Raw genomic sequence first — 72,089 nt, 5'->3', positions numbered from 1 at the left:
ACTTCTAATCATTTTTTTACGCAAAGCAAGATGCTAAGTAAACATCAAAGACATGACACCCAATAAAGTTTTATGTTAACTATCAATACTGTCAGGATATGGTGAACAGTTTCTTTGGCTAAGGAAGCATACTACGTCAGTATATAATCGAATATACGTTCTAAATGACCGGTAAACCCGTAAACTCATCGGTAAAAGTGAAAGTATATTGGAGGCATTACAATATATTAATTTATTGTCTACTTTGAAACAACTCAGCAATTAATAAGAGTGAATAATTAGAGACGAAATTTTCCAAAAATGAAATTTCTTAACGACTTATAATCAATTATTTGACTTACATATCCATATTCAAGCTGCTAAAGGTCCACGGAATGATCAGACACATACCTGAAAGGAAAAGAAAGAATATTAAATTATTTTAAAACATAATATTCAAAGTAGATCATTTTAAATTCACACATTTTGAGAGGTTTAACAAAAAAGTGCTATAAGTTAAATTGTACTAACAAAAAACTAGCGTTATGCCTGAAGTCACAAGGTATCAACAGTAAAATCACGAAATCAACATTACGAAGAAATAACACTGAAGTAAAGCAGCACAGTAAGCCATCATCGTCATACCTGTTTTTTCGATGAAAGAAACATAAATGGACTTCAGTGATTAGAAAAACACCCTTTGAATCAACGTCGATTAATATCGATTCTCGCGCCCATTCTTTTCCACGCAATCCCTGTTTTTCATGATGCCCCTTGATCTTCCGTTCCTTGAGATCATGGCACGTGTTCTTTCAAATCAGCCGCGTCTCCCTTAGACAAGACCTCCCCACAGCAACCTATACAAATTAATTCCAACCCCACCCTTCCCTCTGTGATGGGCTTGATTACTTTTCACCCCGAATGTCCCTACCCTACAAAACTCCAATACCTCGCCCCCCTAAGGCGATAACAAAGCAGTATGAAAAACCCCGACCCCCATGTAACGTGAGGGAACCGGTACATGAGGGTTAACTCGCACATAGCACGCACACAACGTACGAAAATGGCGTAACTGTGAAATGTAATGCCTTGAAAATATCATTAATGGACGGCCATATTTCATCAAATGTGTACTTATGCGACAATGGATCATTCCACGAACAAGTCCTGGAAGACATAAAAGTTCTATAACGCACCTATAGAGGGATTGAAAAGAGGAATTTTTTTGCCTTGCGACTTTTCGTGCCTACCAGTACAATAATGAAAACTAATTATGACCCCTACGAACAGAATTACTTCTGTAAAGTTGTTGCTACCGTATCATTGAAAATCTACCAATTTGTAATCATTCAATGATTTATTACTCCACCAGGTCACTTTTTTCCGTTAGTAAGATAATAATTCACTTTAACACTTGATCTAAGTAAACATACAACAAATCGTCAAAATTCATTCAGAATCAAGTCCATGCTTTCAAATGTATACAGTTACTTTGGTTACTAAAGGCGGCGCGAATTGTTGAGCGATTAATGGCATACATTTGATATTAAACTGGCTGAAATAATACAAGCAATCACTGACTAAGCCAAAATAACCTGCTAATGGGACAGAAATCTACAATGAGCTGGGACTAAGCGATGGAACGGATGCGTCTATAATTAACCAAATGTGTTTCTTTAGAAGAACGGATTTATCTAAGAGCCCTCCGGGCGAGAAAACAATTCTGCTAAGTGGTTTCGCACTATTAAAATCGCGTCAGAGAAAGTATGAAGAATAAACATAGCAAGAACTCCCTCCACTTTAGCACCAATGTTGGAGGAAGATGCGGAACGATATCCACTGCCTAAACCTCTATCCGTCTCACTAAAATATTCGTTTTGGGACGGTTTTGCCTGCCGAAAATGTATTTTCTCAGGGCCGCAGTCAAATTTCCTATCCACCACCCCCATCCCCAACCCCATCTTCCTTTCGAAGGGCGGAATCCCTCCTTCCCCACCCCCGCCTCCAATTCCATTCCAAAAACAATTTGCGTAAATTGAAAGACGAAATGAAATGTGACGCGGGTACGCAAGGCACCCGGTGGTGCATTGGAGCGTTGGAAGAGGTTGCTGTGAGCACGGAGGCGAGGGTCCTTCGGTCCAGACAGGACCGCGAGGATAATTGCGCAAGACTCCGCGCTTAAGACAGGAGACTGCGTATAACAATCGGAATCCAATAAGATCAGAAAAAATTTATGGATCCCGTAAGGAATGACTTAATGCTTAAATAGTCTTCGGGAGAGCAAGATTTATGCCCAGGTCTCAAGAACTGCAAAAGAAAGTTGATTAACTTAAGTTCTTTTCGCTTGCCCTTATGGGTGAAAATGGAAGCCGCTAAAAGTTAGATAAAATTAATCTACCTCCTAGAGAGGATTGAAATTAATATTTTAGACAGTCAAAATCAAATTTAAGTACTAAACTTTTTAACGCCGAATTCAACTCCTTGGTTTCTTTCGTTATTTCCCATAGAGACCCTAAAGAAAGCCCCGTTGAACTACAGGTATTTTCTAATCTGAAGTAAAAATCCCAATATATGTACATTATGAAAGGATAGGGAATCTTAGATTCTACTAAACATTAAAAATTGTTAAAACTTCCTAAATTGATCGTCTTATAATTCAGATGATATAACAATGACATACATTATTTAATAATATATAACAATGACATACATAATATAATAAAATATAACAATGACATATAATAATGACAAAGGCCACAAGGCAGTGTGTCCGAAAAGAAATCGGTATTAATTTATACCTGAAAGGTTTCGGAGGTCCTATTGAGTTCGGTGAAAAAACGCAAATAAATTAATCATGTATTTAATCGATAATAACAGCAGCCAACCAAATTTCGGCACACTACCCCAACAATTGAAACTATTCAGTACAGAGAATAACCACAGACAGCAATAAACTAAGCTTTAATTTACCCATTTCACCTACAAAATGAAGTGAAATAAAGCATGCCAAATTTTCAGTCGAATATTTTTCACGACAGTTCATCAAGACTTTTAAAGGTTCCACCCCAGGAAGACTACATATAAATATTAACGCTGGCAGCAGGAGACATTAGGCAAATCCAATAAATCAAACCTCCCTTCTGCGAGTCTAAATTTGGGCCAATATAAATCTGAGGTACAGGTTTTTATAGACTCCCAATAAATCAAACACCGAATTTTAATAACTCTTGGGTTAGGGAGAAGGGGTGAGTTGGAGGGAATAATCACATAATCCCGCGGAACGAAACGATACCTCGTCTCCCCGTAAAACTAGGCTGGGGAAGCGAGGGAGCGAGGACAGGACTATCGGGCCAGCGGATGAGGGCGTAAAATCGAGAACATGCGAGGGTCTGCACTGGATATGAGCGAGTAAGCAGGAGTGGACCTTAAAAGAGGATATGGAACTAGATCGGGGGGAGGGGAGCGGTGGTGTGACTCTCTAAGGGGGTGGTGGTAGGGTTATTGCCGGAAGGACGCGGCGTCGGCATGGGGAGGGATGGGGACGGCCCATCGGATATAAAACGGGAGAGGAGGTAGGGGTGCACAGAGCTGAAGACCTAGGGGGAGGGCAGCACGCCCGGGTTAGTGAAGCAAGGGGTGGTTGGCATATGGGGTTTTCGGTGGAGTTACAATTTACGACACCCCCGGAGAGGAATAAATTTCTAGGGTATAGGAAAGGGTCCCCGCCGGTTTTTAGCTGGCACAACTTCCACCTAACACATGCGGATGGCGGCCGGGCACATGGATGAAAACTGTCCTCAACTACAATGTCCGCGGCGCCGGGCCCTCGTTCGAAACGATCACTTGGCGAAATAGGAAGGCCAGGAAAAATGGGTGGGTGTGGAAATGGCCCGAAGAGAGGGAGGGAGTTGGAGTAACACTTTCTTTGGAATGATTCCGAGATGATGACCCCCTCTGCTCGAAAAGGAACTTCTTATGAAGATGACATTGACGAGATAAAAAATAATCATATCCTGGCCTGTTAAAGCCTCATCCTAAAATGAGTTTGGTTTAAAGCTCGAATTTGAGGTATTCCTAACTTTAAAATTAAGAAAAAAGGCAAGTCTCCTAAATTGGAGGTGCATAAATTACCTACGCTCCAACTTACCGATAAGGTGAGTATAAATAAATTACTCTGACCAACAGTTTACGCCATCGCAATGAATGTCATAACCGTAAATTGATAAATATTTAAAAAAATGCATAACGTTAATTTAACGCAGTAGACCAGGAATAAAACGACAGAATATATTAAAATAAACAAGCTGTCCTTTAAGGCATAGAAAAAATCTCAACACAATTTTAACGAGGTCAAATTACATCTCATTAGAGTATCTAATATAATTGAAATGTGAGAAACTACTGTACAGCTATTTAAAGTTCGTAACATTTGTTATTTATTTAAAGTTCAAGCAAGAACTTAAGTAAATTTTGAAAATACTTACGGTCTCAAAGAAAACTATTATATCACTTCAGGTTGAAGGTCAATGTCAGACAACCTTGTCTTAAAAACAAAATTCCGCGCGGCTTGATCCACTACCATTCGTTTTTCAGATGTCACATATGGCACTCTCGTCTTACAGACAAATAAATCAGCGATGTTACACGAGATTTCAGAATATCGAAAACTGTTAGTACACACCTCTGCGGTCTACTTGTGTCCTGAAGACTGGACATAATTTTACCATTGTATTCATTTTCGTATTTTCACATGTCTATGGAGTACAAATACAATACGTGAGCTTTTATATGTCTATTAAGTACACAGATGTTGTCGTGGAGGAAATTAATTTTCCATAGTACAAGTTTAATTGTTGTTACTGGGAATTTTATACATTGATAGGTCATTACTAAACATAATATTAAATTAATGAAATTCAATGAGCCAATTTATGCACTTTAATTTTTATGAAACCTCTTAGTAAGAAGCTATGATGGAAGTCTTTAGGAATATATTGGAACTCAGAGTTTATAAGAGGGAAATATTTTTAAAATAATGCTGATACAGCAGCAGCTTTCACATTTGTGGAACACATGACCATATATTTGAGGCAGGATTTATTAATATTTATTATCATGATACATAGGCTAAGTATTTAAGATTACAAAGAGAAAACAATTACGCAATATAATCACAAAATATTCCCATCTCAAAAAACTACTCACAAGGTCCGTTATGAAATAAATTGTCCTGCTATTCCCATGCTACGGCGAACGGAGCTAACAAGGAAATCCCTTGAAGATTCAAGATTGTATTCCGCAGACGACGTAACTAGCTTTGCTCTTTCATTTCATCCACAGAGATGTTTTTAAAAATGGCAACCGACGTAAGGGACACGGAGAAAGAGAGAAATCGTGACGCAAGCCGGTAGTGCATTTAAAAAGGTTCCATTTATGGTAGGCCGACTCCTCTCTTGGGAACAGCTATCCTTGGCAAGGGAAAAGATTTTTACCTTGATTTGTTAGCCTTCGTGTCAAGGGGTCAAAACGGATGCATTGTCTCTCATACCCGACTCTCAGAAGCGGACTGTATACTCGCATTTGTATTTATTTTCCACCCTGTGTTTTGCATTACAAATGCATTGCAATCCAAAAAAAAATAAATAAAAGAAAGGAGAGGAGGATACATGGCGGTTAGGGAAAAAAGTACATGCGCATCGTGACAAGCACTTCCCCAAAGGCCTAGCAAAATGGACTTATCACGAGAACCCGTATTTCCGCGAATGGACAATCAGAGGATAAAAAAGAAGGTAATTCAGCAGGTGATTTTTGTCATTTCCCTATCGTCCTAGCGTATCGTGCAAGAGAGAGAATTAGCTCTCGAAGTCTTATGAGAGTTGATGTCTCTCGTTAAAATCGCGCCTTTTCGGCTAAGAGTTGGTGAGTGGTACTTCGACCAAATACATGCTCTAAAATTATTGCTTTCCTAATACTTACCTATTTATCTATCATTTTACTTTTTTGATATCCTCTGATTCTCAACATACATCTCATAAGAAAAACACAACTATTCCTATGGTTAAATCATTGAATTCAATAGCATAAACTCAGATAAAATAAAGGAAATAAGGTTTATATTCCCGTTACGGTAGACTGGAACACAAAATTTATTCATGGGCCTATAACGATACATATACTTATTTCATTGTAGATACATAAATACAAATTAAATATAGGTGCATAACATCAAAATATTCACATTAATTATACCGCTAACCTGCTATAAACCCTGTGAATAACCTGGAAGCAGTCCAGAAGTTACATTGATATGAGGATCAGTTAACACAGTACAATTGTCTAGTTAAATTCAGTGTTTACATTAGTTTACAAGCGAAATAAATTAGTTACCATTCCTAGTATTCCAAAATCACCTATACTCCTAGTAACACCTGTATATCACTCCATAGTAATTTAAACAACATAAATATATAGAATAAACAAATATTTAACAGTATTACAAGCTATGTAATATTTCCAAGCATTTTATGATCGGTACTCCGATTCCAAATAACTTATTTACTTGAAAACTTACCTAATACATAAAGAAACCTACCTATTGATCACTGATTTAAAAAATTCTGATCCTGGTTTCATTTTTCTGCGTCTGTTGACATTGATCGATTGAAGGAAAAAATATCACAGGCAAACTTAATCCAACAGTAGAATACTCGTAGATATTGTGGGAGAATTAAAACGGCCTTAAATCTTCACTAATTAAGGCATGCTCTAATTTGTGGAAATAAAATATATTCCGAAACAATAGAATTTTAATTGGCCATAGAAATGTATATACACAATGCTAATACATCACCAACAGGGATTTTATATTATACTACCATTATTAGGTATCATTTGGATGATGATGATGACACATTTACATCGAAATGAGTTGCATGCAATAAATCCTTACGGAAAATTACTATTTTTATTCTCTCAGAACTTAACTATCCAGTTTAAAGAAGACGATTAACTCATCATACACCATTCCAGAACCAAAATATACGTCTATGCGACTAATGATATACAGCGGATTCCCTGGGGCTTAACGATTCAAGATACTTATATTTCAATTATCGCCCCGAGTAAAAGCAATTCACATTTATCTAGGATTAGTAGCAAAGAAATTTTACTTATTTTTATCTTTTCATATACCCAACGAACAAGGATGACATACTTGAATATCTATGTTTTTCTGAATTTAGTACATATCAACAAATTTCAGGCACTATAAAACTTCAAGAGTTTCACTAACCTGACTTTTTCTTGCCGTTTCTTCGAGGAAGTCTACCCTCCCTCACTCACGTAGTAATAGGATCTCATGATCTCAGGAGAAAACGCAATTACTCGGCAATAATTGTACGTCATCTAATTTCATATCCTAAATTCACATTATATTGCGCAAAGCAAGGATTTTTTTTAACTCTAGAGATAATCATGATTTATAGGTACACAATCGAAATCACATGGCACAAATGAGATGCTAACAGCGACACACGTGAGCTCACCACGCGGTCCTTAGTGATCCGATGGGTGCGGCAGTCCTGTAGCAATGACTAACTAACTCCGTCTCTCGTTCAGGAAGTCCTGGAATATGCCGACTTGGCGAAAACATACATAGGTACGCAGGGTGTGGGATGCCTATGCTGAATGCACGAGGGGAAAGAGAAGAAAATAAAGAGAGAAAGAGACGACCCGAGATATTCTCTCCCTCTCTCTCTCGTTGCATTCTGGCCTTTCGTCCGTGCCACGGGAGTTTTCGGGAGCACTTCTGGGGTCGCGAGCGTGCCGCATGGGCGTGATTTCTGTTCCCCTTCGCCGGCGGATCCGAGTTGCGGAGGGTGCAGGGAGAAGTTTCAACGAGAACGGATCGGTGCAAACGAAAGGGAAACACGTCGTGAGTGACGGACGGGCAAATGGAAGGACATTGCATTGCATGCGGAAGGCGGGAGGGACTATGGCCAAAAATTACGAATGAAAAGCTAGCCTTTGCGAAATCGTGCATATCGCGCACCGTCCCACCCGACAGAGGCAAGGTGCAATTCCAAATGCAGAGTGCGGAAACCACTGTCGGAAAACAATGAGCAAGAGTGTTCCAAGAACAAAAGCTTGAGGCAAGAAAATAATCTCTTTATAAGCACAAGTGGGCAACCACTTTCAAGTTCTGGTAAAGGTTGAGGAAAATTCTCTCGTGAAAAGAAATAAGTATCCTCGACGGAAATTCGAGTCATTGGGCAACCAAACTCTCACAATGTGAATAAGTGTGACTCTCACACACAAAATCCTAATCAACAAAGAACATATTTCCTTAAGCGGAATTCGATTGGCATAATAGAAAGAGTATCACAACTTAAACAAGATTGACTTGTAAATTGGCTCAACATAATCAATAATGATATTAAAAAATATAGATTAGGAAATTTAATACGATTTGACTGGATTATTAAAATCTTGGTAAACATTAGCCCTGATCACATATATAATCTAAGATTTTGGAAGTCGAGGCATCTAAGATTTTGGAAGTCGAGACAGTATTCTGTTCACTTAGTGTACATTAAATTATTTGCATATTTATTTGAGATTCCAACTTCGGCTTAAACTGAGATATAATTATTTGCATTAGAAGGAAGATTAATAACGGTTGTCCAGGACGATTATTTTTCCGGCCCGGTTTAAACAGTTGAATAATATTATAATCGATGTAAATATTAATTGTTGGAATCAGTACCATATATAAACATATTTCAACGGATAAGGAGAGGAGTAAAGCATCAACTAACCGGGCAAAGGTATATTAACTCTATATAAACGTCTGCTAGGAAATATTATCAGCGACCAAATGAATTTTAATTTAAGTTTAAATAGGAAAAAAGATTTGGTTAAAAACATTTAAAATAATGTCCGTGGAATCTGACAGGTTTTTAAATTATTTACGAACAAGAGTTGTTTTTAGTCAAATTACGTCACGAACTAATTATTTGTTTTAATTATACTTCTCGCGTAAGTAGGTACTCTTTTTTCGGTGCTCTTTAGCATCAGGGTTTTTTTATGATTCTGAGCGTACTGATATGAGTACTCGAAAGAATTATCCTCCCCGGTTAAGGGTTAGTAATTTCAACCAGATGAATGAACTCGACTTCGCTGCTTCGATGAGTACGGGTAGGCATTATACGCGCAAGCGTTTGAATATTTTTTCATAGTTTTTCACTAGGTTCTCGCACAATGAGTTCGAGTCGTGCCGCTCAGGTTATGTAGATTCTCAGAACGTCAGGCGTGGGCCAATTTAAGAACGTTCAAGAACCCGTACGCACCCCATGTTGGTGAGTACTCCTAGCGGTAGAATGAGGTAGGTACTTCGCCAGGCTTCAGTGCGGGATGTCGAGCAATTCAAGTATATACGCGTCACACAATAGCTTTCACAAAATAACCTTAACTTTGAAGAACCTACCATAGACTACCAAAGATTCTACCATAGACTACAAGACAGCTTGATGTAATCTCGTTCAGATGGAACTCGGAGGAATTCCACTACAGTACCGCATATCCTACATATCCCACCGTACCATTAATATTCCCCAGGCAAATTGAAATAACATTGGTTTTTGAGAACCCTGTTTTTTTAAACGTACTTCACCCTTAATTATGGCATATATTTTTATTTATCATTTATCTCATCAATATTGAATATTATGATGTATGGAACGACAATACCACAGTTAAAAATGAATACAATGATGAATTACAGGGCTACGGTATATATGTATCATAAAATGAGTGTTTCCCAACCAAAAACACAATACTAATTAATCAACAGGATATCAAGTAAGCAGAACTTTTGCAGTTACGATTCATGACCAATTCAAAAGGTCGTTCAAAATTTCTGTACTAAACCCTCAAGACAGTGTAACCTGTGATGAATAAGAACAAACCATACTAAATTGAGCATTATGCTTCAGTAAAAAAATAAATGGCTGTATTGAATTTTTGGAGGGATTTCCAACATAAAACACACCAAAAATTAAAGGAGAGTTGGAAATATGATCCCCTATGTGGTCCTACCAATCTAACCGGGTCTGCCAACTTTGCATTATCCCATCGCGAAATAAGCTCCCATTTTAGGGTAACTGCACCCAGGAACGAACCACTTATGATCCTATGAGGCAACTTTCCCCAACCATCGCTCCTACCCCCTTCATGGTAACAAATAGCAATTGGGATGGGACTACCAGCCCGCTCTTTACTCCTGGAGCCCTTAGTCCTGGGCGTCCTTTCACTTCGATCCCGCCTTCATCTATCTCCATTACACTCTCCATAAGCAACAATGTGCATCGGTGGCTGATTAGAAAATACCGTGAAGTTGCTACAACGAGGTCTTTTCGCTACGGCAATTCTGCAACAAGATTGGAAAATTTCATGGTATTCCTTGAGTAAAGGGCATAGCGCATCGTCTCGTGAAGAACACTAAGTAGCGACCACCTAATGGTTTCATAAATCATTTTCTGCTGCACCTGTGTTTTACCGTATGCCGACGTAACCCTTGGCGTATGAGGTAAAATCTTGCGCAAGCCTAGTAAAATTCTTGATGCTCAGAGTCTTACTATACCAAGGATGAACAAGGAGTGATCAAAATCAGCATTTAAATTTCATCCCACATGTACCATGAAATATTTTTACCGTACCATCGGTGATGCTCAAATACTTGATCGGAAGGTAATATCATTTTTAAGTAATCTTCCGCTTAAGGTAGGTTTTGGAAGGACATAACTACCAAATAAATATTTTGCGACTCCTAACAATACACAATCTAGCAACCTACTCTACATCAAGTCCCTCTTCATCTCTGAGTACTTCCTACCTCCCTTCATCCCGTTCTACATCCCTATCCTGTTCCTGCCCTCTCCTCGGTTGGCTATCAATCTCCCCTCTATTACAGTTGTCAGCACCTCAATGCCAGTCAATACGCCCTTCATCCATTTTTCCTGCTTCCATAGGATTTCTCCCAACAAACCCCTCTCTTCACCCACCATTCCTAGAACTTCCTCATTTGCTTTCTTTTCGGTCCATTTCACCTTCTACATTCTTCTCCACACCCACATTTCAAAAGCCTCCAGTCTACGTCTATCCTACTGCTTCAATGACCACGTTACCGCGCCGTACATAGCTACGCTCCATATCAAAGTTTTTACGAGTCTTTTCTTAATATCCTTACTCAACGTCCCTCTCATCAACTCCCTCCTCCTTGTGAAAGCCTTTTTGCCTAGCGCAATTCTTCTTCTTAGGTCCCTACTACTTTGACTGTGTTGCTCCAAAACACTTCCGACATACGTAAACTGTTCTACCTGCTCTAGTTTTTGCCCTCCTATTTTAATGCTTAGCTTAGCCTTTTTCTTTCTAGAAAATCGCATAACCTTTATTTTATTCATATTGATTCTCATCCCATACCTGTCGCACTGAATTTCCAATTCACTCAGCAATGCTTGCAACCCCTTGACTGACTGACGAACTGAAGCCTGGTCATCAGCAAACCTAACTGATTTTATGAATTCCCCACCTACTTTCATTCCTACCTCCAGTTCTTCCGATGCCTCTTTAATCATTTCCTCCACATATACTTTGAAAACCAACGGTGATAATGGGCAACCCCGCCTTACACCTCTTCCTAACACTGCCCATCCGGCCTCCCCGTTCCCCACCCGCACCTGAGCAGTCTGAGATACGTACAGATTAGCCTCCTGTCTTTCCAATCTATTCCTATTGTCTTCAATATACCCATTAGTTTTTCCAAATTCACTCTGTCAAACGCTTTTTCGAAATCTACAAAACAGGCAAATGCATCCTCTTCCCTTCCAAAACCCAAACTAATCATCCCTTAAGTGACCATTTGCCTTGCTCTCCAGCCTTTTGTTGATGATCCTGAGAACCACTTCAGCTGCATGGGAAATCAAACTTACTGTTCTGTAGTCCTCACATGACGAAGCCTTTATCTTTTTCGGAATAGGAACTAACACTGATCTCAGTCTTCCGGCCGGAGGTGATTCAGCCAAAGAAAAATTTCCTCGGAAAATCCATTGTTCGAATTATCAATATTTGAAGAAAATTGATACGGATTATATTGAAACAATCATAACTCAAATGATAAAGTGTGCACTTAAAAATATAAGAATAGGAAACAAATACTTTGTACCTAAATCCTAGCGCACTTTTTAATTTATTCAGATTTAAGTTGAAGCAAAAGACATTTAACAAACGAAACAAGAACCACAAAAGAAGATAGAGGAAAACCTACATATGTAAATGAAGACTGGGAAGGAGACCATTGATTACTGGCTGGCTGACTCCAATTTACGTTAAAATTAATTTAATATATTTTACATTGAAAAGTTATGGAAGAGACATATATGATAAGTGAGGAATGAATTAAATCTGAAAGAGTCGCGTTATTTTCAGAGCTATCCACCTGAAAAATTACGCCTTGAAATTCTTAAGTTTAAACAGGCGTGGTTGAAGAAGTAATTTCCAAAAACTTAAGCATGAATTCCCAATACATACTCAGATAAAATGGTCAAGTATAATTTTAAACTCTTGAGGATTTGGTTAATAACAAGCACACGGACAAGTCAAGCTTCGTTTCAATAGTAATAACTAATACTCTCTTCCCCAAATATTAAACCTCTACTTTCCCAAATGCATTGTATTTTATGTTGCCTGAACTTTTTTTTCAATACCGTAAAACTAAGGCTCATTCAGATTGATCTACTATGACTCCAATTACATTTTTCCTTAGACCGCATCCCTCAAGAATCAAGAAGACTAGTAAGTTCTCTTGGCACTAGTTTTTTGTGCTCCTATTTTGCACCAAAGTTTGTCTCTCCTTCTTGTTCCTCTCTTTCTTCCTTTAATTCTATGCTCCTCTAGCTACCGTATCTCATTAAACGCTCGTCAAACCTACCGCATTTCAGTGGTGCCAAATACCTTCGGGTAGAACACCGACGCATATTATCGGATGAGTCATAAAACTGACTTCAATTTACGGTAACTGCTTCAATGGAACAAACGGAAACATACTCTAACCGACAGTGCTCAGACAAGGATCAAGAAGGAAAACAAGAATCGCCTCTTAAGACAAACCATCCTCACGAAGTGGCTCACGGTAGGGACTACGAGATTAAAGGGAGGTGAGGAGTAAAAAGGCATCGAAAAAATAACAAGGAAAAAGAGCGACGGGGAGAAGATCCCTCGCCCGGGAGATGCAAACATAAATTCAGAGCCATCCAAAAAACCATGAGCATTTAAAAGGGAGGACGATGTAGCACGTCATTCCGCAAGCCCTAGATGAAGGCTCTCAACACTTGAGGTAGTGAGGATTGCGCGAAGGGAACCCTTGCGGGGTTAGAGGATTGGGCTCCTCCTATACACAAACACAAGTGGAGTGCCCCGGGACAATCTGCACGCGGTACAAGGGCCGTATCTCTTCCAGTTCGAGAGAGCCGGTAACCTTAACTCCCAACCCGAAAACCCACCCTCGACAGTGAGGCTCACAACCGCACACACGCACGTTCAAACACACACATTCATCCACAGCTCCCATGCCACCCCGTCGTCGTTGCAAGGTTTGCCCCCACACTCCTCAAACCCATCCTCCGCCCACTACACCCGTCCAAGCGCACCCTCCGACCCTCTCCCATCCTCCCACTCTCCGACTCCCCCACCCTATGAAACCACCTCCTCCCCCAAGACTCGAAACAACCCCCTTTACAAATTCACGTCATTTCACCCCTCCACCACGACTAGACGGTTCCACCACCGCCGTCGCTGCCACTCTTCGCATTCGCCGACACCTTCCCCCTCAGCCTCCTCTTATCCCTCTCCTCCCCCACCCCCGTCCTTCCCCCGACCGCTCACACTCTCTCCCTTGGGACAGATTATAAATCGTGTTCGGGAGGAATAAGAGAAGGGGATGGTGGGCAATGCGTCCGGGGAAAGGGTGCGCGCACTGTTAGTTTAAGGTGGACGGGACATGTTCGGATATTACGTTCTGCAGCCGTAACAACCCTACTGGTTCCACTCCCCCGCCCCCTTTATCAAAGAGCTCACCCTTTAGGTCTGGGCCCTTAGCCCGTGGGGCAGCCCCACTGGCTCCAGGGTGGTCCGCGTCGGGACAAAGGGGAGGGATGGGTTCCAGCAGAACGGGAAAATGTGTTTGTCTTCTTGGAGGTACAAAAAAAAACGACGGCTTGGCGCCGTCATAAATTACGTCACGCGATTGAAAGTGGGGGGGGGGGGTCGCAGTGTCGTAACGACCAATGAGGGCATGGAGTATGGGAGCTGAGATAATTGCGGGGAGTGACGGACTACGCTCGCTAAAATGCCGTTCAAAATGTCGAAATTTACGATGCCGACGTATCTGGCACACGCCTTCAAGCATCCTTTATTGTTCTTCCACTGATTGCTTCCTATAATGTCTTGAAAAATTATTCTCTCGTTTGATATGAACTGAGTGGCAGCAAAGCAGCATTTACGTTCTTTATTAACATTAGTTTAATCCAGTACTTCACAAGAATAAATTGGTACATAGAACTCACTACAAAAACGAAATTGCAGTTGTTTTGGGAGGTGACTGAGAGCTGAGGTCATATGGGTCATTTGAGGTAGGTGCGTATTGTAACAGAAGTAGGATTTTCAGGGAATTGGTGAAGGATAGAGAAAACCCCGGCGTCGGCATAAACCTACCCTGAATGGAAGATACTTATGTGTCCACAATTTAGCGTACCTTACGACCTAACATTCCACCCGACGAACGGAGCACTGTGCTTTCCTCATTGCTTCCAAGTGCTCTCCTCTTAGCACTCAAGTAAGGATCGGATGATCTCTGAAAACATTGGCCAGGGTAGAAAATCGAACCTGGGCCTAGAGTGAGGAAATCAGTACACTATCCACCACACCGCATTAATTTCCTTGGAAAACATTTATTTTTAATTATGATTATTGCTGTGGTACGTAATACATTTTCCTCGTGGTATTATTAACAGCATTTTTGATGCCATGAGTAAAATATTAATCCGTACATGCAGCTTCAAATTGTATGGGCAGGAATTCATATTGAATAATTTAAATAATCTAAGCATATGAATATATCATTAGGGGGTTTCAAGATTTTTAATGCATGTAATAATAGGAATAATGAACATAACTAATTCTTAGCTATGTCATAAGCTAATTCTTTACCAAGTTCGCCTAAATCTTTACACTGCTGTATGAATTTGATGCGAATGATAGAAAGAGTACGTAAATGAGGTATTTCACACACAAATGAAAGCTGTCCCTTCCAAGAATAAATACCAAATAGTTGATCTTTCGCCGGAAGAAGTGTTACATTCATGATGTGACTAGAGTACCAGGTTTGGTTAAGTTGGGAAGACTTCTAAACGGAAGTATGGTTGTGAAGTGACAATGAAAGGTACATTTAAGTGGCCGCAGTGCGTATCATATGCCAACATTTTGCAAGAAGCACATATCGATAAAACATGAGGTGGAGTCTTAGGGTTAACCCTAAGGCTGAATATACACTTGCCTACTTGAAAGGAGATTCGTGGGAGGGTTGTGCGGACCATAACGAAGCAGCGACTAACTCGAGAGGACTCGAAGGGGAGTAGGGTCGCGTGGTTGTGGTCAGTAGTCAAGACTGAGTTGCGTGGACTTCCCCGTCCGGGCGGGAGATAAATCTCAGTTGACTCCATACCACGAACAGTCGCCTTCGATCCGCATTTGGAATCGTCTCTCTCACTTTACCGACTCTTATCCCCAACCCACTCCTTGTTACTATGGTTTTTTCGTAACCCCTATATTCATGATTTATTTTTTAATGCCCATAGCGAATGTGGAATTCTCACATAATTTACTACTGCCACATAATTTCAAGGTTACATGTAAATAAAACCACTGAATTAATGCAAAGGTTTTGTGCCAAAATTGAGTGTCAAAGTAACGAATATTGAGAACAACAGGGAAAGAACTTATTAATAGGTTGCCTATTCCAAATGGAGCATTTTTGCTATTGAGTAACTTCCAGCTACTTAAGTTAACTTGTTCAATGCTAATTTTTAATGAAATAGGGCAGAAGGAGGTAATAGAAGAAATCAGCGAATGGGACTATGAACCAATTAAAAGGATGGCAGGTAACAGGACATCTTGAAGAGAGAGTCCACAAAATAATTCTTAGCAAAATTATGAGGAATATTTCGACGTCTCGTGAAATTGAACCCAGTCCTAATTAAACTAGATATTATTCCTGAGCATCTAGTAAAACAGCTTTACATTGGTTGGGTTGAGGTGAATTTCCTTCAGAAACTTCAATCATATTTGTACCTCGAATGTCCCTAACGTTTCCATACGTTTATGTAAACCGTTTATTGAAAACTAGTTAAAGGCTACTCTTGCAAACAGAAAATTTATCCCTAATAAAATTAATTTTGAAGTATTTCGTAAAATATTTCCTTTTCAAATATAAAATATACCCAAACAATTAAACCGCTTTGAATTCGTATCAATCACTGCAAGCGTTTTTTCCTCGGCATAAACGAAAATTTGAATTCCTCATCTAGAAAAAAACAAACCAAGAAGTGATAGACGTGGCAGGGGAATAAAAATGGATGTTGGGACAAATCCGAAGAAGGCAAGCTCGTAAGTGATTACCAAATATAAGGAGAGGCAGCGGGGTGCTGAAGACTGTAACAGAAGGGAGAATGTTGGAAAAGCAAGGTAGCTGGATTAAAAGAATATATGTTTAGGGTGAAAAAAGGAGTGTGCATTGCTCATTAATCAGGTATTATAATATGTGACAAGGGACTTAAAGATGTCTATGACATTTCGGCCAGGGTCTTGGATTGTGTTATTCAAAGTTCCATCAAACGCTTACCTTAAGCCAGTAGACTGCTGCTAATAAAATAATAATTTCTAATCTATCACCACGCTCCTATCCCTTACTTGTCATATCTGTTTCGCTCCAAGCTCAGCAAAACTATCCGACATTTCTAAATGGAGAATAATATTCCCTGCCCGACGACCTGATGTTCTTTCACTCTAGGCTCCAATGTTGTCAGACACGTTTGACGCTTCCTCGCTCTCTCTTCCTGCAGTCACCTCTTCCTTCCCGCCACCCCACTTTTTTAATTCCTCCCCTTATTCAGTCGCCCCTGTCTCAACCCCAAACGTTGAGTCCTCCCTACCCTGGGGGAGAGCTTCATGGAAAAACTACCCGGCTCCCGGAGCTAATACGGAGAGGGAAAGGCGAGAATAACAGGTGTTTAAAGGGGAATTTTCCGTCTGCACCGTGGGCGGGTGGAGAAAAGGGGCGGTTGACTGAGCTGCGGTCTCATCCGGTGGTAGTAGTGGTGGCGGACGGTAAAGGAAAGAGAGAAAATTCCCACCCCCGCGGAGGTGGACTCTTTAACCTGGTGGGAGGCTGGCGTTTCGGTATGCGCCGAGGGTAGGATTAATTCCACTCTTAGAAAAGAACCCTTCCGAGGTGTCAAATAGTCAAGAAGGGAACGTTGACGACAGAGATTTAGTGCGTCGGTGGGAAGTGATATCTTTGAAGGGAGTGTGGGCAGGAGAGCTACACTTGAGATAAAAATGGCGCTGAAATAATTTACCAAAGTGAATCCGTTTACAGAGGAGTTTTTTTTGTGACCAATAGCGATTTATTAAAGGATCACATTCCAGGGCTGTGAGCTGACAGCGTTTAAATACTAAACTTTCATGTAAAGAGCAAACCACCGTCCCTGGTTGACGGAAAAAATTCCGCGTACATTAATGCAAAGACATGCAAATATTCTTTAAAAATTCACACGGGAACATTTCTATTGATTACGAGGGTCCACAAAAGTAACTTATTCATGATACAGTGAAAGAGATGCCGATCATCTATAGTAATTCTTTTGCATCTTGCGACTACTTTCGAAAGTAGACGATATACATGCCCTAAATGATGCTCTAAGCTCTAACTTCCCTCTTCAAAATCAAATTCTGGCTTCAAAACATTCCTTCAATTCTCAAATTTCTTTCTTGATTACTAGACAAGGAATACTTGTAGCACTGAAGGAGATTCATCAAAGAGTAGTAATTTCCCGTCTGGTATGTTTCGTAAAGGAAAGCATTAAATGAAATCCGTGTCAAACTACCTTCCTAAAGAATCATAAGAAATTTTGACTTAAGTGTATTGCACAATAATAGTTTCTATCTCCGGTGGTACCTCACGTGGTATGTGCTTAGACTTCATTAATATTGATTTTTCCACGATGGACTTTTTATTTTATAAATTTTCCTAGACGTCGTGCCAAGCTGTTTAAAAATGAGTCATGCTTGCTTCGCCATTAAATCGCCAATGGGGAGAGAGGGAAGAAAGAGGTTTGATAGCAATGCTCTCAGTATCCGAGTCAACTTGAAATCAAAACCGGGAAGGATATGGCCGATTACTTCCGATTGAGGTATCTTGAATAAGCCTGAATTAGGCTGGTAATCTGGATTTCATGAAGAAACATCCTCCCTTCGCTAAGATATCAAATGGAATACCAGGGTAGATCAAAAGGACACTACGATGGAAAGAGCAGTTATATTCAAGTGGTTGAATTAATCGCTCCGTTGGTTAAGGAGGCATTTCAAGCTTGTCCAATCGGCCATCTGCGTTGTCGCAGGACCGTGTTACTGCGAGGACTGCCTTTAGTGTCTGTCCGTTCAACGAGTAACGCGAAGCAAACGAAGACTTATAGCATGTGACAATGCGTTTTAGTGGCCGGTTAATCTCGTCAGATGGCGTAATAAAAGCGCTTTGACATGAGAGAAGGGCAATGGACGGGATTTACTCGGAAGTGTTTGGGAGATGGATGCTTCCTTGAGACACCAATAAATGTATTCCCATGTTGTTGCTGATCGCGGGACGGAAAAAATTTAGCTTACGGGGACTCTTTAACCGTCGATCGCCAAGAATTAATCGTTTAATTATCTTAAACAATTAGACAGACCATTACTTATGCGTTTTGCAATTATTAATGATACATGGACTAAATACTATTGTACAGGACGGTAATGTGCCACACCGAACCGTGTAGTTGATAAGAGAGAAACCAGAAATGATTCTCCGAATATCAGTCACGGGGAAATCTATGTAAGAAAAATACTAATGGCTATAAATTTTATTATAAGCAGGTTGATTCTACTGAAATATCAAAGAGCATGGGACCAAATATGGCGAATTAATATTTCTAAAATCCCGTTTAAATTAAAGCCATAATCAGTGAAAAATATTGTTATACATTTTTCATTCAAGTTAATTGTTTACTCCAGCGTGAAACTTCAAATGACGGTTTAAAACAATGAAAACGTTTTTGCATTAAGACCATTTTCCCCAAAGCCTCATTCAATAAAACGCACGGATTAACTTTTAATTACTGCCAGCATTGAAAAAGGAGCCTACTCCAATACATGAGCGTCGAAAGAACGTGAAATGTTCATATCGAATGAAAAAGGTTACTAACTACTACCTTGATCAAAAAGTTCCCGGAATAACCACCGTGTGGCGCTCCCATCGTTCCGATTTGAGTTCTGTTTTTTTTGTTAAATTGGTACATCTGTTGTTGATATTCCCTTTAAATCTTAGTGTCATAACTTGACATTTGCAAAAGTTACGTAGCCAAGAGTACAATTTTGCGTAAAAAACGGATTTAGTGGCGCACGGACGTTGGAAATGTTGGAAAAGTGATTCGGCAACGATTCTCTAAAAAAAACGGTCGTTTACCAGTGGCACGAGCGGTTCAGAAGTGGTCGTGAGTCAATCGAAGATGATGAACGCAGTGGCAGACCATCGACATCGAAAGTCGGTGAAAAAATTGATAAAGTAAAAGAAATGTTGGTCAATAACCGCAAATTAACCATCAGAGAAATAGCGGAGGACTTGAACATTGCCTATGGATCCGCCAAAGACATTGTGGTTAATGATTTGGGTTTCCGTCGTGTAGCAGCAAAGTTGGTGCGCCAAAAGACCTCAATTTCATGCAAAAAAGAGACCGTGTTGACGTCGCAAAAGACATGATTTGCGAGGCTGAATCCGATCCCACATTCATCAAAAGGATCATTACTGGAGACGAGACGTGGGTTTATGAGTACGACACGCAATCCAGACATCAGGCAAATGAATGGCGTTCACCAAATGAGCCGAGACCAAAAAAACCACGTCGTTTTCAGTCAAAAAAGAAGGCAATGCTGACGGTTTTCATGGGTTACAACGGTGTAGTGCATCATGAATTTTTGCCAGAAGGCCAGACAGTAAACAAAGAGTATTATTTGGGCGTTTTGAGACGTTTGCGTGAAGCAATTCGCCGAAAGAGACCAGAAATGTGGGCAGAAAACTCGTGGATTTTGCACCATGATAACGCACCGTCGCACAGTGCTATCATTATTCGTAATTTTTTGACGAAAAATGCAACAAATACCATCCAACAGCCACCGAATTCACCTGATTTGGCTCCCTGTGACTTCTTTCTGTTCAATCGAGTTAAAAAACCATTACGGGGAACGCGTTTTAGCAGCCGAGAGGAAGTAATGGAAAAATCGCAGGAAGCACTGATGGACATACCGAAAACCGAATATAAAAAATGTTTCGAGGATTGGATCAAGCGCTGGCATAAGTGTGTTGCAGTCGATGGGGATTACTTTGAAGGGGACAATATAGATTTAGATGAATAAACTTGTATTTTTAATTTTCTGAATAAATTCCGGGAAATTTTTGATCAAGGTAGTATTTCCAAAAGATCTTTCTAAAAATAATGTATGATTTAGTAAGTACATACACTGCAGAGAACGAGCTGCAAATCGTTTACGATTGAATAGTAAGTGTCACTCAGAAGGTTGCTTTGATCAGCTTACGACACACAAGTCCGGTGAGCTCTATAGGGCGTGATGTGCAATAAAGACAGAGGAAATAAATTAGGGGATTAAGGCTAATTTCTGGAGATTATTTATCGCTCGGAACTTCACACGTTGCATTTTTAGGAGTAAAACGGGGGATATTTTGAAAAAAAAGGAATTAAGTCAGTTCTCATTGACCGAAATGAATCATGAGATTAAAGACGGAGTAATCTAAATCCAAGATGATTATTCCACTGGAACTGGATGAAAGGTATTTTAAGACTCGACTGCTGGAGTACACTGCCCTTATTTTCTAAAGGCAATCAGGGGATAAAATCATCCCTCCTCCTGCAATGAATTCAAATTCTGTAAATATTGACAGTAGTTCTGCCCCTGTAGTACGTGGGGATTACTTCGGAGACAGAGCTACAAGCTGCAGTCTTTCACAACATTCAGTATGTGAGGGGGTACTTAAGGCAAGAGAGAAATGACGAATAAAGGACGAGTGAAGCAGGAACCTTAACTTAAGCCTTAGAGGGACTTCACTGCAGCCTCTCACGGTAAGCATTAAGCGCGAGAATTCATTCTCCCCACTTAAGGCTGGAGGCCAGAGTAGCAATAAGATTCCCATATAACACTCCAAATTTCTGATATCTTGAACGTGTCAGATAAAGTACACTGTAAATCTGGTTTTCACGCCGTCTGCCCACATCTTACACTTTTCCGTATTAACATCCCATACTTCAGTTAAGATAAAACTTCATTTGCAAAATGGGACACCTGTTTCAAATTAAACCATTTTTTATCAAATGAATTCGCATAATTCAACCAAGAAATGTGACAAATGGTCAGGTAAAAAATATTTGTTTAAAATACATAGTTTAGGTCTTACACAACAAGTACTTGCTCCATTGTTTTCACGTGGAATTAAAATTGAAATATTGGAAAATGACGTTAGTTACAAAACACAAATATGTAATCACTTAAAATACTTCATAAACAAATATCCTGAAAACTAAATAGTTCGAAAACGTAACAAATGCGGTTAGAGCTACAACATCTTTTCCTCGAACCATTTAGTAGTTCAAAATAATGCGATATTCAACGAATATCTTTCATGACACCCCTAAAATTCTCATTTGTGGGTAAAATAAATATTTTTGGTGAAGAACTTCATCAGCAATTATCAGCCTTGAAAGATATTCGGAAATTACTCTTTTTTAAAGGAGTCGCACGTGTCTCACTGCACCCTTTCTGACACCCTTTTTTCAGCCAATTTACTCCTCCACGTGTAGAAAGCTGGGAATATCGACTTCAAATTTAATTTACGAGTCATAGGCATAGCATAACAGGGGTAGCAACCACATCTTTCTTACACCTCAACCAATTTGTTACTTAAGACCATTTAGCACGAATTTTAAACTACTCCCTTACTAATAGCAAGACGTGACATGGTTTTGAAGACTTTTAAATGAAAATTTATTATTTGTTTTGCCGAACCATGGGTATAATTTTATGACTTGAAGATAGGATTTCCGAGAGGTTAAAAACTTTTTGTGATGATTACAACCAACATATGACACGGGTATTTTAGATAATGCAAGGCTATACATAATATTTATTCAGTTTATTATTATCTCAAAATAAATTAAAACTGGATGCAAGCGAGGATTATCTATTCATCGAATATTTTTTCTCGTTATATTCAATACTTTCTCGCCATTTGCCCTTTAACTGCTAATCCTTGTCCTTTTTGCTTTGCGAAACTAAAATTCTCTTTTTTCCATTCAATACATACATACAAGACACTTTGTATGATAGTTACACTTCCAAAAATTATTCCTCGCACTACTCTCATCATTACTTAGAATTATTTAATAAAAATAATGCTTTTTCGGAGTATTATGGTGGATACTGGTAACTTTTAATATCCTATGTTTACCATAAATTACGGTATGCATTCAGGTTCCTTAAAATACCCGAGTTTTCATATACTTCACTTGCCCTTCACCCAGTTCGCAGGCAATCATTTTTCTTCCTCCTCTTGCCGAAATAGAATTTGTAACTACAATCCCCACCACCCCACAGTCCCAATCTCAAATGAATGCATATAATATGGGTATATGACTGATTCCTGCTAAATATTTTTCGTTAATAAGCCTTACTATTCCTTTTACCATATTTGCGCATTCATTATCATTGGCCAGATACCTATCTGCTAGTTCCCGTAGACGGAGCCATTTCTTTGCGATTACAATATTTTGAGCTATATGCACCCGCTCAGCGATATCAATTAACAGGCCAGCCGTAGCAAGCCGTCGGGACATGGCCAAAAATACGCAGCATTCCACCCAAATAGCGTCATAAGAATCGATGGCCCCGATTACTCTGATATTATTTTACAATTTTGTTCATATTCGGGGTCTTCTCCCTTACTCCATTGATAAGTACTATTTCACCAAATTTTTACAGTAACATTATGTATATGATCAATAGCAGCAGAATCATTTTGTTTCATTAGAGATTTTTCCGATTCCTCGAGGTATAGCATGTTGGCAACCAAAGAATTCTCAGTCGAGACATATTTTTCTCCTGTCGGAATTATTATTAATATCCTATAAGTCTGAGTAACTATTATGAATTCCTCGTTAACTACAAAATCCTCCCTCACAACTTCCTGAACATGTTTTAATAGGGCCTCTTCTTCACGTGATTCGGCTCTCACAATGCTGCATCTCGAAATTAGCATAAATACAAGCTTTGCTAAGGAGGCTCTTCACATTAAATAATTCATCCAGAAAAACTGTCTTGACACTTATCAACTGGAAGTATGTTCTTGCCGCCCTAAGTCCTTGGCAGAAATTCTTCTTAAGAGATTTCACATGAAAATTCAGCCCCGAGCAACTTCTGTATTTATTGAGTTCATAATTCAGACTCCTCTCTTCTATCTGAAATAAAATTGTACTTTGTCGACAGCCCGAGTCGCCACCGTCGCCTTTCCGTGTCCTTTGCGTGGAGACGAAAGGCAAATTGGAATTTCAGCGAATCACGACATTTGTCATTTTTAATCCATATAATTTATCAGCAGTGAAATGAATGCAGCCAACTCGAGTGAGTCACTAATATTTTTGCTGGATTCCACACCGGAAGTTATCAATTATGTTAATTTTGACAACTGTTAGGCTATTCGTCATTTTCGACTGAGGAAAAGTATGAATGAGGACTGAAATTTGTTTATAAAACAAAGAAGAATCATATATTTTATTGGCGACATAAACCTATGACTTTGATACAAAATTTGATAAAATACAGAAGATCAGTAAACCAACACAGTAAAAGCAATGGTCCTAAAGCAGGAAAAGACACCTAAGACTTCGAAATCCACCTGAAAGGAGTAGAACGAACATCTCTTATGTAGAGCTGTGCTCTACTTGAAACTGCTTGATATCCAGTGATTTCCATCCATAAATGTAACAAAATCACCTCCAAAGCGCTGTGAAAATGTATAACGTTCTTGAGCAAAAACTAATTCTCAAAGTAATAACCATGTCGCTCGAGGTATGCACCAATGCGTTCAGACAGCTAATCTCGAGAACGAGGTACGAAGCCGTAACGTGAGATGCACCCATATCCACCACCTCGGTTAGTGTACCCACGCATCCCTCTCCCCTCGCCCCGACAACCCACACGTCCGTTGTGCGCCCCTCGGGCGACCTCCTCGACCCTCGGGAAAGTCGGGGGCGGTGAGTAAGAGCGGTCAGCGCAACGCGAAGGGCAGAGAGAACGGAGAGAGGGTAAGGAGGTGAGCGGGAGGGCACCTTGGGAGATGAGAGAGCGAAGGATATCGCGTCGGCGAGAGAATTAGCGCCTGACCCCGGGGGCGACCCCCGGTTGTCAGCCGCAGCGGGGATGTCTCCCGGCGCGCCGCGGGGGAAGAAGCGAGGGATCGGTGTGAAGGAGGGCGAGGGTTCTGTGGGAGGAGGCGTGAGGGAAGTGGGGGTAAAGAATTGAGGAGCCCGAAGACGGGAGGAGTAGACTAAGAAGACACCTGTAGTGCAGGCGAGTGCGCACATACTTGCGTGGACCGTTAGAGGTGCTCGGCTCTGTCTGTTCAACGTCACAGCATCAATGATCAAGTGGCTTTTCTGCATAATCCACTGAGTTGGAAATGATCCTGGCTCGTTCCTCTTTTTATTTCTTTCTTCGGCGGATGACAAGAAGAAGAAAATTAATCGGATGTTTCCTAATGGCGTGGGCTAGCTTTGAGGACCGTGACAAAAAAGGATTGAAAGGCGGATGGAAGGCAAGAAAGAAGGCAGTGTGAGGTCACGAACCAATTGCTAGGAACGGTTCACCGGAAGACATTAATGCGAGTAGACACTGAAAAAAAAGATTTGAACGGAGATCGCATTAATATAGCAATGGAGGACGATTCAATGCAAATCACCCCCGGGATAGGTAATCTTGGGCCACCGATAGAGCGTTTATCCCTTGATTTCGTCGTAGATGCCATGAACATCATTAAGAAGCACTTGTAAATAGCTACATATAGAGTATTCCGAATGAATGCAAGGTAGATTACTATAAATGTACATCCACCTCTTTAGAGAATATTTCCTCATCGTCCTATGAGTTGATGCATGATTCCATCTTTTCAAGACTAAACGAACAATTAAGTTTGGTGAAGGTTCCCCGAATTATTATTGATAGACTTATAATAATAAGATAATATATTATTAGCATCGCACATTTGTTGGCTTGATTATTCTGAATCAGTAAGTCAAAACCGTAGTCCTGGACATGCAGTGAGTGGAAGAAGGCTAATAGTTTAAGGGCAAACTCCAGTACCGGTCACGAGTGTCTCGTGACTGTCCAAGGATCTAAATATATTTTACATCTAGCATTTAAACCACTACGAAGCTGTGTAGTAGGGTTTCAGGTCAGCAAGCATTAATTTAATTGGCCATTATGAACGATGGTATAATTTTATTTTGGGGAATTTCGAATGATACATACAAGTAAAGTGTTTCAGGTATTGCTACGATTACGACTTGTGCGAAGGAAAAAGGACTTTACATATCGTTCTAATCAGCAATTCATTCCCCCAACTTCTCATTGTGGTCTCCCCTACCAGTGCATTACGCTGGTCTAGTATTGATACTCTGTGTCCAGGGTAAACTCCTATGAATTTTAACTATCTAACAGTGCAAGTCTTGAATATAAGTTCCGTGATTTTAGTAGTTTACAACTCCATCAATAATTTAATGTTTCCACTCCCTCCATATATATCCGATTTTTCGCGAAACGTTGATCTTAAATTTAATTAATGTATCATTACGAAGTGATGCCCCGCTCGGGGATACTCATGGTGGAGTGGACAAAAAAATCAGACGGAAAGGGGCGGAAGGGAATCGCCTTTCGGGTGGGTTGAGCACGGGGCAATAGCGGACGGAGAGCTTCCAAGGGCATTTGCGTATTTAGGGAGCGGGGGGAGGTTGTGTGACTAGGTGGCTTGCACGATGGCTGGGAGGTGGAGAAGAGAGCGAGGGAACGACGAGAGAGAGAAACGGATTAGCACCCGCACGTTCCAGCGACCTCCCGTGTTTACAATCTGGCGAAAGCGGGATGGAGAGAGCTGAGGGGGGGGGGGGGGGTGAGGTTGAAGAGGGGGGTCGTAAGAGGTCGAGTGTGAAGGGTGGGGGAGTATGTCATTCCTCTCAGAGCGAAATCGCTGGAGGGCGCCTCCTGTCCGCCCAAATGGACCGGAATCCAATTTCTGCGGCCGGTTCCGGAGGGGGGGGGGGAGAGAGAGAAGGATAAGTGAAGTGGAGGGGTAAACTCTGCATTTGCCGGGGAATTGATTAATCGGATTCTTGAGCGCACCGGTTAACAACAGGTATTTCCGACATTCGAGATCCCATCCCATGCATGGAACTGCGGCGATGCTTGGATTCATCAACGGCGAAGAAGCGATGAAAGCTGTTTGGGTCATTTGGAGCACTCAGAGCGTCGTTGCGGACAGTTTCCAGGGGGTAAAGGGGGTTAACTGTGGCAAGGTGTGAATAAGGAAGGTTTGCGGAGGGAAACAAATAATTCACTGGGGCTAGAACTAAAATTAATATAATTTTGTGATTCATGGGATTCTCTACGTTACCGAAAGTATTAAAAAGCACACTCAAAAATTTTTTATTTAAAATTTACTTTCCACTAGGTTCTCTCCCTTATTGTAAAAAATATCACCGATATTTCACAGTTTTAACTTAAGCTATCGACCAAATGTGAATTTTAGCGAGAAAACAAATTTATTCCGCAGCAAAACAGAAAATAAAACTGATTCATTAGTTTTCACGGTCACGTTTTAACTAAATAACCTGAAAAGGATATTAGCAAGTGGCAGTTCTATTTTGAGCAAGGCAACTTGAAAATTTTACTTATTTTAGGGGCGGTAAAAATTCAAGCTTAACTAACGAGATAGCGGGTGGATACGGGGGAAATATTCATAACATATTTACCAATTTATCTTAGTAAATACGGGATAACCCTATGTTTACAAGTTAAAAGTGCTAGGTCCATAGAAAGTGTGCATACTGAAGCATAGACTTCACTACATCCACAAGCGTATACAATGTAACCGCTATACCTAATAAATGAACATGAAGAAATAACTCTGGAGCAGATATACGACTTCTTAGATAGCCACATCGTTGCCACGCAACTCAACAAAAATTCCAGGCAATAAACCAATTACTTTAATTGTAGACCTTTCGTTCTGAATTACTCTTGACAGTAGTAACGTAAGCCAGGAAAAGGAAATAAATTCACTCTTATCTCTATGAGTAGGCTCTAATTAGCACAAACCCGAAATGTCGCGTGACGGTTTGCAATAAAAATCCCAAGATGGCAGCCAACACGACAACTCGAAAACAAACCCATAGGCACACACATATTCCAAGATGTAGATTAATATTAAAAAAAAAAAACATTCTTACCTCAAAAGAGGGGAGTGAGAGTAGGAAGCTAAGGAAGAGGACGAAAATTATTACGTGTGAGAGTGTCTGCAAATAATAATGTCAAGTGTCCGCGAACTGTATACAGCAATGTCGCAAAGGGGGTATCGATAGATGTAAACTGGGAAACGGCATAAATAAAGCCGGAAGGGAGAGGTGAGTCTTTCTGGTGGGAGGGTTATGCGAATACAAATGTACGTTACGTGCGTACGGCAGCAGGGGGAAGATGAAGACAGCGGGGTTTTTAGCGCTCGGAATGAATTACTCTCTCTCTCTCTCTCGCTCGACGGCCGCCACACCCTCCCTCTCTCGTCCGAGGCGCCACTTGGGTGATCTCGAGGCGACATCTCTCGAACAGATCTGGAACCGTGGCTCGAGTCCCGTTGCTAGTCGCCGGAACCCTGCTGAGCGAGTTTAGATTCCAGGCAGCGACGGAGGAAGGTGCTTTACCTGCACAATGGACTCCGCACAACCGTCTCCAAATGCTCGTCGCGTTCTTTAACTCCCGGCCGGAGCACGGAAAACGAATTAGCGAATTGAAATGGCAGGTATTTCCGGGCAAATTTTATGCATAGGCAATCGCTCACGCCGGTGTGAGAATGCTATCGCCATACGATCTGGCCAGAATATTTTCGTCGCGGTCAAGATCGATTCGACAGATTTTTCACCTTCCTGTTCCTCGAAACAATTCATGGCTACGAGTATCTTCCAGTTAACAAAATAACAAAAGAGAGTGTTAGAGAGGTTGAATTTTCCCCAAAACATAACTTTTCACCACTGACACATTTATTAGTCGTAAGTATTAAAGTAGAGGTCCCCAACATTATATGGAATAAAGCTGCGCAAAAGTTATGTAGTTGATATGGAAGTACAGCACAAAAGTAAACTATTCCCAGTAGGTGAAGGAAATTTAAGATATTCACCCTACTTGCAGTATCATTACATGAGTGATACGCTGTCAAACTTAGTTATTATGTTACAGCAATAATGAAGATATACCATTCATTATTTTATTATATTTAAAGTTGGTATACATGATGAATAGAGAATTGTGAACTGTCAAGGAATAAACCGAAGACGTCTCGACCATATCTTAGCATGAAAATTTCAGCGTTATTTTTCACACATACAATACTCGTAATTAACCGGTATGGCATTTTATTGATTTAGAATTAACAAGGATAAAACTATGCGATCATTTGAAACGGTTACATCATCTCACGTAGCACATTTTGGAAGACTCGTCAACAAATTTGAGTACAGAATCAGGGCAGCGGATTATAACAATAACTATGATAAACCTTTCCTCTTGTCTAATTATCCGCATTTCCGAAGCCTTTCAAAATGATGCATGGTCCATGTAATGAAAAGAAGAATTCCAATTGTTCAACATACCTAGGAGCAGCGACACAGGGGAGTGACAGGCTTGATTCTCTCTTTCTCAATTCCGACGTGAGAGAGGTGTGCGCCTCTGACCAACAAGTAAAAGAGATGGAAACCCGATACACTTGAACCAGTTTCCGCTATCCTCTTAAGTGATCTGAGACTTTAGTCTGCAAAATTAGTTTCTGGTGAAAGTAGCCGCAAGACTCATGGGAAGAAATTCATTTAACTTTAACAAGAAGTGAAAGAGTTTTTACGGTAAATTTCCCCGCCTTGCCAACATCGAGCACATTTCCTTCTCCCTTCTTTTCGCGTGTTTATTTTGCGGGAGGTGAAGTGACAGCTTTGACGTACCCAAGAGACAGTCCGCTTAACCAAGATCTTTTCCACATGCCTACATTCCAATGGAATTAGAACACAGAGAGCCCGATGCTATTTAGCAGGCCTATACCTATTTCCTTCATCGTCAAAGAACGACATAGATATACGACTATCCTCATTCAATTACAGACAACATATTTTTACAAAGTGACTGTACAATAAAATTACTCAACGCCATCAGAAATAATAAGAGAACAAAATTTTGAAAACAAGCTATTGGCAATTTTGTAAATTTATTGTAATGAGGTCATCTATATCAATATTTCCATACCACTTTTCTTCAAACGGGAAACTTCAAAACAAACGTTAAGTGATAGAAAAAGCATATTAAACACCTAGCTCTAGGCCACCTAATTTGATTTTGAACTCATTCTTGCCAAGACTATACATCTGCTGTTTTTCTTATCCAAGTAAGTAAATAAACACCACTCCATGCGATGCATTTTCAAAAATCACAGAAGCCTACATATATCAATTTCTAAATTGATAAATCACATTTCATAGCATACAAAAGAGTCGAAGATACGAATTCGATTCAATGAACCTAGTAGGAAGCACTTTCAGGCTTACTCAAGACAACATATTCCAACGAAGGACATGAACTCTTTGGAATTTGGACTAAGTTCTTTCATTCATTGTTTATATTAAATGACGTAATCCGTCTTAAGCAAGTTCAATCAACTCTTATAAATGGCTGATTTATTTAATTCAATGTCAAAGTATTTTAATTACCAAACTATAGCATCCAAAAATTATTAACAACAGCGCTGTGGAATAAAGGGTTCAACTAAACATAAAGTGAACTCATTAAATGTCGCTATTTGCCTACTGTAGTCCACAACATACTCAAAATATAATTGATTTTTTCAATTTCAGATTCTCAGCCTGAGAATCGTCATATCTCGGACAAACAAATTCCTAATCGAAAATAAAAAAATTGTCTTTGAGTAAATAAGGCCCTAGGACGAGCAAAATGTTTTCGTCTAACCGACAGAAAAGGAACACAAATATCTTTCTATGTCTGGAAATTATCAAAGACAGATTTTGCCCACAGAATTTTATGTGGTGAGTCAGTGAATAAAATTTACGATTCTCAAGAGTTTTATCTTCACACCTCGGCGAGAATTAAGACTTCAGACCTTGGCGATATTGTACCTGATGCGAAGTCAAAAGGAACGTATTTTCAAGCAAACCATTCCGCTTCGACTCAAGTGGCGCCACGAGCACCGATATAAAGATGCCAAACAAGTTATCGCCAAACAAAATTACAATAACTTAAAAGAGGGCAAATTCAAGTCGCCGACTGGGAACTTATGCAAAAAATGACCGCCTTATTTCTCGTTGTTTTTGTCATTGGACGATCGGATCGCAGCCCACGCGCCGAGATAGTGAGAGACAGAGCGGCCGTAACCGGATACCTTGGCGAGAGCGAATGAATGAATCCCTGCTGCTATCATGAAAGAAAACTCCTTTATTCAAAACCATGCGACTGGCCACGCCCTTACAGAACCAAGGGTCCTAATGGAGAGGGACAATTTTGAGCTATGGGAGCTCGTTTGAGATAGGGTGCAACGGAAAGCAGTGATACGAGACGGGTCTTGGAGGAGTCGCCCGCACCACGCTTCCCCGCATTCCATTGATCTAGCTACGAATAATGCATGTAACTATTAACTTTCCAAAACAAGGACGCGTCGGCAGTCACCTTGAAACAGTTTACGATCAAGTGCAGACGTTTATTCGTGAGATTAATATTTATTGCATGTTAAAATACTCGAAACCATTAATTCCAAGTCTTACTCGAGGCGGTGATGAGTTCGAAGAGGCGATCTGCTCTAGATAAGGATGCCGAATTCGTGCTGATCTGCCAGGATTAATATTAATTCCATGCGAGAGAAATGCTAGTGTTTGAAATGGAATAATGATGAGAAAAATATGTACTTTGCCTACCAGGAGAATCTTTGCCATGTGTGACCCAATTTGTATTATGAAATTTACTAGAAGCTGCCCCCACATGATTATAGTAGTATTTAAAACTTATTTTTGCATGTCCAATGTTTATAAAGACAGTATTTCCTCCACTTGAATTACACTTTACGGTTCAAAACTGAGACTCCAGTTACAATTATTAAAATTGTGAGTCAATATAAGCAAAATGGTGGAGCGAAAATTTTTAAAGAATGTGATAAGTCGAATGAAACTGGGTGAGTTGATCGGGAGTTGAAGCAAGAATATTTTATCAATGAAAAAAGTATAAATTCGTATATGTTATTCATAAGGACAACCTTCTACATTACATTCGCGAAAATAGGCGAAAAATATATATACCTCCTTTAAGATATTTCCGTGAACAATTAGGGGTATGTAACCAGCACATCACTTTTCTAAGCTAATCATTCCGAAAACTTTCTACAATAATACCGATATAACATTGAAGACGAACAACCCCAGTGACAAGAGCGAGATTGTATGACAGTCATAAACCATTGGCATGCGATCTAATATGAAGCAAGCTACGCACACTGGGCTAAGGGGCAATTGATATTCCGTCGTCGCTCGAGTGTTTCCACAGTCAGTGAACCCAGAAACGGGGAAGTAGAAAGCAGAAATGCCAGATCTTCCACAGGGGCACGGCAAAAAAATGGACGGCATAAAAAGGAAAGAGGGAAGTCCTTTCGGACAATGGACAATGGGAGCGTGTTCGCATAATAGATCGCAGTGTAAAGAAAAATTGAATGGCAGGGTAATTACGGAGGCAAGCGTTGAAACATGAAGAGTAGTGGGAAGGAATGTCATTTTTTTTTCATTTTCTTCACAATATCCTCATGGTTACGGAAAATTACTGTTACCGCCAAAGTAAAAACAGTCTAATGGCTGCACCTACCACGCATTTTTGGCTTGGTCATTGTTTCCCATACACTTGGAAACAAGAGCTCTTGGGGAACGTGCTAAGGTTTCAGTACATTTTAGGCCCTTGCAGTTCCGAGTGGCCGTTAATGATAATGAGCTTCAGTTCCACAAATCGGTTCAACCGACAGGTAAATAAAATTTGTTGAGTTCCGTCTGACCCCTCCATTAATAACGAGCCTCAAATCGAAAAAAATATTCGGCGACAAATTTATAGACTGTCAATACTTGTATTTACGCGTTGAGGAGAATATAATAAATTCTATTTTATCGTTTCAAGTGCTGCAAGAGGACACTGTTCGGACGAGTGAAAAACCAAAAACCATATCAGCGACGATTTAACAGGTACACACACACATTATTATTACTTGGTGCAAGGATTTATTTTCTGAGAGATATTTACAAAAAAATAATTTAAAAAGCACAATAAAAATCACTCAATACCTAAAAAATATGCGGCGTATGGTACACACCATGCCAAGTGATTTACTAAATTTAAAGTGCGTGAAAAGTATGAAATGTTACCAGTAGGTCCTAAAGATAAAATCATGATTTTTCTTCGCATCGAAGCATCAGAATAAGATGTTTTTATTGCTTAAGTACGTGAAGAATATCGAATCCCAGAAAATTAGACAAATCAAAACGCACACTATGGTCTGCAAATATTGCACGATATTTTACAGAAAATATAATCCATGAACCGCATCCTTCAATATCTGAAAATACCATACCAACAACCAACCACGATTTCAACAACTTCAAACCACAATCTTACAACTTAACCGACCACAAGGTAGGAAAATATAAAGACTGAAAACAAGGTTGGGAGCCTGCTGAGCGACGGAAGTCTCTTAATAAGCTCAAATTGCATTGATCAAAAGAAAATATTCAAAAACCTCACGGGTCACAGCAGTGAATATTATTCTTTTAAAAATTTGCGTCAGCAGTAAAACAGTAATCGTTGAAGACTGTTTCCTTGCAAGCATACCATGGCAAACCATTGGCTGGCCACTGCTGTCTTTTCTGTTAAATTACGAGCAAGAATGAAAAAACACTCGTGATCCATTCCAAAGTACCCAGGCTTTCACGTCATTTCTCCCTCAAATACTCCCCAATTAGGTCGAAGAAGGAACAAATGGAAAATGGAAGAGATCGATAGAAAGATTGTCGATCACATAAAAATACGTTCAATCGATACGGGAACCCGTCGATATAACATGAAAGTCCAATTATTTAAAACGACTCCGGGCGGTAGTCAAACCGTGCCGGGTTCCATTAACATATCCAAGATAATAGATAGGGCCAGAGACGAAGCAAGTCGAACCTGAACACGCATTAATTGACAAGGCCATGTATTACACTATGTCTCATTCAGATACGCATCTAGCGGCGAGAGGAGGATCTCATTTTGCGTTTCTTTTATTCCGCTTTTCCTCGGGGGAACGCAGTGGGGGAGCAGGTCTATGAAACATAATGAACTCCTTCTGAGTGCCCACGGGCATTGAAGTCTCGGAGAGCAGTCAGGTAAATAGATAAGGCAAGGAAAGAAGGCATTCACAAATCGGGAGTTGATCCAATGGAAGAGGATAACGCAGACGCTGCTCTTACAAATGGAATCCACTAATTATCTTTCAGAGTAGACCTCTGTATGAACAAAATTAACTTGAAAGCAACCCTATGTATGTATGGGTGTATATGTGCGTACTTATGTATGTATTTATGTAAGTGTATGAATGCATGTATGTATGCTTATGTGTGTATATGTATGTGTGTGTGGATATGTATGTATATGTGTAGGTATGTGTATGAATATAGGTATGTATGTGTGTGTATGTGTATGTATGTGTATGTGTTTGTCTATATATATGTATATACTTTTTTCTTTTCGATGTGCAAATCTGTGTTAATGAATTGATGTCTGTCTATATGTATTTATGTGTACATATTAATGTAACTATAAGTTTGATGGCTAATGTAATATGTATACGACGATGGGTTAAATGGAAGAAGGGACCATTTGGTCTCAATTTCGCCCAAATCTATCTATCTATCTATCTATCTATGTGCACTCGAAACAGGTGACATTGGTACGCAATTTTGTGAAATGAACATCGCAGATATAAACAAATTTAGATACCTTATACTGATATAAAAATTTGGTCAACAACATGAACTTAAAACACTTAAAAACTATTTTTTCTCGCTTGACAGAAGATATATTTACTAACCACCACAACTCTAATCGCGGGTTGAAAATTTTGCCAAAAAAGGTATTAATTGATATAATAAGATGGTCTTAACTCTATTCTGCCTTCCCAATCAACTTATTTATTTCAACAAATTATTACTGCTGTCGCCATTAAAATTCCCAGTTAATTCTTTTTGTGCATGGTAAGCTCTTCTTCTATTCATAAATATTTTCATGAATCATTACGCTAAATTTGAATCAGATTAATTAAAATACGCAATTTTGCACAGTATTAATACCTGATTATTATACGTATACCCAATCCTATGATATAACTGAAGGAAAACTTAAAAATGAATAAGATGATCGGAATTCTTAAACTTAAATTTCTTATTTTTTGAGCGCTAAGCATATCAGTAGCTAATGGACGCGAAAATCATTTATTAGCAATGTATACATTTATTTATAAATAATTTCTACAATGTCTTATAATAATTAATTAATATAAGAATTTAATTACAAGACATTTTAAACAACAACACTTACAGGAAATTATAACTCAAAATGTTATTCAAATTTTATTCTTAAGTAATAACTGTAGAGCTCATATTTTTCATTCGAAATATAACGCCTATGGAATGGGAATGAATACACAATTTTTCCCTATCTGCCAATGCAGCTGTGTTATGTCAAATGAAATAAACTTCAAAAATTCTAATTCTACGAAAACAGTACTTATAGAAGGGGAAGTGTTTTACACGTTCTCTTTGAAGTGAATTGGTTTGTGGTGGGAGGCCACGGATCTTCCATCGGCCATACTCGCCGGAATTGAAGGTAAATATCTGAAACTTACAATCATAGACATTCAAAAACAAGAATATAATATAACTGGAAGATAAAATCGAAAACTATATTAAATAGTGTGCATATATATTGCATTCGTAGTCCCTTGATTGTTCCTGATCATAATTCAGGGGACAATCATTAGTGCGGTTTAAAATCTAGTTTCTCATTTCTGATGCATTGAAAATATTTTTCAGCAGCCCATCGCCATTTCCTTATTCCTATAATTTAATTTCGATCTATTTGCTGGAACAGATCACAAGATAATATTTTCCAAGTGGATAAATTCCTAGTGACGTATCACACCATTATTGTCCAAAAAGTACATTTTCATCCTTTATAGCCAGCCAGCCGTTCCACGTTGTCCAACGAAGAGTCTGAGGAGAGACAATCAGCTCGAGGATCTCCAGTGCAGAGGATAAATAATAACGATAGAATTTATCCTTCGCTGCAAGGCAAATGGAATGCATTGGTGCGACGGGAAAATAAACGGGGAATCGAACAGCTTTTTCTGCCCCGTTTACCAGCCTTAAATTTCCGACATTGCAGTCTTAAACTTTTGTTTCCAATTCTTCATTTGGTGATGGTTAATTTTCTGTAGTTCTTACGCCGTCTATCCATCTAAGTTAGAGCAGGCAAATGACCACATTGAGTTTAAATACTTGGATGCTACTCCAGTCAGATTAATCTAGCTTTCATTCTCATTTCCGAAGATGTTTAGAAATATTCTCTCTCATGATCTCAGGTTAATTTATGCAGTACTAACAAATAAGCCTACTTCCCACCTGGCATCCAGATCTCAGTTCCAGTCACACTATCCGAGGCGGCATGGTTACCACAAACTTGAAGCGTTTCCATGGTTTTAGACCCGAACGCCGAGGGCATCTCTCTAAACGGCGACGGGGTGAAGGGAAAACGTAACCCGCCCCACCCATATACAATACTATATTGCATATCGCCGTACGTCAGAAGTAAAACCTGAAACCATTTCTTTCCCTCCTACATCATTTCCACATGCGTGTGCGGCGTCTTCGCGCCTTATATCATTTCCCTGTAGTCTGGCCCGCGATGCTAAAATGATGCAAAACAACACCTTCACGACGTTCCCACTCACTCGCTGGCATTGGCAAGATAGCTCACATCTTTTCATTGTAAGTGGTTCGATGTCAATCAACGACTTAACGCCCATAACCCATCGAATCGCCCAAAGCATAATTTCTTCTGGGTTTGTCTATTAATGCTTCCATCATACCAATGGCAACTTTTCTTTCATCGCATTAAATTGCAGCACATTTCTTCCTGAGCATTTTCATGTTTGAATCGGAGTGAATAGTATATGCTATTCCTCAAAATATTTCATGAAGTCATGAATTCATAGAGACAGAGCTAACCCCCTAAACAGCCTGACTATTCTTTATCCCTTTCCCATCCCACCTGGTGCTTGCACCCCGTGTCACTCACCTTTTAAGTGGATCGTGGGGGTATTATGTATATGCAGAAAGAAGTGTCGAAAGAATGAAGAAGAAAATTATGTTGGGAAAACAAAAGGGAGTTCTCGTGATACGTACAAGCACGTTGTCCTTAAGGACCGACCAAAATCTAGAATGCGTACCTTGAAAGAATGATTCTATCAAAGCTATCGTTGAAAAAATCGTCATTATTTTAATGAGTGACACCGGAATAGATTATTCAATCGAAGTTCGAATGATCGTGTTTTCAAAAGTCTCTACGCTCGCATCAATGGTATTTCAGGTCCTATTCCGTGTCTCTCGCTCGTATTTTTCTTCTCCTTCGTTGGATCATCACCTGCACGTTCTCGCGTACCCTCCCAGGGGATCTGACTTTATCGCGGTCCCTGATAGTTTTCGTCCGGTCAATCAGCAACCATTAATTTAGCTGTCCACTTACCATTACTTACGTCCGTTTACAATTACTTTACCCAATTTCAATTTATCTTCGACAACACATCGACCGATCCAGCTCGCTCAGAGTTCTCTAATAATTCCCGTCGCATAAAAATGACACGCCTTTGGAGTTTTGCTCGCCTCTTGACTGGTCTCTCCTGCTCTCCACACATATATTTAGCGGAATGAGTGCCGCGGATGATGAAAGGAAATTCGTTCTCTCTCTCTCCAAAGGCGTAATTTCGAAACCAGTACCTCGCATGCATAATTAATTAATTGATCAGCGGCTTAAATATATCTGCATTTCAAGTTGCGAACCAGCCAAATGACGTCTTTATCTAATCAGTCGCGAGGTATTAAAAAAAACGTCTGCACCGAACGTATATAGCGGACCAAAAACACATGTGTTTGTCCTCGGTACATTTGAAAATCAAAACTACAGGGATTAAACCTAAACAAGAATTTTCATGGTTTCGTAAACATTTCAACGCCACAATTGGAAGCAAAAATGCATGACTAACGATAAATAGTAATGAGATGATCTCATCTTCAGGCCCCATGAGATTAATTCACCCAAACAATTGTCTGATGGAGCAGTGAGTAATACAAAGTTACGCACCGTTATTGTTGAATGAATTGAGTGGAATTTTTAATTACGTTCCCAATCTCTACCCTGGGCATGCTTGATGAATAGCATGGTTTTATGTAGCGGCCATGAAGCAAGGAATGCGTTACGTAATCGCTAAATTTACAGGTAAACCGGAAGTTCGGAGAGCTTCCACCGATTGTTTAATGCTATCAAAACATCGAAGAGCTCGCAAATTGATTAGTCGGGACACAAAGCTGCAAGAACTGAAGAACGCCTACGTGGAATGCAATTAAACGATCTTATATTACGCCTATCTCCCGCTTTGATAGGAAGCCGCGAACCCGTTACCCTATTACACTGTCCAAATTTTAATTGTGAATGCTCGATGAATAATGAGTCTTGTGATAATGACCTTTGGGAAATAAATTGATAGTAGGTAGGCACGGAGGGAAATTCCTATTCAACTACATACTACCTTTATGTGTTATTACATTAGTAGAGGTCTCAGAATTAGTCAGGCTTACCTCAACGTCATACGTTAACGTCTTGCGCCTTAATTCTGAAATAATTAGGGATTTAGATTCGATACCATAAAACTCTTTTATTCACCATAGCATAGCTTACATACATAAAGCAATTGAAAAAAATTCCGTGAGTAAACACAGGTAAAGCATGTTTGGAATTTCACTGAGAATGGAGGAAAGAATTCAATCCAAATATCCTCCTCTTATGCTACAAGAGGAACCCGATAGTTTAAAAACACATAGCTTTAATACTCTGTTATCAACAAATATGAGTTTAGATTTTATAATTGGCAAATATTAAAATATTTCTACGGTGATTTCCATTGGGAATCTTTCATAATATTACGGTTAAACATCAGGTACTCCCGAACTAAGAAGAATCAACTTCTAATAAACCGTGTATTTCAACAATGGTATGATGAAAAATGAAAATATCAGACATACCATAACCTCAGGTGACGTAGGAGCAGGAAAAAAACCTTCGAAAATTATTACATAGAAGAAGTCTTTCATCAGCCACTTTAAGTCAGAAGGGGATAGTTAAGAAACAAAGAGCGATGGAACGATTATCCGGAGCCTATGTGCTGAAAAACCAGCAACAGATAAGAATGAAGGAAGACTAAATCCTAAACAGCAAGAGAGGGACCGCGTGCAATGGGCGCGTCGAAAATGGAGGGAGCCCAAGAGAGAAAGACGAGGAGGACCCGGGATGAGGGGGAGAGGGTGTTGGGGGGTGGCTTGCGAGCGGCAGCTTGTTCCCCTCCCCCGCAGTAAAAACGCCTCCCTTATTCCGACTGCTGTGCTGCCAGGAAAATCAAAACAAAAGCCACACGACACAAATACACACCTCTGAAATACATTCACCTCTCCGGAAAATGTGATTGAGAGATAAATATATGGGGAGAAGCGGGGTGGAAGAGGTGGGGTTAAGGCAGCACGGACACAAATCTGGGCACATCAGCCACCGCCCTTTCGAGGTGAACCTCGTATCTCCTTAAGGCGGGAGGGTGGCGGAATGCTGGCGACGCAAATAGAATGGCGGTACAAGATGGACAGGAGTCACGTGCGTTGAGGCGGGAATAATGGGCAGATTTCGTCCACTTTCTAACCCAACCCCGTTCATAAAGGAACAGGGACAAGTAGGGCACCAAGCGGCACGTGCCTCTACTCCTGACTTACGAGAAGTATGGGAGAAACACGAAATAATGTTCACGTAATATTGCCGTTGGCAACTCTTCAAGCAATCAGACTGTACTCCAAGGGTGGGGTAGATATTGTAAGACGGAGGTCAACACATTTGTGAGTAGACTGAAAAAAACAGAAAGCTTGGAAATAGCTCTTCACCCATGGACTTCGTGAATGGTTTTGAAAATACATCTCTACAGCGATATTACATATATCCAGATAGGGACCGTTATTGCAACTGATATTTTGCTACCTGATGCCAATCTAATGGTATCGTTCTAATCGAGTCATGAAAATTTCATAGTAGTTGTAGTTTTTAGGGGAGGCGACCGACAGCTAAGGTCATTTGCGCCATAGGGGATGGACAGGAAAGGATGAAGGGTGGAGAGAAACCCGGCGTCGGCATTAGCCTACTCTTTACGAAAGGTGCCAACGGGTCCGCAGCTTTACGTCCCATCCGACGGACGGCATACTCACTCAAAGTGCCCTCCACAAAGCACCTCAAGTAGGGATCGAGATACCTCTGAAAAATATTCCACACCGCCGGGATTTGAACCCGCGCCCTTAGGGTGGGAAGCCAGTACTTTAGCCCCCGCACCATCTCGATCCCCAAAAATTTCATTATACCCAGGAAAAGATTGTAGGCGCCATAATGAGTACATTTATTTTTCATATGAACGAAAACAGTCCTGCCTTCTAATGGAATATTCTCGATGAAATAGTGCCAAAAGGCAAAAACAATATATTTTTTATTGAATAAATGTTTTCTTCCCTTAAACAGTCCTAATGGCGGAAAATTTGGGAGCCTGGAAAGATAAATTAGAGAATCCTAACGGTAAAAATTGTAAAACTTTTCCCCTGGCTATTTACATATTCAAGCAACTATGGAATATTCAGATTCCACAAAATCAAGCCTGAGCTACGCAATTTATAGAAAATTCTGGTATCATATCAGACACACAAAACAGGTCGGCATTAAACTTCCAAAAAAGGGAGATGAGATACCCATGCTGTTAGCTGCTTCACTTCTACATTTAGCATGTAATAAACAGTTTTAAGGATGCAGGAAAAATCAATTTTTCCAATTGAAATTTAGCAATGCTAGATTATATTTTAGAGGCACACGTCTGAGTTAGGAATTTTCTTTGACCCACTGGCACCCGATAGGCCTCTTTTATGGTATTTTTTTATTTTAGCAGGGGAACCAAAAATGATATACCGTCATCAGCGTAACTTATTCCGGCACCAGGGTCCCATTTTCTGAGTGGCACGCCGCTGTTTTTACTGTGCTGGGCCCTAACGCGGCCATACCACTAAGGCGTAAAATCGTCATTTTCGAAACCAGTGTTTTTAAGTCATGCCGCATGAAAACTCCAAGTACAGGGTGCGGCAACACAACTTCATTTTTTGAAAGCGTTTTGCGTTTGAAAAAAGGAAGTTATATTGTCGCACCCTGTATAAATGAATAAGAGTGCAATTTTGCAGCAATCTGGCAATAATTCTAGATGAAAAGTCGGTAATGAAGAGAGAATTGCGATGCTACATAAAATAATTAAGTGTGATCATGTGATGAAGTGCCATGGAAGATTAAACTCTTAATTTGGAATTTATATGCTTTGTTACAAGACAAGTAGATAGCCATGGTGTGTTTGGTTCCTACATTAAAAGTTAGAACATGGGGTGAATGTTCTCAGGTCACAAGAACTTAAATTTCAAACAAGAATGAAAATGTATCGTAGGGAAAAAATTGAATGCATTACACTTAATGGAAACTTACCCATGGGCAGAATGTGATTGAAATTATTCCGAAATGTCAAAAAAAAAAATTGGTCAATTTTTAAAGAGTAATGACATAAAAACAAAAATACCCGAATACTAGAATTGTTATTTGAAGGTGTTCCAACAGAATGAATTGCCGAGCCTTATATTCTTGGCTTGCACTAGAATATTGGAAAAATAAAAGGCAGTTTTCAAACCGCGTGGATAACTGGCAATGCATACGGTTGTGATAAGTTATGCACATCGATTCAAAACGTAGCTTACATAAAAATAAAAGCTTAAAAAACCAAAAACTAATTACAATCTTTTGCTTTTTCGCACAGACCATTAATATAAATGCCCTTTATTAAAGGGCAACGAGTCTCTGATGACATTGGGGCGTAAACAAGAAACATAGCATATAATACACCATTTCATTCGGCTTAATAATGAAAGAGTTCCACCAAATAAGTAAATAAGGCAATCCAATCTCCACCTTTTAATTCATCCAGGTAAACACTGAACGCCCTTGTTAGAGACCCGTCGCACGGAACTTTGCTGGGCAGTGTTTTCAATGCAACACTTTCACCAAGTTATCTGTTCGTATCGTGCGCAAAATGACGAGCATATATCATGCCATGCCATGTCACATTGACGCCATGCACTACTAATGAAAAACCCCATGATTTACAAGCGGCTTCTGAAAATCAGAACTCGTCTTACGAGATCCTGTTTTTAAATATTTACTACGGATACACCCATGATTTATTAATCATGATGGACTTTCGATCTCTCCTATCACCTACGCCAAATAATGTTCGTATAACACTTTATCTGCCCCACCTTTACTTCAAAATAATCCCTCTTGCGTGGGAATAAAAAGCGAAGGAGAACGGTATAGTTGATTCTGTCCTTCAGAACCATTCTCTTACGCAGGTTCTATGCCATGATGTATCATCAAAAGCACATTTATTATTTTGTCGTCTACCGTTTAAGGCAGATTTAAAGTGGAAACAGAATGAACACCAAAACATTTCTTAGCCTCGAATAACAAGACTACATTACAGTAAACCGTTCCTGAATTTTGCACATTCTTTACCTCCATTCCGTGCATGTCATGGGCCATGTTCTCCCCCTTCCTCTCTTGCCGAATGTCCACCCCTCTATCACAGTCATCAGCATTCGCCAATTAAAACTCGCGGCAGACATTTTTCCTAGCTCTTTTGAATTTATGTCAATAATCCTCTCTAGCATATAGCCTAGTATTTGACCATGCTGTCCATTTGAACTTTTCCATCCTCCTTCACACCCACATCTGAAAATCCTCCAATCAACACCAATCATCTTACTTCAACGACAAAGATTCCAAACCGTGAAAAAGCACGCTCCATATCAAAGAAAAAACGGTACGCAAGCCAAATACAGATTGCAAAATGTTCTCTTGGAGAGAAAACACAAGGACACGACGGTGGCCCAAATATCAAACCTCAAGAGAGGACTCCCTCCGGAGCACACCCCTTGGGGCGAAGATGTAGGGAGGACGGAGGCACCAGTGCCACACCACTCTTTGGAAACCTTCGCCCACGCCGATGGAGACACCCGACCCATCGACAAGGTGAGGCGGTACACATGGTGGCAATAACCCTCTTATCCTTTTATGAAGTGACCCACGCACCGATTCCACAAAGGCGGCTCTCCCACCCGACCCCTAGGACCCGCCGGCGCCCACGCCCAGGCAAACGATCTGAGAAAGTACCGAATATTATTGCATCGCTTCCCACATTTTTATATGGGAGATACCCGCGACAGACGTCCGATTATGCCCGACGTATTTTTTTACATTTCTCCACGGGCCGCGCATTATGTTGGGGGAATGGTGGGCTGGGATAGGGGAGCGGAGGATAGAGATAACCACCGCGAAAGATTTTTTTTTACAAGGCGCCATAAATTATTCGATACACAACTCCCGAGGATGGCGCCGGCGTGGGATTTTTTCGTATCGTCACCGATCGCTAACCACAATCTTAGGCCAAGGAGGCGGAAGAACTTGAAGATCGATAAAGTTTAAAGTGTATATTAGATCTTTCATGGGTAAATCATTGGTTTTCCTCGGGAATTTTTTTCCTTCAAATGCGTACCGAGAATAATGAAAAAACCTTACAGGCGCCTTGACTTCTATCAGGGATGTTTGATACCGCATTGGCTTTCCCTTTATCATGAAACTGGTTTAATGGCTTTATTAATGCGCTCTCGATATGCAGGATGATAAATAATATCACGCTGAAAGTATGCCGTAAGTTAAAAAGTGATCGTCAATGAAGTTATCCGGGCAATCAGGGCATGCACGATTATGCAGCTCCCGACTCCCTGCCACAATTCGAAAAGGCAGTTCAGTTGCTCATTTCGCATCAAGGCAAACAGCAAATGCACTTTGATCGAAAATTGACCGATTATTAGTCAAGCTCCGATGGAATGACAAGTCAGAATCGAATGCCTTCGTCTCGATCGACGCAATTAAACTCTAATTACATTTCTTATTTCCTTTGACGTGAGCGTATACATGTAGTTCAAGCCCATCATTATACCAGCAGGTACCTATCACCGGTTCGTGGCTTGACTGTATCAATGACCAAGGTATCAGTAAATATTCCCCACGGATTCAATCGCTTTCGATTCAAGCTGCTCCACCTATGTACGAGAAACAGAAAATTAAACATGGAGAAAACCAAGTTTACATTTTCAGCAATAAAAAGATTAAAAGCAGTATCTGTAATTTTTTTATGAAAAGGGAAAGTGCTTGCGAGGAAAGCCTTGGAATAACAGGGAATAACTACTTTAATACATTTATATCGAATTTCATTACTGTTTATAAAGTGGAGATTTTGTTCCTCTGATCTTTGAGCATGACCATTAAAAAATCCCTCACTCTTTAGTGACCCTTTGTTCTACTCCAACTAAACTAACTCGCTCCGCGGAGGAATACTATTTGAGGTTTGGATTTACAAATGCCTCAGTTAAAAGAATTCAACCGCTACAACCAACAACACCATAAGAACTGTTCATTCGCAAAGCGATTTTATTGTGCCAGGTCTTCCTTAAATGAAATCTGGCGCTACCCTCACAAACAACGGGCACTTCAAGAAGCCGTTAACCGTCATCGAGTGGTCGCAAATAATACTCTGGGTACTTGTATCACTGAAAAGGCAGAGAGCAATTATTTCCCGCCGCATCCTATCGAACCAAATGGTTGTGGCCTTTCCCTTTTTCCCTTCTCGACCTGACAACAAAGCAAAAAACGATTTCCGAAGCGAACAATAAGAGTCTCGCTGAGTCGAAAATAAACACAACTCGACTCCACGAATAGAAGCGATAATGAAAATTCTTCCAAAGCCCATTTTACACTTCTCCACTCCATTCACATCCTATAGATACGGACTCTGCCATTCGAACATTTCACCCTTCTCCCACCCACCTCCTGCTCCACAATTATAGCAGCGCACACGCTCCACTTCGCCGGGATAAAAAAATAAATAAAAAAGCTAGCTTTAAAAACTTTTACGACTCCCACTCCCATGTCGGAAACCTTTTCCAGGCGCAATCCACCCCTCGCCAATGCTGAGGGAGACGGAGGGGAAGAGAGAAAGCAAGTAGGAGATAGATAGATTGGAGTCGGACCTCTTTGGTAATCTCTCGCCACTCATCACTTGAAGCGATTCACCTTTAAACCTCTCACTCAAACACCACCACTGCACGGTCACTTGAGAAACTACCTATGACTTCTTGATACCCAGGATCACCCCCCCGTCGCCCTTCCTGACCTTCGTCCTCGGTCGATCCGTTATCCCATACAAGATCCATTCCCCTCTCTCTACTCCGAATCCAATTTACCCCACCCACCAACCCGACCCCTCATCATCTCCTCCCCTCCATTTCTCTCTCGAGGTTTTTTACTACCACATCCCACAAAACCACCCCCGATGCAGGCCTTAACGCCCAATATCCGGACACTCGTTGCTCCTTCTTTTACAGAGCGTGCTCCCTTTATTTCTTTAAAGCCAGACTCATTTTCCCCAACCTATCTTATTTTTTTTAAATGCACAGGTCCCCGTCCGCCATCTAGTTGGCTCTGGTCTCCTTCTTCAAAAGACTAATACCCCTTCCCCGTCAACTTCGTCATCGTAAAACCGAGTAATGGCAAACAGCGGTCCAATCGGCTTCGAGTCTGGCTACGCAACGAACTACTCGGCCCGGATGCATTCGGTTTCTCAAGAAACCATGCTCCCTCTTGACTCCGAAATGAAAGACGGATAAAGAAGAAAATGATGGAATTTTACCCCCTCTTGCTAGATTCCGAGAAGTGACAAGACACAATCGTATTCCCAGATAAGAGATTACAACATCTATTATGGAAACAGCTACATATCATCGAAAATTTCGAATTAAAAAGAGGAGACGTATAGAGAGCAAGAAAAGATTATAGCAATTTAGACTCAAGGAACGAAATGATTCTACTCTAGGAACGAAAGTTCCTAGGGATTGCAGCATTTCCTTGCACGTTGAGAATGGGGATATGAAGCTACAATACATAGCACAATAGAATTTCGGGGAATATTTTTTCGCGATTGGCACGTATTATTCGACATGAAAATTTTGACACATTAAAAATATTTCCTCTACACAGAATTTTCCAAGCTTAGTGGAATCACGAAATACCTATATACTACCTTGATCAAAAATTTCCCGGAATTTATTCAGAAAATTAAAAATACAAGTTTATTCATCTAAATCTATATTGTCCCCTTCAAAGTAATCCCCATCGACTGCAACACACTTATGCCAGCACTTGATCCAATCCTCGAAACATTTTTTATATTCGGTTTTCGGTATGTCCATCAGTGCTTCCTGCGATTTTTCCATTACTTCCTCTCGGCTGCTAAAACGCGTTCCCCGTAATGGTTTTTTAACTCGATTGAACAGAAAGAAGTCACAGGGAGCCAAATCAGGTGATTTCGGTGGCTGTTGGATGGTATTTGTTGCATTTTTCGTCAAAAAATTACGAATAATGATAGCACTGTGCGACGGTGCGTTATCATGGTGCAAAATCCACGAGTTTTCTGCCCACATTTCTGGTCTCTTTCGGCGAATTGCTTCACGCAAACGTCTCATAACGCCCAAATAATACTCTTTGTTTACTGTCTGGCCTTCTGGCAAAAATTCATGATGCACTACACCGTTGTAATCCATGAAAACCGTCAGCATTGCCTTCTTTTTTGACTGAAAACGACGTGGTTTTTTTGGTCTCGGCTCATTTGGTGAACGCCATTCACTTGCCTGATGTCTGGATTGCGTGTCGTACTCATAAACCCACGTCTCGTCTCCAGTAATGATCCTTTTGATGAATGTGGGATCGGATTCAGCCTCGCAAATCATGTCTTTTGCGACGTCAACACGGTCTCTTTTTTGCATGAAATTGAGGTATTTTGGCGCACCAACTTTGCTGCTACACGACGGAAACCCAAATCATTAACCACAATGTCTTGGGCGGATCCATAGGCAATGTTCAAGTCCTCCGCTATTTCTCTGATGGTTAATTTGCGGTTATTGACCAACATTTCTTTTACTTTATCAATTTTTTCACCGACTTTCGATGTCGATGGTCTGCCACTGCGTTCATCATCTTCGATTGACTCACGACCACTTCTGAACCGCTCGTGCCACTGGTAAACGACCGTTTTTTTTAGAGAATCGTTGCCGAAACACTTTTCCAACATTTCCAACGTCCGTGCGCCACTAAATCCGTTTTTTACGCAAAATTTAATACAAGTTCGTTGTTGCAAATTTAAATCCATTTCTGCAATTGTAAAAAATCGCCAACACACAGAGATAGATGTACTCTTGGCTACGTAACTTTTGCAAATGTCAAGTTATGACACTAAGATTTAAAGGGAATATCAACAACAGATGTACCAATTTAACAAAAAAAACAGAACTCAAATCGGAACGATGGGAGCGCCACACGGTGGTTATTCCAGGAACTTTTTGATCAAGGTAGTATATATGGTAGTCCAAGGGTAGAGCGTTGGACTACTGACCGGAGGACCCGGGCTCGATTTCCGGGTAAGCATTTCTGCGCACCTGCAGCTCCACCCAAGCTTTGTGATTTTTTGGGTACTAGACCTTCCTGGGAAACCATAACCGGCACAGGGAAAGGAACTGGCCCCCCTACGCTGATGTGTGAATTTCACACGCCGAGAATTTACTAATTTCGTTTTGCTTTCTTCCCCGTAAGTGTTCTTACACACCACCCCAAACCGAAACCTCCTTTCTCCATTTCTTTCGAATAGGCAGGAGGGGGTCCGGTGATTTTCGACTTGGACCAACAGGTCGCGGAGTACGGAGTACGGAGCGGCGGCTACCGATGTCCGTTGGCATTACAAATACGTACCTCAATAAATATGACAATAATGAGGAGATGTGATAAACTGGTGAAGAAAGTTCGAAAAACTGCAGGAGATGTCACGAAAGATACTTTGACGAGAAATCCTCTTCTTAAGCAAGCAAGCAATGGTGAAGCAAGTTACATATCGAGGCAATGGATTGCTAGAAAAGAACGAGGGATGAATTGAAGAGATTGAGGACATTACAGATTAATACAAGAGTAATTTCTCCATGAGAATTGTTTTCGAGGAGCATGGATAAGATTACCACTCAAACGGAGGAATAGGAACAGTAGCCAACTTTCAGAGATATTTGTATTTCACCGGAAAAAGAAAAGTAAGAGGAAGTAATAGCACTGTAACATCTGCCACGCCTCCTGGAATTTTACGTCATAAAGCGGAGTGCCTTTAAGATCTTTGAAAATTAAAAAATTACGCCTTGCATGTGAATCTAAATAAAAGCATGACTTACGTATATGTAAAATATCCAAGCCTATCGTACCAGAAATTAAAAATATTTAACTGTCAAAGCAATCAATTGAATATTTCGTACGTGGACAAATATTCTACATCTCTGATAAGGTACTTTCTTGAAATGATTTTAAAGAAAAAATATCTTCCTTGAAAATTAATGTAAATTATGTTATTCAAGATTCTATCAGTGTATTTATGCCTCGGGGACATGAAAATTACTGAGATAGGGCGCAATATAATTTTTAGCTAAATGCAGGTACGAGTAGATGAAAATAGAAAGCAGTCACACATACTAAGATAACTAATTGACGCTTCAATTAATATCCTAAGTCCTATTTATCCGAATGTAAATGATTTATAGAGAGATGTCATCCAATCTCTATTCATATTACAGACCATTATGTTTAATTCCGGCCAGCGGCTCCTTAAAAGTTAAATAAACCCTCCGTTGGGATACGTTAAGACCGTGAGATCAGTAACTGATTTTTAAAAGTTACAAATGCCAACGCAGATGAGTTCTCCACGATTTATCCTCGTTTGGATATCTTTACCCACACCATTACCCACCAAACGTCATAGTTGCCCACCATTATTCATCGTCTTTCAAAAACAAAGGAAATATGTATCTTCTTTTTCCAACTACACCTTTTAGCTACAAGGAAAAGTGCACGTAGTACTAGCAGGATTCCATCAAATTGTTGGCACCATATTTTTCCAATTTTCTCTTATCATAGGTAGTGAAACAGACGGATAGGAAAACAACGAATAAATACTAACCATGGTGGGGAAGTAGAGGAAATTGTTAGGAGAAATTCAGGGGCAGGAAAGGTAGATGCAGAGCATTTTGATTTGCGGTGGACTGCTGAACACTGTGATGAGAGGGAAACGTTCAAAGGGCAAGGAAGAGGGACAAAAAGAATAAGAAAGGTGAACGAAATGAGGGGAAGTAAGATTTATGCAGAGTGGAAGAATTCATAGCTGTGTGAGGTAAGGTTTGAGTCTTGGCCGAGCCTAAGAAATACTATATAGAGATGTTATGTTTCTCTCCATTCATAACTCCCCTTACACGGTATTTTTAAGTAATCTACCGGTTAAGGTAGGTTTTTGGACTGACACAACTACCAAACAAATATTTTATTACTCCTAACAAAACAAAAAATCAATCATCCTACTCTATATCAGGTCCCTCTTCATCTCTGAATACTTCCTTCCTCCCTTCATCCCGTCCAACAACCCTATCCTGTTCCTTCCCTTTCCTCTTTTGCCCAACATTCTACCCTCTATCACAGTCTTCAACATCCCACTGCCGGTCAACACCCCCTTCATCCACTTTTCCTGCCTCCATAGGATTGCTCCCAACAAACCCCTCTCTTCGCCCACCATACCAAGTACTTCCTCATTTGTTTTCTTCTCTGTCCATTTCACCTTCTCCATTCTTCTCCACACCCACATTTCAAAAGCCTCCAATCTACGTCTATCCTCCTGCTTCAATGACCACGTTTCCGCTCCGTACATAGCTACGCTCCATATCAAAGTTTTTACGAGTCTTTTCTTAACATCCTTACTCAAAGTCCCTGTCATCAACTCCCTCCTCCTTGTGAAAGCCTCTTTGCCTAGCGCAATTCTTCTCCTTACGTCCCTACTACTTTGACCGTGTTGGTCCAAAACACTACCGAGATACGTAAACTGTTCTACCTGCTCTAGCTTTTGCCCTCCTATTTTAATGTTAAGCTTGGCCTTTTTCTTTCTAGAAAATCGCATAACCTTTGTTTTATTAATATTGATTCTCATCCCATACCTGTCGCACTGAATTTCCAATTCACTAAGCAATGCTTGCAGCCCCTTGCCTGACTGACAAACTAAAGCTTGGTCATCAGCAAACCTAACTGATTTTACGACTTCCCCGCCCACTTTCATTCCTACCTCGAGTTCTTCCCATGCCTCTTTGATCATTTCTTCTGCGTACAGGTTGAACAGCAACGGTGATAATGGGCAACCCTGCCTTACACCCCTTCCTAACACTGCCCATCCTGACTCCCCGTTTCCCACCCTCACCTGGGCAGTCTGAGACATGTACAGATTGCGGATTAGCCTCCTTTCCCTCCAATCTATTCCTATTTTCTGCAATATACTCATTAGTTTTTCCCAATTTACTCTATCAAACGCTTTTTCGAAATCTACGAAACAGGCAAATACCTCCTGGTTGTGTTCTATATTCCTCTCGATTAATAATCTCATTACTGCAATGGCATCACGCGTACCTCTCCCCTTCCTAAACCCAAACTGATCATCCCCTAAGTAATCATTTGCCCTACTCTCTATCCTTTTGTTTATGATCCTGAGAACAACCTTAGCTGCGTGGGATATCAAACTAATTGTCCTATAGTCCTCACATGACGTGGCCTTTACCTTTTTCGGAATAGGAACTAAAACTGATCTCACAAAGTCTTCCGGCCAGATTCCCTCCTCATAAATACTACGGATCAGCCCATATAGCCTCTTCCTCCCACATTTTCCCAAGCATTTCAAAAGTTCCACGGGAATGTTATCTACCCCCACGGCCTTATTTAGTTTCATCTCCCTTAATGCCCTTTCTATCTCATTGTCTAGTATGCCTGGACCTAAGCTATCTTCCTCTACGTCATGTTCCTTTTCAATGTCTAACTTTGTTGGTCTAAGCTCTTTACTATACAGGTCTTCTACATATTCCTTCCATCTCTCTTGGATCTTTCCTGCGTCAACTATTACCTTACCGGCCTTATCTCTAACTGCTATCGTTGATCTCCCTTTCTTACTTCCCGATAAAGATTTAACTATGCTGTAAAGCGCACCGATTTCCCCCTTCCTCTGCAGACTTTCCATATTCTCGCACTGCGTCTTCCACCATGCTTCCTTTGCTTTATTTGTTGCCCGCCTCAATTTATTGTTCAATTCTTTGTACTTCATTTTGCCTAATTCTGTATTTATATTCTTCCATTTTCGCCGCTCATCCATTTTTGTAATCATCTCATCCGTGATCCATGGTTTACGAGTCCTTTTAGCGTTAACGGTTCCAATAGTGTCTTTTGCCGCTTTAGACAACCCTTTTTTGATACATTCCCATTTTTCTTCAATAGTACTTAGCTCTTTACCGTCCTCCATGATTTTCTCTACCGCCTGTTTGTATTCCTTTCTTTTCAACCCATTTAATGCTTCTACATTCCATTTTCTAACTCGCCGCCCCTGCCTTATCTTTTTAAAACGTACGCAACATTTCATAACAACTAAATTGTGGTCTGAGTCCGCATCCGCTCCCGGGAAGCTGTGGGAATTTATCACACTGTTCCTAAACCTGTGTCTAACCAGGATATAATCTAGCTGATATCTTCCCGAGTCACCTGGCATTTTCCATGTATACCTGCGTCTTTTGTGGTGTCTGAACCAAGTGTTGGTGATAACTAACCCCTGTCTCCTGCAGAACTCAACTGCTTTCTCCCCGCGGTCATTCCTCGTGCCTAAACCGTAGTCCCCCACCTCATCACCATCTCTTCCTTCGCCTACTGTCGCATTCCAATCCCCCATCACTATCAAATGTTTCCCTGCAGGAACACATGCAATCATGTCCTCTAACTGATCGTATATCCTATCGACCTCTTCTTCCTTATGGTTGCTCGGTGGCATGTATACCTGGATAATAACTAAGTTCGTCAGTTCTGCTTTTATCTCCACTAGTAGTATTCTATCCGTTACCTGCTCTATGTTGACTACGCTTCTTCCTACCTCTTCATTTAATACTATGGCGACCCCTCGTTGGCTCTCGTCCCCACCGCTGTATATTATTCTATACTTATCACTCCAGTAATCCCCGCTATCTTTCCATCTCACCTCGCATAGACCTAAAATATCTATATTTCCCCTTTCCATCTCTCGCTTAACATTCTCCAATTTCCCCGTCCTCATCATTGTCCTAACATTCCACGTTCCTATTCTAACTAATTTGGTCTTCTTCTCCTGCGTCTTCTGTCCTGCTGCTGCTGGTTTTCCCTTGCAAGGGTTTCGTGGGATGACGACCGCGGAAGCCTTGCCTCCCCCGCTGCCGGGCACGACACACGGCCGATTGGGCCGAGCCCCGTGGTTGCCAGGACTCAAAATATCTCTATTGTCCATCACATTGTTCTTGGGAATGATAATTGAGGTGGTTTCCCGTTGCCTTCCTCAATAGTGTTTTTAACGTGACACCATCACTTACTGGCCGCCCCACTGGGGTCAGACGCCATTGCAGCCGCCTCACTGAGGAACAGACGCTGCGTGGACTACCTTTCGTCTGGCTCCTAACCTTCGACCTATCTGGCATGGGTGACCCTACCAGGAGCAATTTTTATTACTCCCGCCAGTACAGCTCTAGGGGTCATCGGAACGCACAAGCCCTTCCACCACGTCAAGGTTGTAGTCCGGGGAGGGATATATATATATATATGTATATATATATATATATATATATATATATATATATATATATATATATATATATATATATATACATAAACAGGGTTCGTCCGGAAAATAAGTGTACTGAGCTCAGGAAAAAAAATTATTACACTTTTACATATCTTAAGCTAATATTCCTCAAAATAGGACCCTTGTGAGTCGATACACTTGTTCCAGCGGCGTTCCCATTCCTGGAACGCTCCCGCGAAGGCATCATCGGGAACCTCTCAAAGACTCGTCGTCGACCTCTTCTCTGCCCTCCACGAACATCTTGTGCCACCGAAAGATCATGTTTCTGGACATGGCTGACTCCCCGTAAGCCTGGTTAATCATACCGACAGTTTCGGTAGACGATTTCCCATGCTTTACCGCAAATTTGATGGAATAACGCTGCTCCAAAAACTTCGGCATCGCGTTCCGTGACGTGGGTCGAGCGTGGAGGTTCGCGTTAACAGAGCTCCTCACTACACCACAGCTCAGAGCCGACTGCCTTTTTCAGCGTCGCTTGCCAACATACCCCCCTCAAATCGCAGCCCGTCAGAGCGGTGCTGGGCGCGCCTGGAGCGGCGCGTCGAGCCCAGGAGTCAGTACACTTATTTTCCGGACGAACCCTGTATATACTACATATATACATATATGTATATATACTACATATACTATATATATATATATATATATACATATATATATACATATATATACACATATATATACACACATATATATACATATATATATACACATACATATATATATATATGTTTTACCACACATATATGTACCATCTATAGTTAATAATTGGATTCTTCGTTCTTAAAATGTATTAATATATGTCAAAATGTTTGGCCTGCGCCACTGTATTTACAATCGTTGTAAGTGATTAATGATGTTCTGTAATGTAATTTCATGTCATGCCACAGGTACAATTGCGAAGAATTCAGCTAACAGAGATGATACTTTAAGGAAAAATATTTCAAGAAAATCGATAGTTGTTTTTTAATTCGAATTTCATTCCGCGAATGAGCACCTCAGATTATGAATGAACACCCTGAAGTCCATGTTACGACATCGACCAAACCTCGTGTTAGCACACACAAGAGGCAGGCAAGGACGCTGGCACGAACAGAATTGGATATTAATGCCGGCGCCTCAAAGATAGCTTACCTCTCCTCATTCAACAATGCGAACCTGCAAAGCAAAGAATCTGCAACTTACGTGGACTCCCGACAATGATAATAATTCCCTGCACGACAGACTGTCAGTCCGATCAAACGACTCACTTTAAACCGCCGATTGGTTAAACAATGAAGCAGATTTTGGAACCAATCCACGCGATGAGGAGTTTTCTTTCTTTTTCCTATTGCCCCGCACGATGCACAAGGCGCCCGGTCGGCGGAACATCAACGCGAGTTTTTGCACGTTAGCACTCGTAAGAAAATCACGCACCGTGAAGACGTGGGGTGGAAAGGAAAAAAAGAATGAATGAATGACTGGAGGATCGATCCAGCCTTCTAGCATGGGCGCACTTGAAAGTAAGGCGGGGATTTTCCTTTTTGGTATGAGCCTTTAAACGCATCGAAACCCATGCAAGGGAAGAGGAGGCCGAGAGGGTGAGGAGGAGACGGGAGTGAAAGATTCAATACGCTGAGGCATCCGAGCATTTCATTGTTATCTTCCTGGAGGAGGCGGAAGGTGGTGCGACGGTGCTGTCGAGATCAATCAGAGGAAGGAGGAAAAAATTGACAATCGCCCACCCATTCCTTACATGTTTCGTTTTTTCTTGCACGACACATTCTTTGCTCCCTCCAAATTTGAATCTTCATCTGCTGTTCCGCTGTCTCCTACTAATCGGCATGCCCCTTTAATTTACCCTCACCATCAGTACCGCTATTATCCAAGAATTTCATCCCAACATATCCAAGGGCATTATACAAAAAGCTCCCTTTTTAACTCCCATCTATCAAGACTAACTTCCTGTAGAAAAAAGTTTCTCCTCTATTCATCTCCTAAACACAGATTTTTCATCTCCATCCACAGACAAGTTTGCACTTCTTGTTTGAGTTTAACGTTCATATCTCCATAATTTATTGTTAAATTATTCTATACTTCATCTCAAGAAATTCAAATTACAATACAATGGAAATCTTACTCATGATGAGAGGCTAGATACACAGACAATAAATTAAAGAGTTCCTAAATGAAACGCTGCTACAGTGTCGAGTTACTTATAATTATTTATCTGATTGATCATTTAGTCTACTATTGGGTCTGAAGAAAAATTTGTAATGGTTTAAGTACAAGAAATCTCATGAATGAAACTCACATGTATTGATCCAGCTTTACGAAAAGTCATCATTTACTATTAAGAAAAAAATTAGAAAGTAGAGGAAAATGAATAGACTCTAGATAAACTCCTAATCTGCTCTTCAAGCGAATGGTAATCGAATATCCTGGATTCCAATCATATTTGTGTATTAATGATACCTATATATTCTAAAAACAATGTCCATCATGAAACGTCGCTTGGATTGTTTTCAATATTAAATGAGATGTGGCACAATTTCAACAGATGTAATTCCAGAATTTTAGCACCAAATAAACTACTGCTCACGTAAATAAATGTTTTCGTACCATTCTTCGGCAATTTTATAATTCAGCGGGGAAATGAACAAAATACTTTTTTGGACACCTCTAAACTATTTGGGTTAAATCTGGATATAATAAATATTATAAACCGGACTTTCCTGATTAATACTAGTCAATCGATCCAGGCGTTCCTTTCCAGCATTATTGTTTAATATTAGTATTTCTAAAAACCCTAAAAGCGGATTTCAAAGAGAGCAGTTCGTTTTCTGCACGCCGATAAATTTTCGGATTGCCGCAGTTTGCAAGGCATGTTTAGATTGAAAGTGATGCGGCGGTTCATCGAAGAGGAGCGAAGATGGTCGCACAAGGTCGCACCGGCAGCAGTCGACACGGTTGTCTATGCACGAACAACAATCGCATAACGTGCGTCACGGCAACCGAGCGGTCACGCCCATTCGTGCCTTGGTGCGGAAGGCGATTAGGTGTCCGGCGTACACTAATTCCTTGCTTCCTTTGTAGGCGAAACCTATAAGTTTCCTCTGCTCATCCACCCACTCGTTTCCTTCTCAGCCAATGCAACTCCCACTTACCCACCACACCTGGGAGTGCCGATGACGATGAATAAAAAACACATTCAGTTACGTTATGAATTTGTAAAAATGCATCCGCCCTTCGCTGAAAGTATTACTGCACAGGTTAGGCATTGAGTAACGACCAGGATAGGAAATAAGCATGCCATAGCAATAAGACGACATTGACTGCGGCCATTCAGCCATAAATTTCGAGGAAGAAGATGGAGCGATTAGCAGAAAAATTGAAGACATAATAAACAAGAAGATATAAGAATAAAACAGTATTCCCAAATTAAGATCAAATCATCCCACGTGAGATATATCTGCGGATGATCAGGAGTTGGTAAATCAGTCCGACAAACAGTTACAATAATTGCTTGACGGCCTGCCGTAACCATGGGTACGTTAATATGAGATAAGAATTAATCATAAGAAAACGAAGGTAGTAAGATCCTCAAGAAAACGGAAAGCCAAGAAAAACCTAAAATTTGCGGGACACAACCTGGAACAGACAGTAGAGACTTGTCATGGACGGGAGCGGGAGAGTAGTATAGATATTAAAAGAAGAATTGCGTTCAAAAATTGCGTCAAAACAAAGAGACAGTTGTTGATGGCAGAAATCTTAAAGAAAGATGCAAAGAAAAGACTAGGGAAAACTTTGTTTTATAGCGTAGTTTTGTACAGCTTGGAAACTTGGTCACTGAGCTAAAGGATAAGCGCAGATTGGAGCCTTTTGAAATGTATGAAATATCTTATTTAAGGAGAAGAATGGGAAAATATTGAAAGAAAGAAGAAAATATGATGAAGTTGTGGATATGGTAGGGGAAGTGAAAGAGATACATGGAAAAGTTTGAGTAAGGCAGATTAAGTGGAGGCAGGAGGCTCTGATGGGTAATGAGATTCTACAGAGGGTCGGATTCATGGAACATGAGGTAGAGAGAAAAGAACATTAGACCTTTTCGATAAAATAATGAGAGAAAGAAAGAATCTGGAAGTTGAAAATAAGTTTTTGTAACATGAAGTATGGGAGATAAGGGTATTTGTGTAATATCATTTAAGATTTATGCCAAAGGCCATTAATAATCTACCAAAACCCAAGTCTATAATACCATTTATAATTCAATACATATAATAATATATGAAGCAGGAAAATAATGAATTACGACGAAAATTGACCAATTCGTCGGAATTCTGCAACTTGAGTAACCAGCGTTACGGTGTACGGAGAGTTCATCTAAATGGTAAGCAATTGGAATCGATTTCCCTCAATAGGATATTTATATATTTGAAACTTCATCGTATAAGGTGATTGGAAAACGAAACAACTAAACGAAAATTTCTGCTGGAGACGAGGAATCCTCTTTTTTATTTACTTAATTTTTAACTCAACCATCATTCCAAATAGGTATTCAAGAATCCACTTATATAGTAAAGCCCATGACCATCATCGGCCTGGAGGCTGATTTCATCGAGTTCAACGGCATGAAAAATTAAGGTTATGGAGTCAAGTTTCCTCCCCCTTGCCGCCTGTAGTTTTACGAGGGTATGCAAAAAGTCATAGGTAATATGTTAAGCTGAATTAAACTATAAGGCGTATACTTTCTCAGCATCAGAAAAAAATTGAAGGCAGAGAAGAAGAAAATCATAATTTATCATGGCGATGAGGATGCCCAAATGTAAGAGCCACAAATAAACCTGGGACACTGATACACAGTTGAATGATCTATCCTTTACGCTAACACGTAGCCACATTTTTCCGGTTTCCTTTCTCCAATTGATTTTATCGGAACTTGATTATGTTTTCTCGCGTTCGTAAAAAAATCTCAACGATTACGAAAGGATATTCCCGTCATTGTCCCGAAAATAGATTGCAACACTCTTGAGAATGAATTATTTCTTTAATTCAAACGTGAGGCATTCATTGCTTATCAAAATCTTAGGGAATCCTGTGGCATTCGTCGATATTCATCTCCCCATCTCAGGAGTTTCCCCACACTTCGTGGCGTGGCCAACGGGTCCGTGGGCGGTGGGCAACTCCTTTTTCGAATGATGTTCCTGTAGCGATGAACGCCGAGGGATATTCGCTCCGCTCCCCGCACTGGAAAAGAAAATCTTCTCGTATCCTCTCTTTAGCGTTTGTAACTAGAGCGGGGCCGTAAATCCATCCCTATATAGAATCTGGTCTTCATAGCCGGGAGAGAGATTCATGTCTCGCACTCGCTCACTGTGTGAGGGAAATCGCGTTTTTCCTGAACTAAGTGTCGACATGACTTTCATAGATCTTTCTCCGATCACCTCAAGCACCGAGACCGTGACGGATAATGGGTGACTCCGCTCAAATCCGGAGCGTTTAAATAGAAGATTAATGAGATGAACGCTTTCACGTAGTCACTTGCAAGAAGTCTTGCTTCACCCGTGGCTTGAATTGGATGCTTCCTTTTGTTTCGTGAAAAACGAACGCGAGTGCATAGGCGTTTAATTCAAATGGTTTAATTCAAATGTGTCAATACCCGAGACGTGCGCATTTATATCACTGATGATGCATGTTTCTTATGGCACGCCATCGCCATCGGAATATGAAAATTAAATGTTTAAAAAATATCCTGAAAGGGTAAATGCTCGGTGAATAATAGTACTTCGGTTTATCGTACTCTGACCGTTCATCACACCGAAGAATACCACCATTACCATAAATAGTTGTTAAATATCACAAAGAGCCCATCCATTTCTAATCGTGAGATTTGAATATTCCATGGCGTATGTTAAAGCATTTTAATAATTTATTCCTGAGTAGGATATATATCTATTACAGTGGACGAGAATCATTACATTTTTCTAAAAATCCTCCATGGGGAAAGCAAAGTACTCCATTACGTTCTCCGGATGTGGAAATATATGATCGAAAATATCCTTTCAGAATACAAACATTTTTGCAGTACGTGGTGCGCAGTGTATCCTTTACGCTAAACCACCAGATACCTCGAAAGAATATATACTGTATCTACTCTTTTTCTTTCATTTTTTGATATGTCAGTCATGGTGGATTTTTTTGCTATCAAGAATTTTAAAGCCATCAACTTCTGGATCTAGTAAATCATGGAAATGTACATGTAGCAGAAGAATAGGATTCTTGAACGCCGGCTAGGAATGACAACAGTTGCTCACTTTGACACTGAAACCCCGTGGTCGGATAGCCCTCCTGCCACGCGATGTCGACGCGGGTAACAGCCATACTACTGAAATCTTGTCATGCAATAAATCTACAACGTCACCATTCTCCGAGGAGTTAACACGCACTAATCCACGAAAAATTGATTTTTAAAAGGCGTGCACTGAGGTTCGAGGTGGATTCCTACAAATATCGCAAGCGGGAGTAGGTATATGGCCTACATAATAAAAACTCTTCCAGGGCTCTTCTAGCCCTTTCTGACATTTAGGTTTTCCCCGCCTGTTCCCTTCAAATTAACATTTATTTCCATAGAAAATGAAAGGGATATAAAATGCCCACTAGACTCAATGCTAAACGATGATTTCTTGTACAAAACCTGCGTATGGAAATAAAATTATATCATTAATTTTTTCAGTATCTTATAATTTAAGAATTAATAGCTTATTATATCGTTCGCATGCGGTTCAATAATAAGTAAGGGCTAGTTATAAGGAAGATACACAGTACACAACACTATTCGACTTTTTTTTACCATTCCTTCGACAAGAGAGCCTTTGGATCTAAGTATGGATTTAAATTTCAAGCAATAAAAAATTGTTCAAATCTTAAAATAATTTTGGTTCATTCATGGACCTGATATGGGAAAGTGATAAGTAGGCCATGATCTTCGAGTTCGAGTAGAGTAATTTTCATGAATGCTCCGGTACCGATACCACAACTCAACAAATCATACACATTTGGAATTGTCGAATACATATATATATATATATATATATATATATATATATATATATATATATATATATATATATATGTGTATATATATATATATGTATATATATATATATATATATATATTCGAGATAATATATAGATACATAAGATTATGTAAAAAAGACTATTAATTTCATTTATACGAGTATATGAGCGTATTGAAGATAAATGTCAATCTGTAATTGCATTGCACCGACATACGTAAGAAGTTGGGAACGCTAAAATTCGACCCAAGAAATCGAGGGGAGAAAAATAGAGAGGAAATCGTGCTTTTATTCCTTCCAATTCAGTTTTCATCAAGGTGTCTAGTATACGATTATGATAAAATTTTCTTATTTTTCAACTTCGCACTTCATCAAATTACGACGATATATAACAGGGTTTTCCGTGCTTGTTTTCATAAAAAATTGACATAAACTATTCAGCATTCTATACAAGCTAGGAGTTTAGGACTAACAATAGAATAAAAACAGATTAATGGTATATAAATACATTTTTTCTGACGAAAAACTGAGATGACTTGTACAATTATGTAAGAGTAGTTAACAGTGTTAACATAACAGCATCTACCCACCTTTGTTTAAATGGTATTAATTGCTATATGGAAAAACAGGTGGTATCGTACTTTTCAAATTTGACACCTTAGAGCTACCCCAAAACAAGATTTAGAGCACATTTAAAAAACAAATAACCTCAGGGTACTAACAAAAAGGATTTTCACATCATACTCCGTTAAGAACTCTGCATGAATGAGTGCTAGATTACTTTTCATCACTCGTAATTAATACATGAATTAAGAAGATACCCTGACTAACGCAACTACGTACCAACTTCAATTACTTTAGCACCCTCAATCGTCAACTTCACGCTGTTTTGGACCGCATTCAAAATCCGATTAGAAGGATCAGGGAGAGAGATATATATTCATCTACACAGAAGAAGCCCTAAACTGAAATTACACAGAAAGTACACCTTAATGTCGATTACTACCTTTTATGAAGGTGTATTTAAATCTCAGGCCAAAATTAAACCTGATAGCAACTATACATTTTCAGCTAGGCTAGCCAGATAGCAGCTAGGAAATTTTGATTCTGAATCCAGAAAAAATTAAAACACTCTCTCAGAGGACTTGCTTGTTTCGATCCCTTGACCAATTCAAGACTTCTCAAAGAAATGCAATTTGCGGAAAGGAATGTGGAATGAAACATTGCAAACCCTTAGGTTAGAAGCGGGCTGATTTTTAGTCATGTCTGTCACATCTTCAGCGTCCGGGCAAGTTGACAAGATGGGATAATGCCAACGATTCATACATTTAAGGATCACCTACCGTGGCATCTCAGATAGCCACACCTCTTTCTCTTCTGCAATAGTCAAACCACTCCCTCCCCTCGAATTAAGTGACGTCATGCGTGCAAGGCATCTTTTTCTACCACATCCGATCCCGCTTGCCTGGACGTACTATGTTCTCCATCCCTTATGCCACCATAGGAGGAGCTAGGCGCAACGCTAAAGGGATGCAAGGTAGGCATTCTTTTTTACCGGGTCGAGTCAAATTATGCCACCGCCTCCGCCCGTCCGAGCACCTGCCATCCCCACGCCACCCTCCTCCACGACCGATCCTTTATCCTCCAGGCCCAACTTGATACCTGACCTCCACCCCTCTTATAACAAGATAAAGATCCCCTCTACTCGAAACGCGGCGAAGTGAAATGAAAAAAAAAGCTCGCCCCTCCCCTCCGCTTTCCCCGCCGCCTCCCGCCGACGCCCGCCCACCTACTCCGGACGGCCCAGCGACCTCTCGGGTCGCTCGGCCACATTTGTCACGCCCTCCTTTTCTGTGGGAGCATATAAAATAACCCGGCATCCAAGACTGGTCGAAACGTGCGGGCCGGTCCAGAGGTCGGGAGGGAGGGGCTGACGGGGAGAGGTTTCCTGACGAGAAGCTGATCGGAAAGCGGCCTCCGTAAATAGTCTGAGGGAATGAGAGACGTAAGGAGACGAATGGTGAGGGATTATAAGAGTGAGAGAGACCATGGGAAAGAGAAAAGAAAATGAAACGATTTTCAACGGAGCGGAGGGGAGGAGACTGTGGCTATTGAGGTTGAGGTTTGAGACTTAGGGTGGGAGGAGTAAGAAGTCAGTGTGAAATCCATTCCCCACCGGGTCAATTCTCCAAGAGGAGGTCCATCCATCGCTGCCACGACGATTTTTGCCTTGGTGGCAAAGCAATATGTCCCGCTATAACTCAAAGAGTCTCTCCGTATGCGAGCTCGGGTGAAACTGAGAGACGATGAGAGAGTACATCTACATAATACCCCGCAAGCCGTTGGGTGGCGGGGGGTGTTAAGTCACCACCCGTAAAAGAGAATAAAACCAAATGCAACACCAACAAATTCATGCAACCCTACACCCACAGAGGCGTATACATTAATGCGTAAGACCTTCCAACTTGCTCGCATGGAAACACATATACTATAATCAGTATGCTGGCGCTATGAATAATTACATCCCCTCATGTCCCCATTCCTACTTTTAAGAGTCGTCAAACTGTAATGTCCAGGCATCATTGCTGGAAATTCCGTTACTATGAATCGTAATGAATACGAGATTCAATATATTATTATATATATATATATATATTCATCAGGCATCATTGCTGGAAATTCCGTTACTATGAATCGTAATGAATACGAGATTCAATATATTATTATATATATATATATATTCATCAGGCATCATTGCTGGAAATTCCGTTACTATGAATCGTAATGAATACGAGATTCAATGGCAACCATAACACGAAAAGCTATTATTTTGGATCAGCTTACAGGAGGAGAACATGTAGGTTAACTTTCTTTTAATAATAACTATTTACCTGACGTAATTTAATAAGATTAATCTTCATCTAAAAGAAAAATACAGCATATTGATTTTTCGGTCTAAAATTCGAGCCAACGTCATTTACGTAAATTAACACTTACTAGCCTGCTTTTTGCGAATATCTACCGGAACAACTAATCAATATTCGGAATCTGTAGCTCGAGAATCTTCCTTGGTTATAATTATCATTTAATAAATCGCGATAGTTTGACTTCTGAAAGGTAAACTTTTTAGAGGCAGTCTACCGACCTAAGATAGGTTTTGATAGGTCCTGACACTACACACTACTCTTTTCGTTGGCCCAAACTAGTATGAGACACACAAGCATTACAGCCCGTACTCTAATTACAATAGTTCACTAACACATATCACAATAATTCATTTTGTCTGCTTCCGTGCTATAATCCTAGTGCAAGGATTTCAGCCCAGTAGGCCAAATCCCGTAATTGCTAGGACTCATTTTCTTATTTTGTCCACTCATCATTTCTTTGGATAAAAAAAGGTTCTTTCCGTTGCATTTCTCAATAGTGTTTTTATCATGACACTATCACTGAAGGTAAATACGTGGTATATGAAGACGAGAAAATTGGTTGGAGAAGGAATCAATGGAATGCTGTGCGAGAGACGGATGGCGAGGAAGAAGTAAGAGAATTTTCATTTGAGATTACAAATAGGAGGGTAAATCATATCAATAAAAAGCGTCTTTATATTATTAACATATTTCATTTTATTTATGATTGAATTGTGAAAGTGATCTTTAAACTACTCATGGCTATTATTCATTATTGATATAGAAGCATGGTATGGAGGAAACTGAAATACGATAAAAATGATAAACCTAATGACTCATAAGTTGTCAGTTTGTCTGATCAGGCTACACTAGCAAATTGAGCAAAAAAATGGAACCCTACTGTTTCAGCTACCATTCCATGATCTGGCACCTCAAATACACCTACTTACCAACAAAGCAGACAAAATTGAAGGAAAACCACTCGGGAGTCTAATAATTTATTTAATTATAATAAAACAGGAAATTTATATAGGATATCGTATTTTACGATAGCCTCACATATATCAATTACAATACTGTTAGACAACACAACGGATAAATCTCAGACTTAAGTTCGTTATTCTAAAAATGCGTCCAGTAAACAAATACACCCGGTTTCGCTGAGTGGAAAAAGGCATACGATTACATTCTTTTACCCACATAAAATTTTTGGACGTATTTTTTAGCATACGCAGAAGCCTGTGAGGCATAAAAAAACCCTCTTGGACCCAAAAAAAAAAAGAAATACCTCAGCAAAAATGCAACAAGCGGGGAAAAAATTACGGCGCTGAAGGAAATCAATTATTTCTCCGGGAAAATTTAGACTGCAAATGAATGCAGCACTAGTCGCATAACCAGGGGACGGGAGCAATTAAATCTGCCTCCGGCCGCCAGAGGAAGCGAAGGATGTTTCCAATGGCCGCCCGACGATTCTGACGATACGAACGCCACGGATGATTGATCGCAAATTGCTTATTAACCGCTTCCACCAGTACGGAACAACAGCGGCGTAATATTAGCTGGGTAACGTTTTTTCCCTCTCGCAATCCATGTTTTTGAGTAATAACATCAATTTGCACGGAAAATTTTCTCTCTCCATACGACTCGTATATTTCCCAGTACATTATCCCTGGAAAGGAACCAAAGGGCTTCTAGTATCCCCGGTAATACATCACCTTGAAAAACTAAGAGTTAATCCTAAAATAAGAGCTTGAAACATCCAAGAAATTTATGAGACACCCCAGTAAATACCCTTGCGTTTTAGTGCTCATGAAGCAATTGAATGTTTCATTGGAATACTAATACTTTCAACAATAAATATTCCCTTTCTCAGGTGTTGGATTCCCTTTCGATGATTAACTGAATCCAGATAATAAGACTAAGTTACCAATTACAATAAACCCATTCAAAACACTTCAAGCTCTTTAGCGTAAATATATATTACGAAAATTAAAATTGATATAATAATTTTGATGGGCGTCACGTTGTTTACCTATAATTAAGCTGGGACTATTCCAAGTATTTTTATTTTGGGTTTAAAAATTCACAAAGGGTGAAATTCTAATCCATTTCGGCTTTGAACAAATAGAGGATAGCCAAATCGAGCACAGTGTGGTATTTCAAATTATACTCGATTGGGGTATAAATACCGACTAGGTTGCAGAAACCAATTTCAAATTAATTGTATTTTGTATAGTTTGGTGTCCAAATACAACTCCCTTAAAATTTTCGCTAGTTTTCCTCTCCTCTAAGGAGACATTCAAAGGCGGTATGACGGATTGATTAAAAGCATTTTGATTGGCGATAGAAAGCTGAAGACTGTAATAGAGAGGAGAACACAAGGCGAGCGAGAAAGAAAGAGGAAGAAAATAGATGTGTTCAACGAAATGAGGGGAGGCAAAATGTTTGCAGAGTTGAAGAAAGTTTCATCGTCGTGTGAGATAAAGTTGAGTCTTGGTCGAGGCTTAGAAGTTAGGGAATTCTTACCTTAAACGGATGACTGCCAAATAAAAAAATTAAATATTGAATAGATTCTGATCAAGAAAGAGGAAGTTTTTATCCAAGTATTTCTGCGCACCTTTTAACTCACATATTATTTCAAAATTCTTTTGAATAACTCTCTTTGATCCATTTGCCGTTGGTGTAACTCGAAAGCTAAATCATTAACGGATTACCCGAGCCATAGTTATTTTAAATGAAATCAGGAAGTGTTATGGAGAACAAATCACCTTAATTAAACGCAGAAGCGTGCCATGGAGTGAATGCGATGGAAGAGTGAGCAATACGTAGAACGCATTGACAGATCATATCCGAAGTAGGAATTCGATCAATTTTTGTGAAGCGTGCAGCAAATAAAATTTGGCTTAAATAACTGGATTGGCTTTTTTCTTCCGGAAAAAAAATCCCCTCTCTAACAAATTTGTTCACGCCCCTTCGCCCAAAACGGAACAAACCCAGTCGCTGATGAAAGTGATTATCAAAGAATCACTTTATTATATTTAAATTGATGCAAGCAGTTCAGTTCTAGTACTGCTAATCATTTTCAACAAAAAATAAAAGGAAGGAGGCCGAATTTCATTCAAAGGCTAAAATTAGTTTTCTGCCGGGGTTTCCTTCAATATTCATTTATCATTTGCTTTCAGTCTCTGATTATCACGGCTACAAATAGGCACAGAAAAGGTATCTGAATAATTCAATGCCAGGATTTTCCGAATTATAAACCTTAATTCTTTATGACGTGTGAAATAATGATTGAAACTTCATCGAGGGGTTTGTTAGTCCAGTTAATGAAGCATAGCTAAGGATTGAAGGAATAAGCGATATGATTTTCCGGGTTAATGTTTGATCAAAGGGGCCACAACAGATAAACATATTGGAACCAGTTATCTTACCCATAGTATGATGACTGGGTTAACGTTGTAAGTAATAAAGGTATTCTTTATGGCAGGCTAGGATACATCTTAATGCGGGAAATTTATGTTTTCATGATATAGTTCCCATTTATAAACTACTCGTACATGGTATATGTACCTACCGCTGTAGCCACAATGTCATTTGAATAAAAATATTACAACCAATGCTTAAAAATGTCTTTGATTTCCCTAGCTATCAAAACAAAGATTTAAATTTATATTCCAAAACTTCACCGACCGCCGTGAAGTTGATAAAAAGCCTCATGATGGCACTAATATAACATTCAATAGTAATAATTGCAATCTGCTTTATTAACTCAAATTTTACCCCATCACATCTTAGTTTGAGGAATTAGATTCTTAGCATTAGTTTTATCGAACTTTACTAAAAACCGCTATGTAAACATTCAGCTCAATTAAGATATAAATAAATACATAATCATCACAGTAATAGCGCATATATATAACCACGTTACTACCAAAAAATCGTGGTTTAAAGAAATTACGATTAAGTTCTCAAATTCTCCAGGCTTTATTGAGACTTGTACAATTTTTTTCTCGATTTCCCAGGATTTTGAGACTATACATTCGCACGTCATGATCATCAGAGTCTAACTCAAACACTACAAGTTGAACTGCGGAGGTCTATTGCTTCATTGCGAATTCTGTATAATAGCGGGGCTATTCCTATAAAATCGTGTTCATCATATAGGGGTCAGAATTTCAAAGAAACATACTAAACCTTCTAAATGTCCCCCGGCGCCAGTCCTCGAATTCCAGAAGTAGACTATTCTAGAGGAGCTTCACATACATAACCCTTCATTTTGGACGTTGAACTGGAGAGTTCTGTCTATCATTAAAGTGCATCCTGATGCCAAACGCGTCGTATCCATCCAGCCAGTAATCACTCCTAATTTATCCCAAAGCCTAGTTATACACATTCAATCAACAGCGGAAGGAGGCTCGTCAGTATCCTCCATCCCCTTCAATAGTAGCCAAGGAAATTTATCCACAAAAATAGCCATTTTCATTAAAATCCTCGAGCACTTGAATGCGAATAGACTTCATGGCGAGAGTCTGTGCGCGCGGGAGCAAACAAGCTCACGAGCTGACTACTACAACTGCACCGCGACGGCAAACCAGGAGCGGAGAGTCAAACGGATTTGAGAGGAAATGCATTGAAGGTGGGAGATTGGAGAGGTGACGGTGTATGTGGGGTGAGAGTCGGGAGGTGAGAGGAGAGTGAGGAAGGGTGAGATGAGAGGGAAGAAGGATGAGATGGGAGGGAGGAAGGCGTAAATGAGTGGACTTGGGAGAGAGGGTAGGGGGGAGGGGGACTGGAGGGAGATTCGATGCGAAATTAAAAAAAAGGAAACCACAGGGGGAAGAAAAGGGGCGTGGGGGAATCTGGGAGGGAAGGTATACACACATACATTTTTTTTTCTTTAATACGCGGATCGGGGGATGTAGGGGGGGTGTTGAATTTTCTCCTTTTTTTATTTCACTCCAGTCATTTCGGTCATCAAAGGAGAAACTACCACTCACCCCCCCCCTCCTTCTACACTCCACCACTCTCGCTTACGGCCACCTTCCCGAACCCACCCCTTCTCCCCACACCCAACCTCCTCCGAATCTCCCAGGGAAAATATAAAAAGCCCACACCCCCAAAAACTCGTCGTCCTCACCCCAATCACGACACCTCGCCGCCCGTCACACATACACCCTTCTCCCCTACTCCAACCCTTTCGACGACCGGGGCACATAATCCGCGCTGTACACACGGAAGTTACATAGGTACATGCGTACATACGCGCGCTCCGAAAGCTTGTGGGCAACCCCCTCCCTTATCGCCGCCCCAAACCTCCGCACCCTTCAGATCTCACTGCCGCCATCTCGGCCGCATAATCTCTAACGCAAGGGGCACCCAGCCAACCCAAAACTCACCACCACCGCCCACCCACGCCTCCCCTCTCATGCCCCTCGCCTCCCCCGAACCAAGCCAAGCCTCCCCACAATCCCACCCACCCGACCACAAAAGTGTGTCTACATGCCTAAATACATATACATGTCTTCGAAACCGCACGGAAATAATTATTTTTTTTATTTCAGTCCCTCCCTTTTCCCTTTCGATCCTTGAACGAAAGGTTTAGTCGGTTTCTTTTGTTTCACTTTTTCCATCCCCATTCCCTCACACGAGCTTCAAATTCATACCCCCTTTTAAGCCGTCCGCCACCCCCTCGCCCTCACTTCGTGTCCGGAAGAGTCGGGAGATGGCAAGGGGTTGGGAACATTTTCTTTTTTCCGATATCCCTCCCCGCAATTCCTTCCTCCGAACTCATTCGCCATCCCCTCACACCCCCCAAATGGAAATCCCCGCCACAATACAGACCGCATCCAAATTTTCTTACCCCTTTCACTCCTTCCTCCTTCCTTCACGGGAACACCCGTGAGAAATAAACCCTTCATGTATTCGGTAATGTTATTTTTTTAATTTTGGCCGAAATGCTTTTCAAGGGGTTTCCCTGCTCGTCTCCTTTTTCTTTTATTTCGGTCCCTTTTCATTTAATTTTTTCCGGATGATTCCTGGTCCTTCCTCCTCCCTCCCCTCCAGTCGATTCTTCCTTCCTCACCCGAACGCATTTCCTCCCACACCCTAAACCCAAACCTCCTCACCGCAAAATTGTCCCGAAAAATATCATGAGAATACTACGACAAAATATACGTTTCCGAGTCCGATTTGAGTACCTAAAATCTGTTCTCGAGACGGAGAAGCTTAACGAATCTGGTGAAGAGTCTACGCTTTCAGATGAGGCGTCGGCATCAAATGAATAATGCGTAATTCTGCGTCCCGGTTTTCATCCTTCGAAAATTCCGGGACGTAGGGACGGAAAACACACTGATACATGACGTTCCTTTCACTTCCTCCAATAAATGACAATATTCAGTACTGACTTCGCGAAATATTTTTAAATACTTTAAACAGCAAAACAATACGTTCCATGTCTATTCAATATCATAAAATAATATCAACTCTCAATGTGCCGCGACTAGATAACAAGCGCTTTTAATTGAAATGGAATCCCACTGAACAAGAATGTGAAATAGAAGAATCGCTTATAGCAATATTAGGTACAAACTCATACACTACATATTTGTTATTTTCGAGAGGCAAGACACTTTTACCCACAGTAAACTCGTATTAAGGATTTCCTGGAAGTTATGTAATCTATTTTGAAAAGGTGTTCACCAAAAAATTACCCCTCGCAATAACCTGGGATTACCCTCGTACTAGTTTCTTCAATTAATCACAGTTTAAACTTATTTTGTAAAATTAAATCAAATAGATTATAAAAAGCTGTGGCTTAGCTGCATTTATAATAGGTAATAAATACTACCGGTAAAATTAATTTTAATTGAATGTAGAAGGCAATTTCATGACTTATAATAACGCATTGTCTAAAACAAATGCAATAGCACAAAAGCCTTATTTCATAACCATAGAGACAATTTTTCATCAAGGGAAATAGAGAGGGCAAATAATTCGTGGAAACACCGCCAAAACCTGAATTTAATCATTTATATTTAATCATTTATATTTTTTTCTAAAGGAGTCGGTCTTCAAGCTCTATTACGTATATTTCAATTAAGAGCACGTGGCAAAACCCTTTCTCACGCCCCACGCATTCGACCAAAATATTACCTAATCTTGGAATAATACACTTGTAAGAAATTATGATGAAAACAAAACATCACCCTTCAAAATTTTCCGGCACTCTTCACCCCTTTCCTACAATATGTTGCACACTCAAACATTACAGTGGATGACAGGTTGGTTTCTGAATTTAACTCAGAACATGAATCGGCGGATTCCATTTTGAAATCGCGGCCATCCGGTGAAATATGAAATTCGCGACGAAGAGATGCCTATTTGCTCACATCGCATTTGCATCACGGAACCCGAAAGGTGAACGCCAAAATGCTTCACCCCGTGATGGGGAGATCTGACCGAAGGCCTTAGCCGTTATACACACAGCCCCGCATAGATGGGATTCGAGGCGCAAGGCCAACCAACATCGTGCGCCTAAAAACCGACGCCCCCCAGTTTCTCGTCGGGGCCGCCCAAGCGTGAAGGGAACGCCCGAGGAGGGACGACGCTTGGAGGGTGGCATTGTGGGTGGGTGGGGGGAGAGGGGAAGGGTCTCGGGGCGTCTAAAATACCAAACTCTCACCTTTCCACGGGTGAGCTGGCAAAGGGAGAGGGAACGGCGAGGAGGAAGGGAGAGGTAGTGAAAAGACAAACACGTACAAGAGGGGGGCGTGAGGAATTGCGAAAGGGGGGGGGGGTTAAGGTGGCCCCCAAAGAAAGGATTCGAGGAGTGAGAATCCTTGCCGCACGAGAGGAAGGAGCGAGGAACGGGACAAGAGTCAGGTAGAGACGAATTACAGAATGTCGAATGGACCACGTCCGTGAGTGACCTTGGCGGAGCAAAGTAAAATACGAAGAGGAATAATAATACCCTGGTAAGAAAGAAATTATAATAAAATACAATCTTCTCCTTGAAACATTTTCTAGCATCAGGTAATTAATACAAGCAGGTCTACCAAAGAATACTATTAAGAGAAAATCGGCAAAACAAGAGGAATTTTTCGAATATACAACCAGGAAAGCAAGAACCATTCTGATTACGCACTGTTGATTACTTTGATTTTGAAAAACTCGAAATGCAGCCATTTCAAAGTTTAAAAATAATTCTTCTTGGCCGGGATTCTAACCTGGATCCCTAGATGTCCGGCCGAATGTTTTAGCTGGGTACCGTAGTAAGCTACCGAGTCGTCCTTTCACAATCCAAAAGTCTCGATATAGTTAATATCTGATTTTAAAAATATTCTCGAGTTGTAATTTACTATCAAAACTATTTAAAATTAAATTAGTACTTAATTTTGACTAATTTGATAATTACTACTAACATCGTTATCGAATTTAAACACTGCAAACCCTAAATTTCACATTATTACAGACAAATTAGTGTAAAACGCATCAGGAGTGTGTGTATAGCAGTCCGGTCGAATACATATTTAAGGACGAATACATATTTAATAAGCATAAATACATATTGAAGCACGAATGGCTGACGCCCCGTCACCCCATACCACACGACTTTGCGGTGGCATGCGGGGTATTTTTTAGGATGTATTCTTATGCCCGGTGTCCAGACACATCCCAACTCCTGCCTTTGAGGTGGTTCGCGGTGATTGTGAAGACGCAGCAATGATATTTTTAAACCTCCCTCGCTGTCTGTTCCCACGAACCTAAGGCTCTTTCCTCTCATCCTTCTCGATCGATATCAATTGCATTTACAGTATGAAGGTGCGATAAACTACTGAAATCAAAAATCTCGTTCGTATTGGGTGTTTTCCCATGATTTTCATTCCGAGAAGGGGGGGGGGGGGGGTGAATGGCCATTACAAGGAGGGGTTTAACCTTCAGCTTGGCTTGGCTTTTACGTCTTGTCATTGTGTCTGCTAAATGGCCTTTTCAAAGAATAATCTAGGGGATAGGAGCGTTGCCGTCGACGAAGGAAAATCCCTGTGCATAACATAAGGAATTTTGGTAGGCCATAAAGGTCATTAATCGAGGGTAGGTTCAACTTAAGAAATATCGCTAATAAATCGCTTCGTAGGCGCT

The sequence above is a fragment of the Hetaerina americana genome, unplaced genomic scaffold (assembly GCF_022747635.1).
Source record: "Hetaerina americana unplaced genomic scaffold, ioHetAmer1.1.p SCAF_10, whole genome shotgun sequence".
NCBI classification, from domain to species: domain Eukaryota; kingdom Metazoa; phylum Arthropoda; class Insecta; order Odonata; family Calopterygidae; genus Hetaerina; species Hetaerina americana.
This window is presented reverse-complemented; position numbering follows the sequence as displayed.